The following is a 71,009-nucleotide window of genomic DNA, read 5'->3' as shown; positions in this document are numbered from 1 at the left end:
CTCCTACCTTTCAGATTTTATCACCTGAATTTGACTATTCAGTATATCCCATACATCCTCCTGGTTTTCCCTCCGCTTTAGCTTTGTTCAAACTCATCTCTCTCCCCGGAATGCCCTTCTTGTCCCATTTTGCTCAGTAAATATTTGCTGAGTAAATAGATGGTGTCCTTTGGAAAAGCTGTCCAAGGGAAGCCAGTTCTTATTCATGCTATATGTCCCTCCTGTGGTGGGAACACACAGGGCAGATTATGTTTATTACCAGCAGGACTCTCAGTAGGGGACGCATATATGCAACTGAGAGGTTTTAAAGAAGTCACCCCTGCTCTACAACCCCTCCACCCCTCCTGAATACTGATGCTACATAATACTGATGCCAAGAGGTGATATTGCTAAATTCCTCTTGTTTAATTAGCCTCTCAATTCAGGGCATATTTATCAAATACCTACAAAGTGCTCTGCAACTTGCCTGAAACTGTGCGGGTCAGAGCACATTTAAGACCATCTGGCTGGAAGTGAGAAGACTTGAAAAACATTGGCAAACAATGCATGTGAATTCAGAGTTGGGTTCTAAATTTTGTAATGCTGAAGACAAGTCTTTGACTAGGATGAGCCTGTGCACTAGAGCAAAGGTCAAAAGAGGTTATGGCCAGTTGAAACTTTGAAAGGGCCCTTCCTGGGGTGCATCTCCTTGTCCCACATGCTTTAAGAATGTATGGTATGCTAAGACAAACATCTGATGTAGGCTGGTGAAATGCAAACCAATAGTCTGTATTCGTGTGATAAGCCAGGCCCAGGGCAGTCTCCCAAAAGGCAGCTTTCTTAAAATCACTGGTAACTTTCTGCTTCTAAACATATGGGTGCAGGGAGAGAGTTTTTTTCCCCCAAGGACCAGCTCCCACACCCAATGTAGTCCATTGGTTCAGCACAAGCTCAGTTGTTTAAGATGCTAAGACATCTTTAACAACAGGAGCAGTAAGCACAGGGAGATGACAAACAGACGTATTTCTGAGTTTACTCAGTGTCTTAGCCCAGCTTAACTCACTATCTAGGCTTTTGGCAGGTCTCTAACCTGGATTCCCAGAATATTCTCAGCTCCCAGATTATTCAGAATGAGATAATAAAAGTTAAAATTGGAGCATGTGCTTTGAAATCAAATGAATTTGGGTTTGAACCCAGCTCAACCACTTACTAGCTCTGTGACCTTGAAACTCAAAGATGTTCTCTGAGGTTTGGTTTCCTTGTTTTGACAATTGGGGTGATACCACTGATGTTAGGATTTATTGGGAGGATTAATGAAATGATGTGTTTGGAGTGTAGACTCAGTATTTGATGGTTAGCATCACCATAACAATGACTAGAGGTCCCCCACACTCCATTCCACACCCAAATTATCTCCTCCAAAGCTACCCAAATTCTATTTTATTTTATTTTATTTTATTTTATTTTATTTTATTTTATTTTTTAAGACAGAGTCTCCTGTTGCCTAGGTTGGTGTGCAATGGCACCATCTCGGTTACTGCAACCTTCACCTCCCAGGTACAAGCGATTCTCTTGCCTCAGTCTCCTGAGTAGCTGGGACTACTACCACTCCCTGCTAATTTTTTTTTTGTATTTTTAGTAGAGACGGAGTCTCGCCATGTTGGCCAGGCTGGTCTCCAACTCCTGACCTCAAGTGATCCACCTGCCTTGGCCTCCCAAAGTGCTGGGATTATAGGCATGAGCCACCGCACCCGGCCCTAAATTCTAAATTTAACAGCTCTCTTTGGTCTGTATTCCGCCTACACCTCTTAATAACAATAAGTGTAAACAGTAATATTTGCCAAGCACTGCTATAACCTACTACATGCCCATGCCTGTGGTGGACACTTCCAAACGTTATCTCCAATCCTATTTCCAGTTTACAGTGCAGGAAACGGAAGCTCAGAGAAGGTAAGTGACTTGCCCAAAGTAAGTGGCAGAGCTGGAATTAGAACCCAGGCCTTCTCTCTCCAAAGCACATGCTCTTTCTACTTGGCCACATTTTCTCCTTTGTAAAGAGAAGTCCATTTTTCTGGATGCAAAGACCAGATACTCTGGCTTCCCCTTAACAACTTTCAGACCTTTTCTAATTGTTTGCCTCTGTAACTATAATTAATTCATTTATTCACCCCACAAATGTTTACAGTGTATATCAGGTGGTAGGGATATAAAAATGATTAAGACAGTCATCTTCAGAGTTCACACTTTGATGGGGAAGACAGACACATAAATGGGTAAGTGAGGAAGCCAGTGATTAGATGAAAGGGCACAGTAGGACCCCAGAGTCCAGGTGGGGTTGGACGAAGAAATGATGGCATCAGAAGAAGCTTTCAAAGGACTTGGGTTGATTCATTGTCCTGCTCTTTATTTCATTCATTTCAGAAATGTGTTTTAAGCAACTGTTCTGTTTCAGGCTCTAGGCTAAGCCCTGGGATTAAATGTAGGCATGGCTTCCTTCCGTCTGGCCAGGAGGGATGGACTGTAAATAATTAAATGACATTAAAATTGTCTTGGGGTTATGCCAGAAGGATGTACAAGTTAAATAGGTCAATGGAGTGGGGGTTGGGTGCACAAATAAATGGTTAATTCTCTAGGGCAAGGGTTGTTTCGAAGGTCTAATTTCTTTTAAACATGTTTTTTCTTTTTCCTATTCATTTCTGTCTTACTGGGTTTTTTTGTTTGTTTTTTTGTTTTTTTGGTTTTTTTGCATTTTAAATACCTTTGAGGATATCCCACAGACCATGCCAAGTAAAAATAGCACATCTAAAACTACTTTTATATTTTACAACATTCTCCAGGGAAAGAAGCTTTAATTCAAACCACAATACGTCAGGACTGGGCGATGTCTCCACAACTATCAACATCTTGGTGAAATGAAGGAGATGAAACTTTGGCCATAGTATTACAAAATGAATTATTAATTATGTTTTAACTCTGTTATTTGACCACTATTCTCCTCTATAGAGTGGACAATAGTGCAGGACAGAGTGCAGCTCTACAATTTTGTGACTTTCCCCCCATAAATCATTTCTTAGACCTAGTAAACTTCAGACTAGGTCTGATTCAGATTAGGTGAAAGCATGCTCAATAAGAAGTCTTCAGAAATAAGTATGTTTAATATATGATAAAGGTGGCCTTTTACATCAGGGACAATGTGTGGCCATTTGGAAAAGATAAAATTATATCTATAATATAGGCTTTTATACCAAAATAAAGTCCAGATGGATCAGAGATATTTAAATTTTGACAAATGAAATTCCAGAAGCACAAGAATATAGAAGTTTTTTTGGTTTTGTTTGCTTGTTAGTTTTTTCATAATCTCAGGGGTAGAAAAGGCTGAAGCCATAATATAAAGAATTGATAAATTCAGTCAGATAAAAATCAAACATTTCTGCATGGTCAAAAAAAAATCACATAAATGATTAAAGTTAAATAACAAACTTGGGGGGTGGGTGAGGATATCTAAAAATTATAATACAGCAAAACAATAATTATACATATTATTATATTTTATTATATTTGTATCTATGTCTATAACTATTATTCCCTCCAGAATTGCTCACATCTACCTGCCTCTCCAGGGCCTCAGTGGCTTGCTCCATAGGGTGCCCTGAACACTTCCCTCTCTACCTTCTCCCCAGCAACACTGCCTGTCTCATCTCCCCTCAGGATGAAGGCTGGGCAAGGGCCACAGTTGCACAGGTACCCAAATCTGGAAGATATGATGCTCTCCTCCTTTGGTCTCAGGCGGGCCATAGGACCTGGCTTTCCCATCATCTGTGCTAGGTGAGGCAACCCAGAAGTGCAGGATAGTTAATGCCCTGTGTCAAAAGAGGATCTATGAGAGGCTGCAGATAGGAGGACAGATAAAATCCTCTCATTCCCATTCCCACCATCCTTCACTCCTGACAACTGAGCAACTTAACTGAGCAAATGTCTGTATCCTCATGAAGCTATGGTCAGCCTGATAATGTATCATGTTGTTCTTGCTTTCTCTCCTTTTTGTCTTCCCTTCCGTTTTTCCCTTCATGCATTCTGCTCTGGGCTTGCACTCCCTCAGTAAAGCATTACCATGTGAGCTTTGCTTCAGGCTCTGTTTCATAGGGGATTCTGAGCCAAGACCATATATAAAGAACTATTATAAAACAATGTGAAAAAGACCAACAACCCAATAGAAAAGCAGGCAGGTCTAAATAGTTTACCAAAAAGCAACTCTAAAAGCAAATAATCGGCCGGGCGCGGTGGCTCAAGCCTGTAATCCCAGCACTTTGGGAGGCCGAGATGGGCGGATCACGAGGTCAGGAGATCGAGACCATCCTGGCTAACACGGTGAAACCCCGTCTCTACTAAGAAATACAAAAAATAGCCGGGCGAGGTGGCGGGCGCCTGTAGTCCCAGCTACTCGGGAGGCTGAGGCCGGAGAATGGCGTGAACCCGGGAGGCGGAGCTTGCAGTGAGCTGAGATCCGGCCACTGCACTCCAGCGTGGGCTACAGAGCGAGACTCCGTCTCAAAAAAAAAAAAAAAAAAAAAAAGCAAATAATCATGTAAATTACTCTTAAAAAACGTGAAGAGATGTTCAATCTCACTCATAACATAAAATACAAAACAAAATTCTAGTGATATTTACTTTTTTACCTATCAAATGGAATATTTTGTAACGTGATGTGTCAGCAAGGGATGGAAAAATAGACACTCTCATTGCTGGTGGAAATATACATTGCTATAACTTCTATGGAAGATAATTTAAAAATAGAAAAAAATACACATACTTTTTAGTCCAGCAATTTTATGCTCATTTTTGTTTGTAAAAAGATTGGAGATAATCTAGCAACCACCGACTAGAGACTGGGTCTGCAAATTATGATACAGCCATAAATGGACACTTTTTAAAAAGAAAGAGGGCTTTTAAAAATGGACTGATATGACCTTGTCTCTACCAAAAATACAAAAAATTAGCCAAGCATGGTGGCGGGCGCCTGTAGTCCCAGCTACTCGGAGGCTGAGGCAGGAGAATGGCGTGAACCCAGGAGGCAGAGCTTGCAGTGAGCTGAGATCGCGCCACTGCACTCCAGCCTGGGCGACAGAGCGAGACTCCGTCTCAAAAAAAAAAAAAAAAATTGGACCGATATGTAAAGACCTGCAATTTATATTAAGTAAAAATATGTCTAGAAACATACATAGTAAACTGGTAACAGTGGTTGCCTCTAAGGTTGGGCACTTACTTAAAATCTTTTGTACCTTTGGAATTTTGTACAATGTGTATTATCTATTTTTTCCTAATCAGCTTTATAGAGCAATAATTTATGTATAGTTAAACCACATCCATTTAAAATTTACAATGCAATGACTTTTGAAAATTATACACTTGTGAGGCTGGGCACAGTGGCTCACACCTGTAATCCCAGCACTTTAGGAGGCTGAGGCAGGCAGATCTCAAGGTCAGGAAATTGAGACCGTCCTGGCCAACATGGTGAAACTCTGTCTCTACTAAAAAAACAAAAATTAGCTAGGCACGGTGGTGTGTGCCTGTAATCCCAATTACTCAGGAGGCTGAGGCAGGAGAATCACTTGAACCAGGGAGCTGGAGGTTGCAGTGAGCCGAGATTGCACCACAGCAGTCCAGCCTGGTGCCAGAGCAAGACTCCGTCTCAAAAAAAAAGAAAGAATGAAAGAAAGAAAGAAAAGAAAGAAAGAAAGAAAGAAAGAGAGAGAAAGAAAATTATACACTTGTGAAACCAGCTCCACAATCAAGACACAGAACATTAACGTTTCCTCAAAAGATGCCTCATGCCCTTTGCCATCCGTCATCTCTCCTCCCTGGCCCCAGGTAACCACTGATCTGCTTTCTGTCATTAGAGATTAGTTTGCATTTTATATCAAAGGAATCACACAGTATATACTCTTTTGTATCTGACTTCTGCACTCTGCATAATGATTTCGAGATTTATTAGTGTTGTTATGTGTATCAATAGTTCATTCCTGAATAGCATTCTATTGAATGGATATACCCCATTTTGTTTATCCAGTCTACTGTTGATGAACATTTGGATTGTTTACAGATTTGGACTACATGAATAAACCTGTTAACGATCATTTTGGTTTGTTTGTTCCTGAGACAGAGTCTTGCTTTGCCACCCAGGCTGGAGTGCAGTGGCACAATCTCAGCTCACTGCAACCTCCACCTCCTGGGTTCAAGCAATTCTTCTGCCTCAGCCTCCCGCGTAGCTGGGATTACAGATGCCTGGCTAATTTTTGTATTTTTGGTAGAGATGGGGTTTCACCATGTTGGTCAGGCTGGTCTCAAACTCCTGACCCCAAGAGATCCTCCTGCCTCTGCCTCCCAAAGTGCTGGGATTACAGGCGTGAGCCACCACGCCCTGCCCAGCCATTGTTATGAACATTTGTGTATAATGTTCCATTTGAGTGGAAATATGTTTTTATTTATTTTGGGTAAATACTGAGTGGAACAGCTAGATAGTATGGTAGGTATATGTTAACTGTTAAAGAAATGCCAGGTTTTCAAAGTGATTTTATCATTTTCCATTTCTACCATAAGAATTCAAGTTGTACTCATCCTTGCCAGTACTTGGTGCTGTTGGGTCTTTTTAATTTTATATTGAGTGTGTAGTGGTGTATTCACTATTTTAAAAGAAATATTTAAAATAAAACATAAATAAATAGGTCATTACTTATAGCCTCTCCCTCCAAGTCTGTAAATAATGCTATGAAAAAGCTGAATGTTGAAATTTTGAGAAGGAAGGTGTCTAAGTTTTTTTCTATTGCTATGTAGCAACTGACCCCAAAGTTAGTAGCTTAACAGAGCATACATTTATTATCTCACAGTCTCTGCGGGTGAGGAGTCCAGGCATGGCTCTGCTGAGTGTTCTGCTCAGTGTCTCACAAGGTGGCAATCAAGATTTCTGCCAGGCTGCATTCTTTTATGGAGCTCGGGTCCTCTTCCAGCTCACATGGCTGTTAGCGGAATTCAGTTCCTGTGGTTGTAGGACTGGGCCCCTGTTTTCTTTTGACTGTCATCTCTGGCCTGCTCTCAACTTCTAGAGGTCACCCACACTTCCTGGCATATGACTTTTTCACAGGCTGTCACAACATGGCCTCTTACTTCTTCAAGGCCAGCACAAGAACCTCTCTCTAGTCCTCTAAGACAGAATTTCATATAATGTAGCGACATAATGTAAGTCTCGCATAATGTAAAGTGTAAAGTATACTGTAACATGAGAGTCTATCCCACTGTCTTTGCCGTTTTTCTTGTATAATGTATACATTTTTTACATTCTTATATACATTCTTGTATAATGTATAAATTTTTCTTGCATAATGCCATTTTTCTTGTATAATGTAACATGAGAGTCTATCTCACTGTCTTTGCCATTTTTCTATTGCTCAGAGGAGGGTCACAGTTTCCACCCAATGACTCACTAGGGGGTCACCCTAGAATCTGTCCTACATAGGCAGCATAACGTGTCAAACTTGGGCGGTGGTTCTGTTTTGCGTATACCTAAGAATCGCCTGGGGGCCTGTTAGTAGATAGATTCCTGGGACCTATCTCCAGAATTTCTGACTCAGTGAGTCTGAGGTGGGGCCCAGAGATCTGTTTAGTTAGACAGCAGTTAATTTCTCAGATACATCTGAGGCAAGTGGTCCCCAGGCCGTAGCTACACAAACACCACCATGGAAGCTACTTCAGGAATTCGGAGAAGGGCACACTTGTATCTGAACCTCTCCTTTTCCTATAATCTAATGAGATTGACCGATTCCATCTTCTTTCTTGAAGATCAAAGAAGAGGACTGGGTTCTATTTATCAGCAGATTCCTATAGAGGCAAAGAGCACAGCCAGGGACAAAGAAGTCACCTGAAAAAACTTTCGGTAAAAATAATCTACTAGGACATTATCAAAAGGCAAGGTTAATGAATCAAAGTAAAAACAACTGGTAATATGATATTTAATAAAGTTTAAATTACGGTTCTACCACTAACGAGATATAAAACACGGACAAGTAACCAACATCCCTGAGCTTCAAAGTCTACAAAATGAAGATAATAGCTACTTCCCACATTTGTTACCCCATATAAATGGGACAATGTAGGCAAAAAATATGCCTGACATTCAAATATCTGTCAAATCCCATCTGAAAAACCGGAACCTCAAAAAGGATTTCAGACTGTCAAAATATAACCACAAAGATTGGTATTGGTACTTCTGTTCCTCTTCAAGACGAGTTAAAGAAATCAAGAAAGTCAAGAATGATGAAATAAAGATAAATACCAGGACCAATTAAAGATCTTACAAGTATATCACTTATACATCCAGAAGATAACTCCCTATAAGGAGAAAATAAGTTTAAAGACTGAGTTAAAAAAGAAATGTAACTATTAATTATCTATAAGAAAAATAATTAGGCCAGGCAGGGTGGCTCACGCCTGTAATCCCAGCACTTTTGGAGGCTGAGGCGGGCAGATCACAAGGTCAGGAGTTTGAGACCAGCCTGGCCAACATAGTGAAACCCTGTCTCTACTAAAAATACAAAAAAAAATTAGCTGGGCATGGTGGCGCACGCCTGTAGTCCCAGCTACTCAGGAGGCTGAGGCAGGAGCAGGAGAATAGCTTCAAGTCGAGAGGCGGAGGAGGTTGCAGTGAGCCAAGATTGTGCCCCTGTACTCCAGCCTGGGAGACAGAGCAAGACTCTTTCTCAAAAAACGAAAAAAACGAAAAAAACAAACAAACAAAAAAAACAAAAAAAGAAAGAAAGAAAAAAAAAGGAAAAGAAAAATCACAAATCACAAGACTTTTTTTTTTTTTTTTTTGAGACAAGTCTCACTCTGTCACCCAGGCTGGAGTACAATGGTGTGATCTTGGCTCACTGCAACCTCTGCCTCCCAGGTTCAAGTGATTCTCTTGCCTCAGCCTCCGAAGTAACTGAGATTACAGGCGCCTGCCACCACACCTGGCTAATTTTTATATTTTTAGTAGAGACAGGGTTCCACCACGTTGGCCAGGCTGGTCTCGAACTCCTGACTTTAGGTGATCCGCCCACCTCATCCTCCCAAAGTGCTGGGATAACAGGCATGAGCCACCGCGCCCGGCCTAAAACCACAAGACTTTTTTTAAAAAAAGACTAAGATGATGGGAGTATCCTAACTTCTCGCCTGATTATATAAAAAAATGGCAGCAAAGGAGATTTTATGATAACAAATATGAAGAATGATAACCTATGTTGAGCAATGAATGTTTAGTAATCCTCAAGTTTTAGGATCTAAATAACGCAATAATAAAGACATGCAAAAAGAGAAAAATGAAAATATAATTGCATTTGGATTCCTTGGCACTTTATTAACTAGCTAATTTTCAAAAGAGAGAAAATAGGGAAAATTAGACCGTAAATAAAAAAAGAAAAATGATTTTTAAGCAAACTATATTTTTAATATTTGTTGAAAAGTCAGTCAGTAAAGTTTAATATGTATTCCTTATTAAATCTTTGTAATTAGATGCAGAGATTTTTATTCTCAAATAAGAACAAAATGTACTTAATCTGAAGAACCAATGTCATACTTATTGGAGATGCATGAAGCTTGTTTCTCTGGAAAACAGAACAGAAGGTGCACCCATGTGTATTTTTCTCAATATGGTACTAGAAATGCTGACAATAGCTGTTTGGGAAAGGCATAACTAATTAGGGTAGGCCAGGCGCAGTGGCTCACGCCTGTAATCCCAGCACTTTGGGAGGCTGAGGTGGGTGTATCACAAGGTCAGGAGTTCAAGACCAGCCTGGCCAAGGTGAAACCCTGTCTCTACTAAAAATACAAAAAATTAGCCAGGTGTGGTGGTGGGCGCCTGTAATCCCAGCTATTCGGGAGGCTGAGGCAGAGAATTACTTGAACCCAGGTGGCGGAGGTTACAGTGAGCCACTGCACTCCAGCCTGGGTGACAGAGTGAGACTCCTTCTCGGAAAAAATATATATATATATAATTAGGGTAAAAAATACTACTCCAGTTGATGCGATTATTTATCTGAATGTTCCAAGAATAGTATCCCCTAAATTACTATAAATAATAAATGAATTTAGCAAAGATGTGAGCCAAAAGAAACCCACATAGAACAATTGCATTTCTGTCAGTGAAATATAGCTGCATATTAATAAAAACATAAAATAAAAAGAAAGATTCCATTCATAACCATAAACCAAAAATAAATTTGCTTGAGAATTTTCTTTAAGCCACAAGATTTATTCCAAGAAAATTACTAAACGATAGCAGGAAAAGTAAAGGAGGATATGAACAAGTGGAGAGATATACCAGATTATTATTGGAAAAATACATATTAATAAATGTGACAGTGTTTCAAAGTTAATAGATTTCATGCAGTACTAGTTTAAGGCCTTACAAAATAATTACAGAAGTAGAATAATAGATAACAATCTTAGAAAATAAGAAAAGATACAGAAAAAGTAGGGCTTTCACAGGATTTAAAATGTATTACAAAAAGTACATTGATCAAAACTTTCTCAGCACCACAGCCAGGGTGGCCCTGATAAGCTAAGTCAGACCCTGCCTTTCCTTTGTGCAAAACCATCCTAGACTTCTCATCTGCCTCTGAGTAAACACCACAGTCCTTACAATGCACAACCTGGCCCTGCAAGATCTGCTCTCGCCCTTCCATGTCAGGTCACCTCTCCTGTTCTGTCCCTCACTTATTCCACTGCAGTCACCTTGGCCTCTTGCTAGGCCTGAATGCATTAGGCACTTTCCAGCTCACAAAATTTGATGTTCCTTTATACTCGTGCTTCTGTCTGGAATCCTTTTTTCTCCCACATATTTGCATACTTCTTCCCTCCCCTCCCTCCTTCAGACTTTGCTAAAACAGCCTCTTCTCAATGAGATCTTCCTTAAGATTCCCAGAGAAAAGTTCAACTTTTCATTCCCATGCCAGGCTCCCTATCACTCGTTCCTATCTTATTTATTATTTATTTATCCATCTATTATCTATTTTTAAATTGTCTCCATCACCACCAGAATGATATAACTCCATGAGGGCAGGGATGTTTGTTTTGTTAACAGCTGTATCCTTGGCACCCAGAATGGTACCTGGCACATAGTAGGTGCTTAACACATATTTGTCAAATGAATGAATGAATGAGATAGAACAGAAATTCCTGTGGCACTGCTATGCTATTTTATAAACTTAATTTACAACAAAGCAGAAGTAACACAACAATGCAGAAAGATTTCACTGCTTGCTAATTGTTTGAGCAATGAAATAATAAAAAGGGAATTTAATATCTTAGAGTAATACATGGCATTATGTATAATAATACAGCCAGGCACAGTGGCTCAGGCCTGTAATCCTAGCAATTTGGGAGGCCTAGGCAGGCAGATTGCTTGAGTTCAGGAGTTCAAGACCAGCCTGGGCAACATAGTAAAACCCCATCTCTACAAAAAAATAAAAGAATTAGCCAGGCATGGTGGCACACACCTGTAACCACAGCTACTCAGGAGACTGAGGTGGAGGGATCACTTGAGCCCATGAGGTCAAGGCTGCAGTGAGGCTGAGATCATGCCACTTCACTTCAGCGTGGGAGACAGAGTGAGACCCTGTCTCAAAAAAATAAAATAATAATAATAATAATAATACATTTCAGATGGATTAGAGTAAAACCTACACTGGTTTTTTTTGTTTTTTGTTTTGTTTGTTTTGGTTTTTTTTTTTTGGTGGGGGGACGGAGTCTCGCTCTGTCACCCAGGCTGGAGTGCAGTGATGTGATCTCGGCTCACTGCAACCTCTGCCTCCCGGGTTCAAGAAATTCTCCTGCCTCAGCCTCCCGAGTAGCTGGGATTACAGACGTGTGCAAGGACGCCCTGCTAATTTTTGTATTTTTAATAAAGAGGGGGTTTTATCATGTTGGCCAGGCTGGTGTCGAACTCCCTACCTCAAGCGATCTGCCCACCTCGGCCTCCCAAAGTGCTAGGATGACAGACGTGAGCTACCGCACCCAGCTTAGTATTTTTTTAAATGGGAAAAATAACATGGTTATCTCATGTTTGAAGGGGTCATAAATGTCTGACTATTGAAGAAATGAAAAAAATGTATTATGGACAAGGTAGAGAAATATAAATATATATTATTTTATTATTTTTTAGACAGGGTTTCACTTTATTCCTCAGGCTGGAGTGTAGTGGCACAATCTTTGCTCACTGCAGCCTTGACCTCCTGGGTTCAAGCGATCCTCCTGTCTCAGCCACAGAAGTAGCTGGGACTAAAGGCACACTCCACCATGCCCAGCGAACTTTTGTATTTTTTTTGTAGAGATGGGGTTTCACCATGTTGGTCAGCCTAGTCTTGAACTCCTGACCTCAAATTATCTGCCTGCCTCAGCCTCCCAAACTGCTGGGATTATAGGTGTGAGCCACTATACCTGGCCAAATACATAAAGATTACTCTGAACTTTACAGTAGCTACTACATACAAGACTACGCTATAGAAATAAAAGATATGTGAAAAAATTAATTATTAAAAGCTTATCCCCAAATAGAAAACAACAGATGGAGAAAATTCTTGGCTGTGTCTGGATTCTACTCTGTAAATTGTCAAAGAAGAGGAATAGTTTCTTCCCCCCACAAAGGAAGAACAATTATCACATAGAAAAACATACAGCCTTGAAAGCAATAAAGAGAAGACCATTTAAACAACTTTAACATATCATTCTAGAACTATTAGACTAGCAAAAAGCTAATAAAAGTGATAAATCCCATGTTAACAAAACTGTGGGGAAACAAGTGCTTATATGTTGCTGGTGATAATATGAACTTGTGCAATCTCTTAAACAATAAAAGGACATGCATCAAAGGCAGCAAAAATGCTCATATCTTTTGGACTATTGACTCTGCTTTTGGAAGCTTATCTACAAGGAAGCAAATAAACCCAAAATTAAGCAAACAGAAAAAAAAAATCAATCTGTTTCATCCTGTGTGAAAAAGTGAAACTTTGAAATGACTCAAGTGCCAAATAATAGAGGAAATTCTAAGCAGACTTTCTTGTAATAACACACTGGACAATTAAGAATGAAAATCTGGGGACTTTTTTTTAACATGAAAGAATGCGAATGTTAACACAGCAGTGCTACCACCTGAGATGCTGAAGTATGATTTTTCTGTAATAAAGCCAAGAGCGGTCACCCCTGAGAACAGAATTCTAATCTTTGGAACAGTGCGCTGCCCAGAACTTATTGTCCTAGGTGAAGAATCCTCTTACACAGGGTTATGCCAACCTGCCAGACTGAAAAGTCTAAGAAACTCCCTGGTGAGGCTTGAGGCTTGAAGTAATGATTTCATTTCACTTCATGGACACTATTAACTTGGCCTCAAGGACACACTTGTCCTGCAGTAAGAGGAAGAGAGGAGGGTGCCCAGGCAGGACTGAAAGGTTCAGCTTCATTAGGAACCGGGTGCCCACAAAGGAGGAAGCTGTAAGCCACACTCGGGGAAACTAGAGAACTTTGCAGGGAGCATTGCACCAGGGAGGAAGTGCCTTCTAAGGCTGCAGGAATGGCAGGCCTTGGGATGGGAAAATTCCAGAGTAAAGGTCCGTTGTGAGGGAATTCTGCCTGTGTGAACCCAGAGCCTTCTGTAAATGCCACAGGATGCATGAAAGTTCTAAACAGGACACATGGCAAGACGGAGAGGAGTTACAATTTATTTGTCCAACTCATAATACAGGTAAACAGGAAGATGAGATGTTTTGCCTACCTGCATGGCATGCCAGACTGCCTGACTTTGAATTCTTTTTTTTTTTTTTTGAGATGTAGTCTCACTCTGTGACTCAGGCTCAAGTACAGTGGCTTGATCTTGGCTCACTGCAACCTCCATCTCCTGGGTTCCAGCAATTCTCCTGCTTCAGCCTCCTGAGTAGCTGGGATTACGAGTGTGCACCACCATGCCCGGCTAATTTTTGGATTTTTAGTAGAGAAGGGGTTTCACTATGTTGGCCAGACTGGTCTCGAACTCCTGACCTCAGGTGATCCACCAGCCTTGGCCTCCCAAAGTGCTGGGATTACAGGTGTGAGCCACCACACCCAGCCCTGGCTTTGAATTCTGACTCTACCATTTATTAGCTGTGTGACCTTGGGCAAGTCACTTACACGCCTGTGGCTCAGTTTAACAACAGCACCTTCCTCTTAGGGGTGCAGTGAGGTTTAGGTGCAACAAAACAGGAAAAGTTCCCACATTAGGATTCTCATTAACTTCAAGCTCCTGTCATTATTTTGTACTACGGTTATCTTGCCATGCAGCAAGGTGCCTGGGAGCACTGCTCAGAGAATAAGAAAGGTTGGATCAGACAGAAGCATCAGGAATTTATAACCAAGAGCTACCCAACCCAGTGAGTATCTGGGAGGAGGAAGAAAGAAAGCCTTCAAGTTATTTACACTGGAGATGCTGGGTTGGCGTGGGGAGGTTGGATGCCCTAAGCCTTCAGTTCTCAGTTGGGCTACGAGGCAGGTTTCTCCCCTCACCAGAGGCCCTCTCACAGTCAGCCTTGGGGCCCTGGCTAGAGGAGTTCTTCTTGAATTGCTTCTAGTGAGGCAGGACTGGTCCCAAATGAAGCCATGGGATCATTGGGCACTAGACCACGGGTGCCTTGAAGACCCCACTGTGTGGGAGACAGATTCAGAAACACATCCAAGAATTTAGAAAGTAGATAGTGCTTTTTTTTTTCCTTCTGCTGATTGCCTGCCCATTGGTTGAGAGTGGGTAGTGTCAAAATTAAATCCTGATGCTTGTGCATTTTCCCTGGGAAAAGTTACAGATTTGGCTGGCTGAGGCAGTGGATGGGCAGGCAAGTGCAGGGACCAAGTGAAGGGGTCTGGAGGAGGGAAGAAATGTCTTCAGGGCATTTTTAGGAAGCGTTGCTGTGCAATGTGTTGTATAACCTTCTCCTCTACGTCCCAAGATAATTTTGCTAAAGACTGACATTTATTTTAAGGCTTTAAAAGAAAAGTCAGCTTTAGATTTCTTTGGAATGTTGTGCTGTGATGCTCCCTAAGGCAGAAGCAATAGAAGTCTGTAAGTATGGGATTGTTTATTCACACAATCATTATTTATTAAGCACCTACTGTATCTGAGGAGCCATGTTAGGAGATGAGAATAGAGAGGTAGATAACGTACAGTCTTTGTCCTCAAGTTGCTCACAGGGTATTGGAGATACAGATACAGATACAAATAATAGGCAAATTGTGGGTGTAATAATAGTTGTGGTAGGCTGAATAATGTCTCCCAAACAGATCCAGGTCCTTGTGTCTGGAACCTGTGAATGCCATCTTACTCAGGTGGGCCCTAAATGTGATCAGAAGAGTCCTTATAAGAGGAAGGCAGAGGGAGATCTCCCCACAGAAGAGAAGACAATGTGATGGTGGAAGCTGCAACTGGTGTGATGGGCGTTGAAGACGGAGGAAGGGGGCACACACCAAGGAATGCAGGAGGCCTCTAGAAGCTGAAAAAGTCAAGGAAACAGATTTCCCCCTTGGAGTGTCTGGAAGGAACCAGCCCAACCCACACCTCGACTCTGGCCCACTGAGACCAATTTCAGACTTCTGAGCTCCAGATCTTTAAGAGAATAAATTGAATAAATTTGTGGGGTTTTTTTTGTTTGTTTCTGAGACAGGGTCTCACTCTGTTGCCTAGGCTGGAGTGCAATGGTGCCATCTTGGCTCACGGCAACCTCTGCCTCCCTGGTTCAAGCAATTCTTCTGCCTCAGCCTCCTGAGCAGCTGGGATTACAGGTGTGAGTCGCCATGCCCGGCTAATTTTTGTATTTTTAGTAGAGACCTGGTTTTACCATGTTGGCCAGGCTGGCCTAGAAGTGCTGACCTCAAGAGATCCACCCACCTTGACCTCCCAAAGGACTGGGACTACAGGCTTGAGCCATCACACCCGGCCCAATTTGTGTTGTTTTAAGTGACTAAGTTTGCAGCAATTAGTTATATCGGCAGTAGGAAATTAATATATTAGTGTTTAGTGAAAGAAGAGGCACAGAATGGAATGGACATCCTGACAATTGCTCTGTTGACATGCAGCTCATCCAGGTGTCAGAAGGGAATACAGAGAAGTGGTGCTATTGACTCTTGCCATAAAGGAAGTTGGGAAGTATGTTAAGAGCATCTTTACCTAGCACTGTTAGGTGTGGAGAGGTGAAGGGATTGTTCAGGGTCATACATATCCATTTATTGAGCACCCGCTCTGAACCAGCTCCTGTGTTGGTTTTGATGGGATATGAAAATAATTAAGGCAGGGTTCTTGCCCTCAAGGAACTTACAGTCCAGCAGGGGAGTCTTGGCATAAGAGCTCTGGGTTGTCATGACTTTGGACCAGTTATTTAACCTCTTTGGGTTTAGGTCCTTCTATGTAAACCATAGAAAGAGCTGCTTCACCAGATGTGAGGACCAAGTGATAAAATATATGCCAACTTGCTTTGTAATCTGTAAAGCATTATAGAAATAAGAGGTGTTATTGTAATTAGGTATAAGAAAAACAAGACACTCACTTAAGTAGCTTGAATGCATATGCGAAAGACATAAAAAACAAGACACTCACTTAAGTAGCTTGAAGGCATATGAGAAAGACATAAATGACATACTGGAGATTCAGATGGAATGACAGAAGAGATTAACTCAGCCAGCAGGATCAGGACAGCTTTCTAGAGGAAGGACATTTTAGCAGGTTGTGGTTGGACAGGAAGTAGATGTGAGAAGGGGAAGGGGAGCGAGAGCCCAAGGAAGGGCAAGGAGAAAGAACATTTACTAGATGTGAATGTGAGTGGCTGCAGATGAGGTTAAATGGTTAAATGATAGATTGGGCCCTGATTGTGAAGGGATAACCTGCATCCTTTGTAGGTGACTTGAACCTCTGGATGATGAGGAATTTCAGTGGTGGGGAAGTTGGCACCTTCATAGGGCTAAATCTTAACTTTTCCATAAGCCCTTCTTAATCCTACTTCCACCACCTCATCCCAGCTCCTCATTAAGGTGCCCAGAGCAGAACCCAGGTTGTGTGGTTCCAATCGGTGCTCCTTTCTCCATCAATTCTATTTCAACACAAGGCAGAGTTAGGAGCTGAAATTTGTTCGTGTTTTTTTTTCCCCTTTAAAAAATACTGTTGACGTTTTTTTGTCTTGTTTTTGGTTTTTGTTTTAGAAAATTACTCATTTTTGGTCAGGTGCAGTGGCTCATGCCTGCAATCCCAGCACTTTGGGAGGCCGACGCAGATGGGTCACTTGAGTTCAGGAGTTCGAGACCAGCCTGGCCAACATGGTGAAACCCTGTCTCTACTAAAAACACAAAAATTAGCCGGGTGTGGTGGTGAGCGCCTGTAATCCCAGCTACTTGGGAGGCTGAGGCAGGAGAATCACTTGAACCAGGGAGATGAAGGTTGCAGTGAGCTGAGACTGTGCCATTGCACTCCAGCATGGGCAACAAGGGCAAAACTCCATCTCGAAAAAAAAAAAACAGGAAAAGGAAAAGAAAATTGCTCATTGTTAAATCATGCAAAGGATGAAGACAACAGTTTCTGCGAGAGATGAGCATTCACTGTGAGCCAAAAAGCCAAATGCTGTTTAAAGTACATTCTACTTGGACCTCTGCTGATATTCTCATATCAAATAACATTGTGCTGAAAAATTGGTGGAGAATGGTTGCACTAGAACAAAAATTCTGGTTCAGGGTTTGGTTCTTGGTTAAAAAATGAACTATGGGAGGCCGAGGAGGGCGCATCACAAGGTCAGGAGACTGGGACCATCCTGGTTAACATGGTGAAATCCCGTCTCTACTAAAAACACACCAAAAATCAGCCAGGCATGGTGGCGGGCGCCTGTAGTCCCAGCTACTGGGGAGGCTGAGGCAGGAGAATGGTGTGAACCCGGGAGGCGGAGCTTGCAGTGAGCCGAGATCACGCCACTGCACTCCAGCCTGGGCGACAGAGCGAGACTCCGTCTCAATAAATACACAAATAAATAAAATAAAAATAAAAAATAAAAAGGGGAATAATTGGTCTGAAAGTTGTATTCGTCTTCTCTTTCCATTTTGCTCTTAAGAGCTCCACGGATGTTAAATGAGCGCTTTCTCTCTGCTGGTCTGTGATGGGTGGTGGGCAGGCCCTGTGAATGGAGTTCCCGTCCAATGATGAGGGAATGTCCGACGACGTTCATCTACCTCAGTATTTGAGCTTTTAACTCAAAGAGTTATGACTTTTAAGGAAGATTCTAAAGACCACTTAAAATTTCTCCTCCTCTATGTATTCTTCCCTGATAATTTGCTGGAAGGACTCTCTCTCTCTCTTTTTCTGTCCCTTGGCCTCTCTCCCTTCTCCATACCCTTTCCTCTAGGTAGGAGTAATCTTTTATTCTACATCTCCCAGGACAGTTAAGATTTCAAATATTTTACCCCACAATCTCTACGTTACAGTGAAATGCAAATATTTTGACAACCAAGCAAGAGCTTCTGAAATACCTGTGTCTCCCAAATGATAAAAACTACAACTTGGATGGTGCTATTTTCCAGGACAGTTTAGAAGTAAGAACTGTGCTATTATCACCCTCAATTTACAGATGAGAAAATTGAATCACAGACAGATTAAATTATTTACCCAAGAGCACTTCGGTCAGATCTTGTGGCTCAATTTTCGGCTCAGAAAATTTGGTCCACAGAACTGCCTATCATCTGTCTCCCATTCCTGAGACACATGAACTTTCTTTCCTCCCTGGCCTTGTCTGAAAGCTTTGAATGCACAAAACATAGAAGGTAAAAGAGTAAAAAGCTATCTACAAAAATTGTAATGACATGCAAAAATATTCATGATTATGACATTATGTAAAAAATCAATACTGTACATTCATTATGATATCAACTATGTAAAAATATAAACACACTATTAAAATACTGGAAGGAAATACAACAGAATGTTGACAGTAGTTATTCCTGAATGGTGCGGTTAAGAGTGATTTTTTTGAGACGGAGTCTCACTCTGTTGCCCAGGCTGGAGTTCAGTGGCACAATCTTGGCTCATTGCAACCTCCGCCTCCCAGGTTCAAGTGATTCTCGTGCCTCAGCCTCCCAAGTAGCTGGAATTATAGGCATGTACCACCATATCCGGCTGATTTTTGTATTTTTAGTAGAGACGGGATTTCACCATGTTGGCCAGGGTGGTCTCCAACTCCTGACCTCAGGTGATCCACCCACCTTGGCCTCCCAAAGTGCTGGGATTACAGGCATGAGCTACCGCGCCCAACCAAGAGTGATTTTTATATTCCTAGTTACAGTTTTCTGCATTTTCCTATTTACCTATTATCAGCTCATGCTAACTTTATAAAAAGAGAAAATGTTTTAAAATAAATCGTCCACTTAAAGGAAGACATGAACACCATAGAAGAGACTGGTTGATTGAATGGTCATCCTAGTGATCTGTGGTGTCTGAAGGGTGGAGCTGCATAATGAGTAGATTTGTGTATGTGACACACTGCTGCAATTAGATGGTCTATATGTGGGGATACAGATTTAAATTATTACTTATGAATGGGGAAACAAAAAATGCCTCTTCTTAGAGTTTAAATGGTTTATGGAATTTGGAGGAAACCAGTCCAGAAAAGGTTAGAGTGTCAGAGCTAGAAAGGGGCTTCAGAGATCCTAAAATCGAATCTTCTTTTCTTACAGATCAGTATCTGATGCCTCCTTTGTTCAGGGTTAACATCGACCAGGAAGGAGAAGAAGTTTGAAGTCAGAAATGGAAATCTCACATCTTCCTCTGTCCTGGTCAAATTTCAAGTCTGGCCTTTGCTGTCCTGGTGGAAGGACCCTTGGGCATGCCTCCCATAGCTGCTACGCTAGTCTAGCCCTGCTGGAGATCTTTGCTGCTAGAGGGATCGCGCCTCTGTGGCTGTGTGAGTGATTTGGTCTCATAGTGAACGATTTAACGGAGAGCACAGGGCAGTGAGACTGGGCTTTCTGAAGACTCAAGCCTACTGGCCAGACCAGCTGAACCAAAGGATCTTCTCCCTTGGCCTTCCTAATGAACTCTTCTCCACTCTTGCCAGGCTCCCGTGAGCAGCAGACTGATTTTTGTGACCAAAATAACCACTCAGAGTCATCAAACAACCAGTGACCAACCAGCAATGGACTAGCAATTTGTTCTATGACCACACTGTTTAGTATGTTTAGATCTTGCCTCAAGGTAGCATTTTGCCATTCTGTGGATCAGCAGTCCCCAGCCTTTTTGGCACCAGGGACCGGTTTTGTGGAAGACAATATTTCCATGAACCAGGGAGTGGGGGATGGTTTCGGGATGGTTCAAGTGCATTACATTTATTGTGCATTTTATTTCTATTATGATTAAATTGTAATATATAATAAAATAATTATACAACTCACTGTAATGTAGAGGGAGTGGGAGCCCTGAGCTTGTTTTCCTGAAACTAGATAGTTCCATCTGGGGGTATGGGAGACAATGACTGATCATCAGTCATTAGATTCTCATAAGGAGTGTGCAACCTAGATCCCTCACATGTGCAGTTCACAATAGGGTTCGTGCTCCTCTGAGAATTTAATGCTGCTGCTGATCTGACAGGAGGCAGAGCTCAAGTGGTAATGCCAGCAATGGGGAACAGCTGTAAATACAGATGAAGCTTTGCTCACTGGCCCACCACTCACCTCCTGCTGTGTGGCCTGGTTCCTAACAGTCTATGGACTGGTACCAGTTCCTGGCCCTGCTGTGGATGACTTCAGAAAAATCACAACTTCATTACAAAAATACGAGTTTTATAAAATATTTTTTCAGATTATAAAAGTAATGTAAATGTATTATTAAAAATTGGAAAATGTAGAAGGAATAAAGAAAGAAATTAAATCACCCATAATTCTAACCCTTAGTAATAGCCTCCATTAACATAGTCATTTTTCCTTGCAATTAATGGCTCCTTTTCATCTTTTTTTCTATGTACAGGTATATGGCTTACCTTATTTATTTATTTATTTATTTATTTATTTATTGAAACAGAGTCTTGCTCTGTCACCAAGGCTGGAGTGCAGTGGTGTGATCTTGGTTCACTGCAACCTTCACCTCCAGGTTCAAGTGATTCTTGTGCCTCAGCCTCCTGAGTAGCTGGGATTACAGATGTGCACCACCATGCCTGGCTAATTTTTGTAGTTTCAGTAGAGATAGAGTTTCATCATGTTGGCCAAGCTGGTCTCGAACTCGTGGTCTCAAGTAATCTGTCCACCTTGGCCTCCCAAAGTGCTGGAATTACAGGCATGAGCCACTGCGCCCAGCCCCATGGGTATTTTCTATTCTCATTTATTCCTTAATATTATATGATTAGCATTTCCTATATCACTCAGTATTCTTTAAAAACTATGACCAGTAATGATTGCATAAAATTCCACTGTAAATGATGAACTATTATTATATAACTATTCTCCTAGTATCAGATATTTAAGGTGTTTCCAAGTTTAAAGATAAAGATATCATGAGGGCAAAAGGAGACAACTGGTTCTATGTACCCTTCTGATCAAAGTATACAACAGCACATATGAAGTATTCTTATAAAAACAACTGATCCAGAACCTGGTTAAATCTCTACATTGAATTTCCAAATTTGTAGAAAATATAAGTGACAGAGGAACACGTTAGTGACATATTGAGGCTGCAACCAGAAAAATTCAGATATTGGGAAACTCTATAGGACAAATAAACAAGTTTTTCATCAGATAACCTACTGAGGGAAAGAGATGAGGAGAAGGAGACCTAGAGATGAAAAGTGTTAAGAAACATATTGACTAATTGCAATGTATGAATATTGGATCCATATTCAAACAAACTTTAAAAAATTTGAGACAAATTATTGGATTACATTAAGAGATTATTAATTTTTAGAAGTGATGAGTATTGTAGTTATGTTTTTAAAAACAAATCTTTATCTTTTAAAGATTCGTACTGAGATTGTTATGTTTGATAGGGTATACGTGGGATTTGTTTCAAAATAATGAGGTGGGGCAGGGAATAGTGTGTGGTAATATAGATGAATGAATATTGGCTGTAATTGTTCAGGCTGAGTGATGAGTGCATGGGATTTCATTTTACTATCTGTTTATTTTGGTCCTTTTTTTTTTTTTTTTTTTGAGACAGGATCTTGCTCTGTTGCCCAAGCTGAAGTGCAGTCACATGATCTCAGCTCACTGCAAGATCACAGTGATCTTGCAGCTCACTGCAAGAGCCTCCTGGGCTCAAACGATCCTCCTGCCTCAGCCTCCTGAGTAGCTGGGACTACAGGCATGCATCACCACACCTGGCTAATTTTTGTATATTTTGTAGAGGGAGGTTTCATCATGTCACCCAGGGCTGGTCTCCAACTCCTGGACTCAAGCAATCCACCTGCCTAAGCCTCCCAAAGTGCTGGGATTACAGGTGTGAGCCACTGTGCCCAGTCGGTACATGTTTTATATTTGCCATAATTAAAACTTAGAAAAGAAACAAAGGAAAAGCAAGCCAGCATTTCTGACAGCCATGTGCTAAGCTGAGCTGTGGAAGAAAGAGTCGTGAGTAAGATAGACCTCACTCTTATCCCAACTCTCACACTTACTGGCTGTGTGTCTTTGAGCTGTTTACCTAAACTCTCTGAGCCTCAGAGCCCTCACTTCTAAAACTGATATTATGAAGCCTGCCTCACAAGGTTGTTTTGAGGAGAAAACATGATATTTTCTGGGAAAGGGCATGCAAAACTAAGGAATGCTGGATATTTTATGTTAAGGTATAAGTAAAGCGTAGGGCTGGGAAACAAAGGGGATATGCATATTTCCCCTTCTCAGGGAGTTCAGACTCCCCATTTTTTGCTGGTTGCTTAAGAGTGAGGTTTTCATAGAAAAATACATTGGTGCACCATTTTAATTTTCTTGTCATTTCTTTTATTATATATTTTTGAGTTGTTTTCCTAGTAATTGCCTTGAAGATTACCATTAGCAACTTAGTCTATAATAATCTAGTTCAAATTAATACCAATTTAATTCTGATAGTACACAAAACTTTGCTCCTATTTGGCTCTGTACCTCCCTCTCCTTTATGCTGCTATTAACACAAATTATATCTTTATACATTTTTTTCCATTGACATAGATTTATCATTAATGCTTTATGAATTTTTTTTAAAAAATTAAATAGGAAAAAAATACATTTATACTGTCTTTTATGTTTACCTACATAGTTACCTTTACTGGTGGTTTTATTTCTTTGTGTGGATTCAAGTTACTATCTAATATATTTTCAATTTAGCCTGAAGGACCACCTTAGTATTTCTTTTAGGTTGGATCTGTTTAGTGGCACTCTCTCAGTTTTTGTTTATCTAGAAATGTCTTAATTCCTCCAACATTTTTGAAGAATAGTTTTGCTGGATATAGAATTCTTGGTTGACACTGTTTTCCCTTCAGCGCTTTGATTATGCCATCTCACTGTTTTCTAGCCTCTCTGGTTTCTGATGAAAAATCAGCTGTGAGCCTTATTGAGCATTCTTTGCATGGATGAGTTACTTTTATCTTGTTGTTTTCAAGAATCCCTCTAATAATGGTCACCAGAGGCTGTGAACAGTAGTCAGGGTGGGGGTGAACAGGGATCGGTAATGGGTACAAAAATGTAGTTAGATAGAATCAATAAGATCTAGTATTTGACAGCACAACAGGATGACTATAGTCAATAATAATTTATAGTACATTTAAAAATAACAAAAGAGTATAATTGGAATGTTTGTAACAAAAAGAAATGATAAACGCTTGAGGTGGTGGATATCCCATTTACCCTGATGTGATCATTATGCATTGTGTGCCTGTATCAAAATATCTCATGTATCCCATAAATATACACACCTACTATGTACCCACAAAAACTAAAAATTAAAAAAAATAGTCCCTCTATGTCTTTTGAACGTTTGATTGTGACGTGTCTGTGTTCCTCTTTGAGTTGATCCTACTTTGAGTACATGGAGCTTCTTGGATGTGTAGATTAATGTCTTTCATTAAATTTGGAAAATTTTCAAACATTATTTCTTCAGATATTCTTTTTTTTTTTTTTTTTTTTTTTTTTGAGATGGAGTTTTGCTCTTTCACCCAGGCTGGAGTGCAGTGGTGCAATCTCAGCTCACTGCAACCTCTACCTCCTGGGTTCAAGTGATTCTCCTGCCTCAGCCTCCTGAGTAGCTGGGATTATAGGTGCCTGCCACCACACCTGACTAATTTTTGTATTTTTAGCAGAGGTAGGGTTTCACCATGTTGGCCAGGCCGGTCTCAAACTCCTGACCTCAGGTGATCCACCCACCTCAGCCTCTCATAGTGCTAAGATTACAGGTGTGAGCCACCACACCTGGCTGAAATATTCTTTTTATTCCTTTCTGTCTCTCCTCTCCTTCTGGGACTCCCATTATGTACATGTTGATATGCTTGAAGATGTCCCACAGGCCTCTGTGGCCCTGTTTATTTTTTCTGTTCTTCATTGTTTCTTTGTTATTTATCTTCCTCAGACTGGGTAATCTCAATTGAGATAACTTCAAGTTCATGGATTCTTTCTTTTGGCTGTTCAAATCTACTATTAAGCCCCTCTGGTAAAATGCTCATTTCAGTTATTGTACATTTCAATTCCAGAATTCTATTTGGTTCCCCCTCCCTTTTTTTTTTTTAGATGGAGTCTTGCTCTGTTGCCCAGGCTGGAGTACAGTGGCACAATCTTGGCTCACTGCAACCTCTGCCTCCCGGGTTCAAGCAATTCTTCTGCCTCAGCCTCCTGAGTAACTGGGACTACAGGCATGCGCCGCCATACCCAGCTAATTTTTGTATTTTTAGTAGAGATGGGGTTTCACCATGTTGGCCAGGATGGTCTCGATCTGTTGACCTTGTGATCCGCCTGCCTCAGCCTCCCAAAGTCCTGGGATTACAGGCGTTCCTTGTCTGTATGTTCTCATCTTTATTGGTATTTTCTATTTGGTGAGACATTATTCTCATATCTTCTTTTAGTTCTTCATACATGTTTTCCTTTAGTCTTTGAACACTTTGGAATACCTGATTTAAAATCTTTGTCTAGTAAATCTAATGTTGGGGCTTCCTCAGAAGCAGTTTCTATTGATTGCTTTTCCCCCCGTGTATAGAGAATACTCTTTGTATCTTTACATGCCTTGCATTTGTTGTTGTTGTTGGAAGCTAGACATTTAAAATAATATAATGCATCAACTCTGGAAGTCACATTTTTACCCCCTCCCCCAGGATTTGTTGTTGTTGTTAATATAGAGAAATACTCTGAACATAGCAGAGGACTTGGGCCCAAATACCCAAAGAGTTTCAAACTTGAAACTCCTCTTCAGGAGAGTAGACAGAGACTATTTCCTGCATGTGGGCATGGAGCTCTTTTCAGGAAAGCCAACATGGAAAGTGTACCAATAGTGCCCTCTGATAGTGACACCTTTTGGAAGATCCCCTAAATATCACAGGCCAGGTGATGGCCCTGCTCCCACCTCTGAGATTCTTCAGCCTCTAGTCTTTGGTCCGTCTTCTCAGAATCACTAGAGCATATTAAGCCTGCAGACGTCACACTTGGTGGTCCTGATCCAGCCTTGCCCATGAAACCCCAGCCCAGACCTGGACAACCTCCCCTGGAGATCTTGCTGGGTGTGGGAGAACAAATTTCTAGCCCTTTCTTCTGGGAAAGTTGTAATCAGGCACAATAAGAATGATGACAAAGCCTGCTGCCAGCTGGAGTGATCAATGGCCAGGTGTCACCTGGCTCAATAATTAACCAGCGGGTTGGGATATGTCCAAAGGGTGGGCAGGAAGAAAACACATGGGTCACAAAGGACTCAAGCCAAGAGAAGCCAGGAGGGACTGCCAGTCAAGAGAGGCCTTTTTCAGAGACCCAGGCAGTGGACACACCACTCAGGAGAGGTCCTTTTTCCTTTCCTGGTGGATTTAGGGATAGCAGCAAGACTGAGAAAACAGGAGTCTGTCATAGGCACCTTTTGCCCAGTTTCAGACTACACAATCCTTTTGAGGGGACAAAGAAGGAGAATTCTAAGGCCCTGGGGACCCTCAAAGCCCACCAAGCTGGCACGAGCTGTCGTTTGTGCATGAAGCATTTGCTAAATGTCTGCTAGAGTGTGATGTTACGATGCTGTATTTGAAAACAGGCAGATCTGGCTTCAAATCCAGGCATTGCTACTTGCCAGCTGCTGTGATCTTGGCTGAGCTAAGTTTCTCTAAGCCTTAGTTTCTACATCTATAGATCAGGATGTTAGAACCTCGCTTACAGGGCTATTATAGGATAGAATGCAATTGCATTTTTATAGACTGCCTCATACATACCAGTAAATAGTAAATAGCCTTCCATTCGATCTTGTTGACAGTCTTGGACAAGGAAGAGGAACAGACCGTGCCTGACTTCCTGTTACCCTTATATGGCTTCCTTTGTCTTAATCTTCCTGAAGTCCTGCAGAGTGCAGCATCCCTGGTCAGGTTCCTATTAGACATCTTTCTAATTCTATTCATACTTTATGACTAGATATTTATTTGTGATTGTTTTACTAATACCTGTCTCCTTCACTGACTCTTTTATTTACCATTTTTTCCTCAGTGTGTGGCAATCAATGGGGAAATGAATGAATAAATAAGGATGAGGCTCTTGCCTTCACAGACCTCACTAGATGCACACACATGAGGAGGACAAAATAGCAGAGTGACTGGGGGAAGACGTCTAAGACCTCAAAGCAGGGGTGGGGCCTGTGGACTAGAGAGGCTAAAGTCTAACTTGGGGTTCTCCCCTAGCCCTCCTCAAGGAATTCACTCGAAAACTCCCTGACCCAGCCTTCTGCACTGCCCCAATGCATAACCTCTTCTGACTCAGCCACCCAGTAGTGGAGCTGAGTCAGTATGGACTCTAGATGGTGCCATAGAGGTCAACCTGTGGGCTTTCCTGTGGTCCAGCCACTTCACCATGGGGCTTTCCAAGCTAGTGTGGTCCACTTGCTCCCTCAGCAGTCCCAGCATTCAGGAGCAGAGCCTGGTGACTCCCCTACCCCTCCTAGAGCCTGAAGAGGGAAACCAGCAAACAAAAGTGCTGCTGTGGCAGAGGAGGCCTTCACTGGGGCAGGGGACATGTGCTCACTGGGACATGTGGCCTTTTCTCTTCAGGGCTGCCTGGTCACTGCCCTCACCAAATGACTTTAGTGCCTTATTCAAGGGGTCTTTGGACACCCACCCAGGCCCTGCATCTAGTCCTGTCACCAACCTTCTTGCCACGGCCCACAGTCTGCACGAGGTTAACCTCAGGCTTCTTCCTCGTCTCCTCTGATTCACTTTCCTGCCTCTGGCCGGATAGTGGTTTGGGGTTTGGCCGTGGTCTCTGCTTATATAGTCCAAGCCAGAGTTCCTGACCCTGCCTGCTCACCGGCACCCGTAGCAACCCAAGGCCACTTTCCCCTCCAGTCTCCTACCTGGCTCTTCTTGTCAGCCAGAAATCCCTGAGCTACAAGCTCTCTAACTGCTCATCCCTGTGGGAAGCACCCAGCTCTGCCACCTTCCTCTGAGAACAGCCAGGGCCTGGTAGCATGCTGGTCCCCCAGGGCTTGCCCAGAGGGGAGCTCTCTGTTTGGCTTGGGCACTGTTGGACCAGCTGGCAGGCACATTACCAGTACACATTTTATTCAGGGGCAGCCCTTTGGAGCCCACAAAGTGCTTTTGGGTTTGTCATTTCATTTGAACTGCAGTCCAGGTATACCTGGTTTGTACTCTTTTTTTTTTTTTTTTTTTTTTTTTTTTTGAGACGGAGCCTCGCTCTGTTGCCCAGGCTGGAGTGCAATGGCGCGATCTCGGCTCACTGCAGCTTCTGCCTCCCGGGTTCAACTGATTCTCCTGCCTCAGCCTTCCGAGTAGCTGGGATTACAGGCGTGCACCACCACGCCCGGCAAATTTTTGTATTTTTAGTAGAGACGGGGTTCTACCATGTTGGTCAGGTTGGTCTTGAACTCCTGACCTCAGGTGATCCGCCTGCCTTGGCCTCCCAAAGTGCTGAGATTACAGGTGTGAGCCACCGTAGCCAGCCACCTGGTTTGTACTCTTAAACTAGTTCTACAGATGAGGAGAAACCTGAGGCTCAGAGAGTTTAAATACTTACTTAAGGTCAAACAGTAAGAGCCAATGAGAGATTCAAGTCAAGAACCTAACTTCTTTTTTTTTTTTTTTTTTTTTTTTTTTTTTTTTTTTTTTGAGACGGAGTCTCGCTCTGTCGCCCGGGCTGGAGTGCAGTGGCCGGATCTCAGCTCACTGCAAGCTCCGCCTCCCGGGTTCACGCCATTCTCCGGCCTCAGCCTCCTGAGTAGCTGGGACTACAGACGCCCGCCACCTCGCCCGGCTAGTTTTTTGTATGTCTTAATAGAGACGGGGTTTCACCATGTTAGCCAGGATGGTCTCGATCTCCTGACCTCGTGATCCGCCCGTCTCGGCCTCCCAAAGTGCTGGGATTACAGGCTTGAGCCACCGCGCCCGGCCAAGAACCTAACTTCTGTTGGTTTTTGGGTTTTGATGTTTTTGAGACAGGGTCTTGCTTCATTTCCCAGGCTGAAGTGCAGTGATACGATCAGGGTTGACTGCAGACTCAACCTTCCGGCTCAAGCTATCCTCCAACCTCAGTCTCCCATGTAGCTGGGACTACTGGTGTGTGCCACCGCATCTAGCTAGTTTTTTGTTTGTAGAAATGGGGTCTCATTATGTTGTTCAGGCTGATCTCAAACTCCTGGGCTCAAGTGATCCTCTCACCTCAGTCCCCCTAAAGCGCTGGGGTTACAGGTGTAAGCCACCACCCTCAGCCAGTTCTCTGGTTCTCAATTCAAAGCGAATATTGCTGTATAGGTATGATGCTTCCCAAGCAGCCCCTGCAGCACATGAAGCCCAGGAAAGGCCTGCTGAGATTCTCAGCTCTTTCTGGGGGTTCCGGAAAGGCAGCTAAGGGGAAGGGATCTTTTGCTCCCCTCATCACCAATCCTTGCTTAGAGGCTTTGAAGTGTACATTCCATCCACCACCGCCCAGTGATCAGGAAGGGCTCTAACCTAGCGCCATCTCTGTCAGAAGCCAGGAAGACTCCTCTGCTGAAGATCCTTCTGCGTGGCCATTGAACAGTAGTTATTAGATACTACTCTCATTTGCTAATACCAATAAGGCCTCTAGAAAAGGCCACCCATTACATCTGGTCAGAATTTGCATTATGATGCCTCTGTTCATGCTTTCAATATTAACCTTTGGCACACAATTACCGAGCACCTACCGAGTGCCAGATACTCTTAGGCACTAAGGCACTAGGTGCACGTCCCCCTTTAATAAAAGGAGGGATGTAGCAGTGTCTGCCACTGACCATGGCCTGGTGGGACAGACAGACAAACAGGCTCCAAATTCCAAATCTGGAGCAGCACAGGTGGGGAAGGAATTGAACCTGGGTAGGCCTCAGGAGCTCGAGTCAGGCTGGGAAGGCTTCTCAGAGGGGCCTTGAACAATAAAATGTTAAGTTTCTTCAAAAATCTTTTCTGTAGCTCTTTTGATAGAAAGGGAAGAGCCATCTTAAGGGAAATGATAAGGGACAGGGTGGTAGGGGTGAGGGCACAGAAAGGGGTGACTGAGACGCCTGAACACTTAGCCCCTGGTCAAATTTGCTTGATGCCAATCTTGGCCCTGTATCCTTGGTCTCTAAGTCCAAGGACCTAATCTCTGGGGTAGCTCTGTCCAGTAGAATTTCTGGAATGATGCAAATGTTGTATTTCTGTGCTGTCCAACATGGTAGCCACATGTAGTTACAGAGCACTTGAAATGTGGATAGTATAGCTAAGGAACTGAATGTTTACTTTTATTTCATTCTAATTAATTTAAACTTAAATAGCCATCTTACCTGACAGTGCAGCTCTAGATACTTCCTATCCTGGATCACAGTGGAATCACCTGAGATGTCTTTTAAAAAGTTTTGACACCTGGTGCCTGAGCCTCGCCCCTAAGATTCGATTTCATTGATCTAGGGTGGGGCTCAGGGGATCAGATTTTTTTTTTTTTTTTTTTTTTTTTAAACAACCCAGGTGATTCTCCTGGAAGCCAGCGTTGGGAACCACTAATCCAAAGCTGTCTACCACACCCTCAGGGATTGAGAGGCCCCTCTTGTCATAGCTTTGCCCAGGGTGTATGTTTGGGCCTTCAACTCCTCTGGCCCTGCCTAATACCCCTCTCCCCACGGAAAGCCACACCCTCAGTCTCCTCTCCAGCTCCAGTAGGAAGGTCAAGCCCAAACGAGGGCCCTCACACAGACTCCTGGCTCTCCCCCGCTAAACACATTCACTTCGCAGCCTGGAAACAGGACTCATTCATCTCAGAGCCTGCAAGGACCTAGCCAGCTCCCTCTGCCCTGGTCAGCAGGGCTCAACGGTCAAGGAGCCTTATCCTCACAGGCCCCCGGGGTCCTTGGACAGAGCCCAACCAGCCATTTTCCTAGGCTGGGCAGGAGCAGGGGCCGGTGACCAGGCCTGGGGTTTGGCCACTTTCTGCCCAATACGACCAGATATGCAGATGAATGTGTTTGGGACAGCAATAATACAGGAGGTCGGCCAGGCGCAGTGGCTCAAGCCTGTAATCCCAGCACTTTGGGAGGCCAAGACGGGCGGATCACGAGGTCAGGAGATCGAGACCATCCTGGCTAACACGGTGAAACCCCGTCTCTACTAAAAAATACAAAAAACTAGCCAGGCGAGGTGGCTGGCGCCTGTAGTCCCAGCTACTCGGGAGACTGAGGCAGGAGAATGGTGTAAACCTGGGAGGCGGAAGTTGCAGTGAGCTGAGATCTGGCCACCGCACTCCAGCCTGGGCGACAGAACGAGACTCCGTCTCAAAAAAAAAAAAAAAAAAAAAAAAAATACAGGAGGTTTTGGTAACAAGACTGAAACTTGGAGAGAACCTTCCTCCCCTGTGTTTTGTGGAAAAAGGTTCTCTGAACTGGGGTTCATCCAGCAACTGCTGCCCACCCACCCTGATGTTTGCCACCCACACCCCAAAAGCAACTTTCCCACAACTCACATGGCAGCTTGTGCACTTCTTTTATTATTAAATATATAAGCAGCTTCCTATCTTTTAAATAGATATTTAAATGACTTTATATAAAATAATTCACCACTTCCAAGTATAAAAACAAAATCTCACAGTGCGTGAGCCAATGTCCTCTCTCGACTTCTCAGAGAACAGAAGGGGTTCCTGAGCAGGTAGCCTGGGGGGACACCAGAGGCGGCTCTGGGGCTCCTCCTGCTCTGATGCCACCAAGTGCTCACAAAGAGCTTCTGCAGTGGGTTGGATTGCTTTTTTGACCTTTAAAATATTATATGTTTAAGGTAGGGGGATGAAGGGGGAATGCCTTTTTTTTTTGTTTTTTTTTCTTCCATTTTAAAATATGTGTTTTCTAGCATCAAATATAGAGGCTGTGACTAGAAGGCTAAGCCCCATATGCAAGTTCACTGCCCTTCCCTTAGCTGTCAGCATCAGGACAGGGGAGGTGGGGCCAGCAGACCCTCACTTTCCTGGGCAGGAAGAGAAAGTCACGGGCCCAGTGGCCAGGCAGGGTGGGGTCTCTCAGTGGAGGACCCAGGGCAGCAGGAGAGGAGGCACACAGCAGCACAAAGGAACCCAGGGGCAACTGGCAGCCCTGTCGCCTGTTACCTAGGCCTCAGAGCCACCACCACGGGCTGGCCACGAAGTGGAGGCCCTCCAAGCATTGGAAGCTGAGGCCTGGCTCTCCTGATTGCTCTTCCACCCTGGCTTGCCTGGTTAGAGGTGATGGTAGACGGGTGGGTGAGTGATGGAGGTTATCACTGCCAACCAAGGTCAGGAGGAAAGAAGGGTGAGAAGTGGATGGGAGCTGGGTGCCATGCAGGTGGCGGCTGAGATGCAGCCCAGCCCACGGCTCCTGACAGGGATAACCTGCTCAGCTCCAGGTTCCTGTCAGCAGCAGGGAAAGGACACTGGGCTGGGGTTTGGGAGTGCAGACCCTCCCCCAACCTCAGGGGCATACCTATATTTCAAAGGCCCATCTTCAGTCAGAGCTTGCCCTGCAGCCTCTCTGTCTGTGCCCTCCCCTCCCTGGCTCTCTCCCACTAGTTCCTTCCCTCTTGGGAATGTCAAAGTGCAAGATGCAGAAACCTGGGCGAACAACACAGCCTAAAGACCGGCTCTGGCTGGCAGCCCAGGAGGTTCTCCCACCCCGCTCCACCCCGGGGAGTCAAAGGCCAGGTCAGGAGAAGGTCAGGGCTGAGGGGCTCCCTCAGTCGACTGGTGAGGCCAGCTCAGTGCAGGAGGCTGGGGAGAGGCTGGAGAGTGGAGGACGGATGGATGCTGGCTCATGGATGGACGGGGGCAGGCTGTTCAGCAGGCTGGTACAGTGTTCACAGTGCAATGGCTTCCTTCATGAGGGGAGCCTCTGCTTGGCCTCCCGGAAAAACTCTGGCAGGTGCTGGAAGGAGGAGAGGCAGAGGCCAGTGCTTGATCCCCCCTTGGCATCACTGGCAGGTCGGGCCGGTCCTGAGGGCAGGGCTGGCCTCCCCTCTGTGCCTGGCAACCAGCACAGGGCACTTGGGTGAGCCGAGGGTGTAGACCCTTCAGGCTGTCAGTGCAGACCAGCAGGTCCAGAGGCCTCCTCTTCCCGTCTCTCAGGCTGACACCTTTACGGGAAATCAAGCCGACGCCGTCCCGCCCTGTGAACTTCAGGCTCCTCTCTCTGGAGACAGGTCCATGCCTGTCCAGGCTGGGATCCCTTGGCACCAGGCGGGCCCTCTGGGTGCAGGGTTCTTTCACTTCTCAATGTCCACCCTACTTTCCCACAAACCACAGGCTGATGGGTCCCTGGCCTGGGTGCTGGCATGGAGGGGAGGGAGAGGAGGGTGCAGCCCCTGAGGAAAGAGGGTCCTGAGCCGGGCTTGCCGGCCTTCCTCAAGCACATGGGAGCCTCCAGGGCTCACAATAAATAGTGGCAGCATGGGGAGCATCCTCTGGCCTCTCTCAGTCAACGGTCTGCGGGTTGAGACAGAGGGGCCCTAGCCTGGCTGCTCTGGTCCGGTCCTCTGGTGGAGGGCAGACCACATTCCAGGAGGATGGCCGGGGAGGGGTGGTGGTGGACGCCCCATAATGTCTCCTCCCACGGAGAGACTGTCCTGTGCGTCCAGCTGTGGGAGAGAAGGAAAGGCTAGTCAGCAGAGTGGGAGTGCGGGGAGGGTCGTTGAGGACATGGGTTGGGAGGTGTGGCATTCCTGTGGGCTATTGGCGGTGTTGCAGGCGGGACTTCCTTTCCTCCCTTCCCTAGCCTTTCCAGACACCACAGAGAGAGCAGGCGGCTTTCTCTGGCACCAGCCCAGGCCTCTGGCCAAACTGGCCTCACCTCCTATCTCCTTCTGGGGAATCAGGGCCTCAGTGGAAGATAACGGGGCCCAGGAGAGGTCTGGGCAGGGCTGGGAAGAGGGGTTACTCCTCAAGCAGAGGGCTCTGATGAGGAGCGAAGCGGGCACTTGAACGTCTTTGGACCCCTCCTCAGGCAAGGTCATCTCATTGGTCTTGGCCCAGTGAACAAAAGGTGATTCCTGCTAACACTAGCAAAAAAGAATCTTTCATTTCCACCTCCACAGCATTCATCAGAGGGGCATCACATATGATGTTCAAGACAGTCGGGCAGAGCTAGCTGAAGAGGAAGAACTTGGGCCAGAGAGGAAAAGTCTAGAGGTAGTGCCGGGACAAGGAAATTCCCACACTGCCATTTGGCATGCTGACCCCTAAGCAACCCAGCCCCTCCTGGATGGGCCGAGGGCCTTGCCTCCTGCATCATCCATGGGAGTCAGGGCCTTGCCCTCTCCTGCTCCACCCCCATCCTTGTCCCCTTGCCCAGCATCCTCAGGACGCTTTGTTCCCAGAGCAGAAATCCCCTGGACCCCATCCAACAGTTTGACTTTGGACCTTGTGTGGAGCCTCCCTCCCTAACATCCATAGGCCCTACTGGGTAAGGAGGGAAGATGGAACCACAGCCTCTGGCTCCTTGCCCATTCCCATGCTCTAGAGGGAAAGAAGGGGAACCATAAACTGGACATGAGCCATGATGGGTACAGCCAGGCCACAGGCCCAGCTAAGGCCCAGGAGGGGAGAAGGACCCAGTGGGCAAGTTCTAGCCTGCTGCCCCATCTCCTAGCTGCTTAGGGCTGAGGTGCTGGTGTCTGCATTTTCTGTGGCTCTGAGTCCCTATCTCAGTCTCTACCTCTGTTTCCCTCTCTCACTTCTTCCATCAGAGCAGCAGTCAGTCTAGGGGCTGGCACTCAATCTCTCCAAGGCCACTGATGCCTGGCCTGGCTGGACCTGCTGGGCCAAGTGGGATCTGGATGTAGCCCCTTGCCCCAGGTTCCCTCTCCAAGTGAAATCTTGAAGGGAGGAAAATGAAAGCTTGGGACGGGCCTGAGAATAAGCAAGTGGGGAAAGGAGGGTGGGCACGTAGAGGGATGGGACAGAGGGCCAAGACCATGGCAAGGGGTTTGGGGGACAGGCGACCAGTGGGAAGGGTGTCGTGGCACTGAGCCACCAGCCACCACCAGTTCTGAGGAGGCCTGGGTCATTTCACAGTCTTGCCAGTGCCCCAGCTGACCCACTCGCCCATCTTAGCCCACCCCACTGACAAGGTAGACCCCAGGATTCGAGATATGTTGTTACTGCTGGCTCTTGTCTAAATAGGTTCCCCTGGTTTTGAGCATTTGCCAAATTCCTTATCTCTCTAGAAAGGGCCCAGACCTGTCACTCCACACATGGGAGAGCCCTGCAGCGCTGGCTTGCACTTGGTAAAGAGTGTGACTGGAAACTTGACTCGGCCACCCCAGCTAGTCAGCCAACCAGCCAATTAGTCAGGAAATCAGCTAGTCAGTTGCTCAATGGGCTCCCCAAGCAACAGCTGGCCAGTTACCAAGATAGTTGGTTGGTTAGTCATTCACCCAGCCAGCTGGTCAGCCAGTCAGTCAGAGTCAGTCAGTTAGCTGGTTAACTGGTCAGCTAGAGGCTGGTCAGTTAGAGACAGCTGGCCAGGGTCAGTCCGTGAGTCAGCCCTGAAGCCAGTCAGTCAATATTTATTTCATGTTTGGCAAATGTGGAGAGGCCCTCTCTGTAGTAGAACCCAGGATGGAAAAAGAAACACACAAAAAGTGGAAGACAGTTCCTGCCCTCAAGGGGCTTACAATCTTAGGGATGTGGAATGTACACATACATATAAAATAAGATTTAAAAAAATATGAAAACAACATCCAAATAAGTGCAAATTGATATACTATTAGCCAAATACAAAAGAGCAGGAGGGGCATGACTGAAAGAAGCAGTCAGAAGGTTGTAGAGAAGCCAGGAAGGCTTCCTGACGGGCTGGCTGTGGGCTTGGGTGGGAGGGGGAAGACGTGGGCCAGCTGGGGTTGGGGGGGCCAGAGGTGAGGAACAATAGGGTCACAGCTACATCAACAACATGGGCAAGGACAACAACAGGCACTCATCAATGTGCAGGAGCCACAAATGGGAGGGCTACAGAGATGACAGAATTAGGATTTCAAACAACTTCAATAGGTTCGGGTGATGGGCAGAAACCAACAAGGTGGCTTTAGCAAAGGTGAATATAAACTGCACTTTGGTTAAAAAAGTTAAGTTGTCCAAGTACAGGGTAGAGATGGTCTGGCTTGACAGAGGTTTGTGGGAAACGGAACTAGGGGTTTTAATAGACCACAAGCTCAACATATGACAACAGTATGATGCAGTTGTTAAGAAAAAAACTAATGCAATCTTAATCTGCACAAATAGAAGAATACTGTCCATATCAAGGAAGGTAACAGTCCCACTGTACTCTCTCTGAGCTGGTCAGACATCTGGAGTACTGTGTCCGGGGCTGGGCGCCACATTTTCAGAGGGACATTGACAAACGAGTGTATCCAGGATGGTGAGGGGTCTGAAAACCATATCATATAAGGAACGTTTGAGGGACTTGGCCATTCTTAGCTTAGAGAATTCTCAAAGGGGACATGGATACCTGACTTGAAATATCTGAGGGCTTTCATGAGAACAGGAGGGAGGAGCAGTATGGAGGGGGCAGGGAAGCCAGTTTTGCCTCGCATGAGGAAGACGTTTCTCCCAGTCTGACTGGAAGATGGCACGGGCTGTGGCTAGGCAGGGAGCTGGCTTGGAACTGGGAGTGTGTGACAGTCAGCTGGCTGGCTGCCTGTTGGGGACATGGAGAGGGACAGTCCCTTTGGGGTGTGACCCAGGGCCAAATGACCCCTGAGAGCCCTTCCAAGACTCAGGTTCTATGTCAACATGATCCTAAAAGCAAGGAAGCAGAACTGTCCTCGGCTGGGGAGGAGGGTCAACTGGTGGTGTGGGGGCGATCTGGCAAGCAGCTGCTGTTGGAGGGTCTTGGCAGCCAAGCCACGAATATAGGGCTTGCAGTGGCTGCCACACAGAGCTACTGAAGATTCCTCAGGTGGGTAAAGACCTTATAAAGGCCACATACGAAGAAGGGGGGTTTAGCTGCTCTGAGGTCAAAGATGGCAGCAACACTAGAAGCCCAGTGCAGAGGTAATAGTCCCTGGCCTCAGCGGCAGTGGATGGAATGGAGGGGCAGGGGGATAGCTGAGGACCTGGAAAGGAGATGGTGGCTGGACCTGGCTGGCAATGTATAGAAAGGGAACTGGAGAGAGGCAAGGGAGTCAGTGTGGGGGTCTCAGGGGAATTGGTGTCACCAACAGGTGAGGGTGACTGGAAAAGGGTATAGCTAAGTTTTAGGAGTGGAGATCAAAATCAGAATCTTACCTTAGAATTCCCTCTACACTGGCAGTTCCACCTGTCTGTCCTCATCCTGAGTCAGGGGGCTGTAGGCAGAGCACAGCACTGGCATTAGACATCAGCAGGAGCAGGGGAGTAAGGGGACCCCGTAAGTTTACCCCTAAGCCCCACACATGCTCTAGGCCCTCTCAGACTGAAAAATCCCAGAACCATCTAACTCTACGGAGAAATGAGGAAAAAGCCCAGATATCTGGGAAAGGAGAGAAGACCGTCTCTACCGCATCCTGTTCCGCAGCTCCATTTCCTCAGAGCAAGCAGGAGAGCCCCACCACCACGAAGAGGGGAAACAGATCCCAAGCCAGGCCCCCAGTGCCTCCCAGAGCCCCACCTCAAGCTCTCACCTGCCTTCTGGCTGCTCCAAGGGAGAATCCGCTCTCTGAGGCTCTTGACGGCTCTGAGGACAGGAAAGAGCATCTCACTGAGGAGCTGGGGGAGGGTGGGGGGACGGTGGCCCCATCCCCAGTAAGGGCTGCCCCAGGTATTTATGAGAGAGTTGCAAGAGTCCTCCCAGCTTCCCAAAAGTGGGGATCAGCCAGAGGCCCAAGGGAGATTTGTGAGGTCTCTCTGCTGATGGTGTTCCCTCTCCTCTCCCCACGCCCTTGCAGGCTGCTCCCTATCGGTTCTCCTGTCCCAGGCTCTGCAGAACTCCCAGTGTACGCCCGCCCTGACACACTCACACAGCATTGCTCTCCTCCTCCAGCTCCCTGCCTGTCTGGATGTCATCCTGCTGTCAGCCCAAGAATATTCTCTCCCGCTCCCTTCTGCTCCACTCCCTTCCCATTGACCTTACAGCTTGAGCCTTCCCAATTCTCGAAGCAATCCTCAATTTCCACCTCTCATCCTCTGTGCTGAGCCAGCCCCTATCTCTCTGCGTCTGAAGAACTGAGGCCACAACCGAGCTGTCCCCCTCACCTGCATCCCCGCCAGGCTCTGCCCCTGCCCTAAGGGACGCCCTCTTCTTCCTCATGGGGATCTGCTCACCCGCCGCCTCCGCCTGTAGAACAAGAGGCCTCCGACAGCCAGCAAGACCAGGATGACACTGGGCACCAGCAGGTGGAAGACAGACTCCTGGAGCTGCGGGCTGGAGGATCCCTCGCGCTGCCTCTCATGGCCTGTGTCAGTCAAAGGAACGGAGTTAAAACGGGCCAGGGGCCCAGCTGCCCCTTCACTTGCTGGTCCTCCTTCCGGCTCTGCGGGGCTCCTCCGATCCCTGGTGCTCCTCCTGCCCTCCAGCTCCCCAAGGGGCAGCACGCTGCCCGAGGAGTGGCTTCTGGAAAGCTGTGGCTGAGCAGAGAGGGTGGAGGGGTTGCTGAGGCCTTGGGGGCGTGGTGGTGAGGTCCTGGGAGAGCCTGGCTCCGGGGGGTCTCTCAGCAGGGCAGATGGATGGTCTGTCTTCTGGGGGGTGTGATTCCAGTCCTGGCCAGTGGGCCTCATGGGGCCCACCCTGGGCAAAGCGGTACCGGTCACATCTGCTAGCTGTTGGCCCTTTGCTGATGCAGGGAGTGGAGAAGATGCTGAGAGGAAGTTGCTGGGTTTGGCGGGCTCTGTCTGCATGCTGCCCCCTCCTGGCCTGGAGGGGTAAAGCTCTGTCCCTTGGGACACGGGAATCTCACTGGCCTCTCCAGAGGCTTCTTCTGGGGCCCAGTTAGTGCCCATTGCCGAATCAAGAATATCCTCCATCCCGGTGTTGAAGGCCCCGACGGAGGGGCGAGGCTGTGGTGAGCCACCGATGGTGCTGTCCTTGACAACCGGGGTCTCTGGCGGCTCAAGGCTCTGGCAGGTGCTCCTGGGTGGTCGCTGCTTGGCACTGCCTGGATCCACTGTGCGCAGGGGCTGCTCACCAGGCAAGAGGGAGCTGCCCTCAGTTCCCTCAGAGTCATCCCAGGTCAAGCCAGCCATAGGGGCCATGGAGGGGGCGAGGGGTTGATGAGGGGAGACAGAGGCCGGGTCACTGCTAGGGATGGCTTTGGGGTACAGGCAGTTGCAATCAGGCTTGGTCACCACATCTGAAAGAACCATAGAGAGAGGGAGAGAGAAAGATGGGGAGGAGATAGAGTCACTAGCCTCCAGCACAGCTTTCCTAGAGCGGGGCAAGAGGGGAATATGAGTCTGGGGGGCCCTCATCTCCTAGCTCAGCCCTGGAGCTGAGAAGAGGATGGGACTAGAGTGGGTGCTCATGACACAGGGAAGGTGCCATATGCAGGGTCTTATGGGCAGTGACAAAGAACAGGGTTGAGATGTACACACTGGGGGTAGGGGAGAAGGAAGATAAGAGAACAGCCCATGCAGGGGTACCCACTGGCCACAGGCCAAGTTAGGGGTGAGCAGCAGCCAGGTCAGGAGGTTGAACAGTTGCCTTCCAGACCAACACAAGACAACTTCAAGCCCCAAAGACACTGGTTTCATGCATAGCCAGGAGCCACACAGCCACAGCCACAGCCCCAGGCAGGAACAAGCTGGGGCTAGAATGCAGCCAAGTCTTGAAGCCTTGGGATTGAAGCAACGAGACCAGACTTGGCCACTGGCAGGTTGCAGGGCCCTAGACCCTGCCTTGGGAAGCAAGGTTGAATGTAGGAGGGCATGTGTGGCACGAGACGCAGAGACGAGGACACGCAGTGTACACATGTATGCAGCTGAGCCAGCCCTGGGAGTTCCAATGATGCTCAGACTTCAAATCCAGCCTTGTCCCTTGAGGGAACGCCCAAGGCATCCTGGGGACTTCGGGAGCCAGGGTATCATGGTGATTCGCAGCAGAGCTCCTGGAGCAAGGGCCCTGACTCCCAGATGGGTGTCAGCTGTCTCCACAGAGCCCCCCACATGTTCAGTCAGCCTGCAGAGCCAGTGGGGAAAGCTTCCATACCTACAGGGCTCCCAAGACAGGCTCCCATTTCCACTCTCTAATCCCAAGGCACCAGCATGATCCTTCTTGACGCTGCCACATGCAGACATAAGTAGGTGTGCATGCACACACATATCAGAAAAGACATGTGCCCAGGACCAGAGGCACGTGAAGCCACATATGTACACGGAACAAGCACATTCATGCATACAGGAACACAAGTAGCAGCCAGGCTGCCTCCCCAGGGGTCCCCCCAGCTTCACATCTCACCTCCCAATCCCCGTTCCATATGCCACCACCCCCACACACTTCCTGGCCCCTGCCATGCTTACCTTGGCCGGAGCATTCAGCAAAGCTGTTGTTGCAGTTCTTGCTGAAAATATTCCAGTCCTTGTCAAGAAGATTCTTTGTTTCATTAAAGACATTCTTGACCTTCTCCAGCAACTGGAGAGGTGTCTCATAGAAAGTTCGGACACAGGCCTGGAAGGAGATCAGGGCCCCCTTTTGTGAGCATGACCATTGGCCCCATGTCTCCGTCTTGTTTGTCAAATTCCCTTGGCCTTTCTCACATCTGTCTTCTTTTTCCCTTTTGTTTCCTTCCTCCCCTTTCCCCTGGTTTGCAGCAGAATGAGTCCTGAGGTTATGAGATATGTCATTTATTCACCGACCCATTCAACACATGTTTATGTGCCAGGCATATGGTAATTACCTGGGAATCACGCAGTGAACAAGAGAGAGGTGGTTCCTGGCTGAGTTGGACACTGAGTCCAGCAGGGACTAAACACATTGTTACAAGTGCAATGAGTCCTATGAAGAAGTACTGGGTCATCCGATGGTGTGCAACAAGGGAAACAAAACAAGTGTTCAGGGAGAATTTCCCCAAGGAATCAACTAAAAGATGAGCAAGAGTTAACCAGGAAAGAGACGGGATTCCAGAGAGCTGTCCAGGCTGCAAGAACAGACTGTGCAAAGGTCCTGAGGCAAGAAAATGCATGAAAGGTCCAAAGACTAAAAGAAGGCTGGCGTGGCTGCAGCACTACCATCTAGGAGGAGCATGGCAAGAGATGCAAAAGGAGAGAGGTTAGCAAGCGCCTTGTGGGCCAAGCCCAGAACTTTTAGTTTTGTCCACAGAGCAAAGGGAAAACATCTGAAGGGGTGTTAGGGGTGGGCGGTGGCATGGTAAGAGTTCAGTTTGAGAAAAATCATCGAGCTGCAGTGTGGAGAAGGGAATGAGGCAGCCGCCAGGCCTGTGGGTCCTTTGCTGGCGTTGGTGTGTCTTGGCGGGAGGGCTGAGGAGGTCCCAGCCTATCTTCTGTGCTGCCCAAGGGGCCCCGGCTTCCTACACCTACTAGAACTCTGAGAAACTGCATCATCCTGAGTCTTCTCCCACCTTCTGTCTCCTTACCAAGCTCCCCTTCTCCTCCTAATGTCCAAATGCTGCTATCCCTCAGGGTTCACTCCTGGGCCCACCTCTCCTTTCACACAAGGCCATGCCATGCATGCCCACAGCTTCATCCAGGGCCTAACTGCCACTGAATCACAAATACCAAGTTTTTCCTTAAACTGAGCTTCACAGGGAAGAACCATGGGCTTTTCTAAGCTGTGAAGTCCTTGAAGGCATCGCTGCATCCCCCTGGCCTGTGCACAGTCGGCTCTTAAGAAATGTTTACCAGATAGGCCGGGCACGGTGGCTCATGCCTTTAATCCCAGCACTTTGGGAGTTTGAGGCAGGCTGATCATGAGGTCAGGAGTTCGAGATCAGCCTGACCAACATGGTGAAACCTTGTCTTTACTAAAAAGAAAAAAATTAGCCGGGCATGGTGGCACGTGCCTGTAATCCCAGCTAAAAAGACAAAAATTAGCCAGGCATGATGGCACGTGCCTGAAATCCCAGCTACTCGGGAGGCTGAGGCAGGAGAATCGCTTGAACCTGGGAAGCAGAGGTTGCAGTGAGCTGAGATGGCTGGAGTTGGGCACACCCCACTATGCCCAACTTTTTTTTTTTGATGGAGTCTCACTCTGAGTTCCCTCAGGAGCTCCGAATCCCTCCCACTGTCTTCTCCAGAGACTTGATGGGAGCTAGCTCCTCCAGCTTCACCCACCCTCTCTCCTGAAGCCTGCCCCACAGCATTCACACCCGTCTATGGGTGAACATCCAAGGGGGTCAGAATCATCAGTGGGACAGCTGCTTAAGATGCAGATTCCTGGGATCACTTTTTTTTTTTAGATGGAGTTTTGATCTTGGCTCACTGCAACCTTTGCCACCCTGGTTCAAGCGATTCTCCTGCCTCAGCCTCCCGAGTAGCTGGGATTACAGGCATACGCCACCAGCCCCTGCTAATTTTTGTATTTTTAGTAGAGATGGGGTTTCACCCTGTTGGGCAGGCTGGTCTTGAACTCCTGACCTCAGGTGATCTACCTGCCTCGGCCTCCCAAAGTGCCAGGATTAGAGGCATGAGCCACCATGCCCGGCCCTGGAGCCACTCTTAAACCCAGTATATCAGACTGTCTAGGGGTGTGTCTGGGAATATGCATTTTCAACATATTCCCAAGTGATTCTTAGGAATCTTAATGTTAGAAAATCACAGATTTAGTACCTGTCTTATTAAAAATGTTTTCCTGGCCAGGCACAGTAACTCACATTTGTTATCCCAGCACTCTGGGAGGCCAAGGCAGACAGATCGCTTGAGCCTGGGAGTTTGAGACCAGCCTGGGCAACATGGTGAAACCCTGTCTCTACAAAAAATAGCTGGGCATAGTGGGGTGTGCCTGTTGTCCCAGCTACTCAGGAGACTGAAGTCAGAGGATCAATTGAGCCTGGGAGGTTGGGGCTGCAGTGAGCCGTGATTGCACCGCTGAACTTCAGCCTGGGTGACAGAGTAAGACCCTGTCTCAAAACAACAATGACAACAAAAACAGAACAAAAAGTCCTCCCTCAATCACACACTCCCTCCAGCTATATCTCTTTTCCTGCCCCCATTCGGATCCAAGTTCTTCCACAGTGGTGTCTCCACTTCCTTTCTATTCACCCTGATCCGGCACCTGTGACACGTTGCCAAATCCAATGGATAATTTTAGCCCTCCCCTTGCTTGATTTCTCAACCCTCTTTTATGAAATTCCATCCCTTTTTCCACCTTGGAACCTAGTGCCTTGACTCTGCACTCTCTCTCTTTTCCTCCCACCTTCAGGCTGCCCCTTGCCAGGTCCGCTGTCCTCTGCTTGCCCTCCAGATGCTGGGTTCCTGGGCCTGCTTCTCTTCTCACAGTGTCTGTGCTGTCCAGTCCCATGGCTTCACAGATAAGCCGAACCCCCATGCCTCATAGATCTGTGCATTGCCGGTCACACTGAAGACCCGCACACCCAGCTGCCTGCTCAATGTCTCCACTCACCATTTCATGAGCACCTCACGTCTGCTGTGCCCCAGACTGAACTGTCTTCCCTCAAACCTGCTCTGCCCATGGATCATCCCCATTTCAGCATCATTGGAATATCCAGGTGCTCAGGACAAAAACCATCCTTGGCTTTTCCTTTCCCTCAGCTTCTCACATCCACTGCACATACCAAGTCTTGTTGATTCTGGCCCCCAAGCCCAGGGGAAAATGTCCAGTCCACTTGCCTCCACCTTCACTGTACCACCTGGTCCAAGCGTCTAGCCTGGACTCGCACCTTCTGCTGGTCTCCCAGCCTCCATTCCTGCCCCGTGGTTTATCCTCCACACAGCAACCAGGTCAGTCTTATAACCTGAGAGTAAGCCACATCCTGTTCATGACAGCTTCCCTCACCCTTAAGACAAAATCCCACATCTCTAAAATCACACATGATCTGGCTTCTGCCTTCTCTCCTCTCCCTCCTGCACTTCCCATGCTCTGGCCATGCTTATAACCCTTTGGGTCCCTGAATGTGCACTTTCCTGTTTGTTTACCTTAGGGCTTTGTGCATAGCTTTTCCTGTTCCAGAATGTTCTTCTAGCCTTACCACTTTCAACTCTTACTCATCTTTGGAGCTCAAATCAATATTTGCTTACTCAGAAGCCTTCCTTGTCTCTGCCTCCCCAACTCCATGGAAGTCTGAGTTCCCTGTTGCTCTCCCTGAGCCCTTCACGGTTCTTGTTCCCAGCTCACTCCTCCACCTCCTTCGGGTGGTCTCATCCCTGGTTTACTCTTCTCCAATGCTGTTATTGCCATGCTACATATTGTATATTTTACATACATATTTTGTTAACTGTCTCACCACCACTACCACCACCCCCAAATGTAAGTTCCAGGAATGTGGGGATTTTTGTCTGTTTTGATCACAGCTGTTTCCTGGTGTCTAGAACAGTATCTGGTACACAAGAGACACACAAAAACTGCTTGCTGTTGGAATGAACAGTCCTTATAGTTTGTAATTCTATTGACTGGTGTCATGGTTTGTTTAACAGCTGCCAAGCTCACGTGACTATAAGCTGCATGGGGTGGGACCATGTATTTGTTGCTCATGATGACATCGTCAGGGCCCAGCATGATCCCTCGTGCCTCCTGCCTGGTAAAGGTTGGTGGGATGACAAATAAATGAGAGTGAGTAAGCAACGGCGTGAGGCGAGGTGAGCGAATGTCCTCTGTGCCTGTGGACCAAGCGGCGCCTCTGTAGCCGCCCTCTGCCCTCACTCAGTGCTCCCGGCCTCAGGGCTTCCTACCTTGTCATGCTCTTCATAATCCTTGGTGAAGCAGCTCTTCAGCCTCAAAGAGAGTTCCTGCAGCTGCACAATGGCGATGGCATTGGGGGTGTTGTCTCTGAAGCGCATGGTGTCCTCCATTATGTCTTGTACCAGGAGAAATGCCTTCTTAAGGTAGCACACCGGATCTTTCTGAAAAAACAGGAACCTGGGGCTTATAGCCTGGCCATTGTGGCCTGGGAACCCCCAACCCCAGGCAGATGGAGGGTTGCAGCTTGCTCTCCCCCTTCCCCCAGGGGAGGGACCACACCATGCCAGCAATGAGGAGAAAGCTGCCCTCAGCTTGCCTGTCTTTCTCTCTCTTTGGGATCTAGCACTATTGGAGACTGGGTTAGAGTGAAGGAAATGTGGATTCTGATTAGAGAGTTCTCTGGGTTTCTGGAATATGAGGTTTTAATCAGGATGGATGTACATAGGGAAGGTGGGCTCCAGGGAACCTCCCCCTGCCTTTCTTTCTGTCTTCCTCTTGGCTTGCTTTCACAAAAATCTTTTACCATATGGCCCCTTCATATCCTCCAGGATATAGGGGGGGTGAAGACTATCTCATGGTACAAAGGATAACCTCTGTGTTTTGTCTCCCTAAAGAGATGGTAGTTGCCTTGAAGACCCACTCTGCTTTAGCTCCCTACCGCCAGCATCTAGTCCAGTAGGTTCCTAGCAAATGCTAGTTCAGGCATGAATGCTAGAGCAAGCAAGTGAGTGAGGCTATAAAATACTGAGGCTATTCTTTGGACCATGAGGTGGTCTCCAGTACTAACAGAGGTGCATGGGTCTGGTGGGTGGAAGCTCAGAGACAGGGGCAACTTCTGGATATCATGGCAGTTTTGCATGAGGCATAAAGATGAACAGATGTGGAATAGTGACTGGGGGAGCAGGTGGAAAGGCATGACAGTCATTGAGAAGAGCTTGTGCAAAGATGGGAGGCAGGAAGGAGCAGGGAATGGGAAGGCGGTGTACAGGTTTATGTGGTGGAGAATGGCTAGACCTGGTGTAACCCAGGCTAGACAACCTTGGCTTTCTTCTGGAGTGATGGGGCCCCTGATGGTTTTGGAAGAGTGAGGTAAAGGCAGCAGGTTGGCGTTTCAGAAAATTCCCCCTAGTGGTAAGATGAAGAGTGAACTAGAAGCAGGGAGACCAGTTAGGAGGCTCCTGAAATTGTCCAAGCAACTGATTGAGGGGTGAAGGTAGGGATGGAGGAGACAGAACCCAGAGATGCTGAGAGGCAGAACCAGCAGCACTTGGTGGCTTGCTGGGTGTGGGGCAAGTCGAGGAAGGGCTGGACTGCCTCCCTGCCTGCTGGTTGGCCTAGTGAAGAGAAGTGACATCCTTAAGCGAAGCATGTGACCTGGAAGTATTGATTTGCCTCAAGTCCTACAGCCAACCTTCCTGGATTCAAATCAGGCCTCTACCACCTAGTAGCTATGCTCCTTTCACCTCTCTGTGGATAATAAACAGTATTTGTGTACCACATAGTGGTACTGTCAGAACTAAATTAGCAAAGTGCTTGGCACCTAGTGAGCGTTTGTTATGTATCAAGCCAGGAGAAGGGAATGGCAGGGGACTTGAGCCCTGGATACTGGCACCCCAGAGTTGAGCACCCATGGATCCTCACACTCTCAACCTTTCCGGCTCTAGGCATTCTGCTGCCTTCATGCTCTCACACACACCCCACCCTGGGAGTTGCATGCAGACTGGTGCATGGATTTTGTAAACAGCCATCACTCACCAACTGTTCCTGGTCTACAAACTCAAAGGTAATTTGGCACGAGGTCTCCATCTGACTGTCAATCTGTAAGAGAGAGCAGGCCAATGATTGCAGGGCAACCTACAGCTCAACTCAGCCTTCTTCAGAACGGGGACCTTAGCTTCTGAATGCATTGGGGTTTGAACTTCATCCCTGCCAACCACATGTGGAAAGACAGAGTCAAGTCTAGGAGAAGATCAGTGCCTTCCATATGCCCAGGGGAAGCTGTAGAAGAACAAGTCTTTTCCTTCCATCTGCCACCCCAGGAAATCTGACAAATGCCCATTTGTTTTAAGAAAGAAATGTCTGTAGGAGAATATAGGATATAATCTTCCCTGGGAGGTAGTGAGCACCCTGTCATGGCAGGAATTCAAGCAGAGGCTGGACAAGCTCTGGGGACTGAACATCTGTAGGCATTGGAGCTGGATGCCCTTAAAGCCCTCTTTAGCCCCAGAGCAGCAGTTCTGGGTTTTAAGCCTCAGAGAATGCTGGGGCTCTTGGTCTACCTTGGATTGCTACAGCAACTACATGCAGGAGAAGTAGTGCTAGGGCAAGAGAGGCGGAAGGCACAGCCCACAGGCCCCAAGCTCAGGGCCCTGGAGCTGGCCTTAGCCAGTGATGCCCCACCCTGCCTAGCTGGCCAGAGGGATGGTAAATTCCCACTGAGCAGGACGGCAGCCATGACAGCAACCTGATTCTGCCTGGCTGGACCACGTATGGGCCTGATTAGAATGAGATACAGGCTCCTTCATGGCCTAGACGAGCAGGCCATCCCAGCCTCAGGGTATGGGCAAGAGCCAGGGAAGTGAGGGTGGAAGGCTGGGAGTTAAGTGAGCACTTCCCCTCCAAATCTGGGTGGGGCTCTGATGCCAGACTGGCGCCACACATGAGAGTCCAGGAGCTAGACGCAACATCTGGACACAGCAGGCTGCCTGGGCTAGCCTCCCAGAGGAGGCATCCCACTGAGGGACAGCAGACCTCAGAAGCCTTTTCAGAATCAGTGGTTGATATTCCTGGGCAATCACTAACCCAGGCAAGCAGCTGGAAGCCCACCCCATCCACTGCCTGCAGGGGAGTCAGAGAGGGCTTCAAAGCTGGGGAGACCAGAGGTCCTAACTTTGGGAAGGCTAGTGAAGGATATCACTGGTGGAGCTAGTGGGAACCACAAGCAATGTCCTGCACTGCCCTATTTTCCTGCCTGCAACTGCTCTCTTTGACCTGCTCCCTGGCTCCTGCCTCCACTTCCCCAGTGGGGAGAAGGTAGAATACAGCACGGCCACACACTCACCAGCCGCTGCAGAGACTGCAGGTGTCCACTCCCAATCATGTGGCTACAGTACTCCGACACCTCCTCGGTGATACTCCTGCTCGCCAGGAGACAGACCAACAACAGCAGGGAGCCCAGCCATGTCTGTGACAGAGAGGGTGTCATTTCTCCCCAGCCCTCACTCTCCCCAGTTATCCCCATGCCCTGCTCACAGCAGAAAAACAAAGGCCTCAAACCTACAATGCTACAGGCTCTGCCCCTTACCTCAGGATACAGCATCCCTCAAATCCAGCTTTCCCAGGATTTCTAGCAGCCACAGCACAACCTTGTTCTACCATGAAAACAACCCAAATGTCACCTACAAGAAGCCTTCCCAGATTAAGCCAAACCTAACTACACATTGAACTAATAGTGACACAGATGGTGTGCCTACCAGTCTAAATTTTAATGACACTCGAGGGAGTGTCAAGTTTAAGGAAACTCGAGGGAAGGACTTGCATCTACCCATTTTTTCTGTCTCTGCAACATCAACACTGAGCCAAGCACTTTTTGAACTGCCCTCAAGATCACGTTCATGCACCGGCTTTCAGATGGCAAGCCAGAGACAGCTCCCCTGGGCCCAGCACTTCCTCCCACCTGGTTCAATGCAGATCTGGCTCTGCCACTGGAAAGACTGTGGGATCAAACTCAGTTTCACTGGAACTCATCCCTTGCCAGACACCTCTTGGAGCCCTGGGTATGTGTTTCAAAAGGAGCCCAACTGATTAATCAGAGGTACCAGTGCCAGTAACGGGCCATCTCTTGCCTGCCACCTGCCTATTTGAGCACCATCAGGCTTTGCCTCCAGCCAGCCACCTCTTATCATGGCAGAGAAGTTTTTTCTGAGACCCCTCTTCTCTCCCAGCACCCACCTGGCCCAGTAGCTGCTCAGCACCAGAGTGATGGGACTGGCTCCTGATGCCCTGTCTTTCCTCTTCCTTCCTCTCTTCCTTCTCTTCACTGAGGTCTCCTCATCCCTACCCTTGACCCTAGGTCTCTCCTTCTTTAGCCAAAAGCAAAGGGACTCTTGGGCTTTCTTTCTCCAGCTTGAGGTCACCTCCTGAGAGCTCCTAAGCCTCCTGGCAGCTGATGCCCCCAGATTCAGGGAAATGCTGGCAGGGTAGGGTGAGGGTTGACACTATCCGGGACTCTGGGTTTTGCCTCAGTAATCCAGATGTTGAGACAAATACTGCAAATAAGTTGCTCACTGGAAAAACACAAGGAGGCTATGAAACAGCCCACAACAATGTGCTAATCTACATATCACCAAAAGCCCAAATGCTTGCCAGCTCTTATGGGGAGGAGAAGGCAGCTCTGGCTGGGTGACCAGGGAGACTGCAGAGAGGAGGGACCTCAGTGAGCCCTTGAAAGATGGGGAGAATCTGATGGCAGGAGAGGGGTGGGAGGCATGGAAGGAAGAGGCAGAGGACAGTTTAATACCACTCAGCACAGGGACGGTGAGGGTCCTGGCCGATCTGAGGGAGGGAAAGTGTGGAAGAGGGGGCCTTGGAAGCACATGTGTGGCCAATGAGGAAGGTGCCCACGAGGGAGGGCACACACTCAGCACACGTGATGACAGTCATGGGGGCTGGGGGGACTTCAAGCTCTGTTGGGGAGGTTGCCCTGAGTGGGAACAATGGCCCAGGTTCTCAGGAACCTTAGGTTCAAGAATGATTGGAGGAAACTGGGCCACTAGACGGTGTATCTACCCCAGGCTGGCTGCCACTCAAGGTCTGGAGTGAATGGTGCGTATGAAAGGGACCGCTCAGGACGGCAACCTCCCTGGAGGAGAGCAAGGTGGGAGCAATGCTTAACCCCAAGGGCTGTCTGGCTTTGGTGATATTTCAGGCATCAGTGTGGGGAGAGTGCAGCCACCACATGAGAGGCTGACTTCGAAGGTGGCCAAAGGGGATACCCCTGGACCTGGGGCCTCCATTCTGCCTCAGGAGGATCTGGACAGACAGTGGGGGGTTAACACTCTGGCTTGCATCTGGCTGCGCAGGCTCTCCTCTGACTGCCTCTTCCTCCCACTCCCAGCCCTGGCTTCTGCCTGGGGAGCAGCCCTCAGAAGGAATCTCTGCTGCAGGCTCAGAGATGCCAGGACACCTCCGTCCAGCTGTCCAGCCTCCTCTGCCACCTATCCTATTCCATTTCATCTTCTCCCTCAACAAGGCCTCTGGAGAGACCTGGCAGAACCGGGCCCTTGGATTTCCCCTGTCTAAACACAGCCTCCTTGTCTTCCTCTTCTTTCCTCATGGTCTCCCCTTCCGCCCTGAAGCTTTGCTTTCCTGCCTAAGGCTAACCCTTCTCCCTTCCCCTCTCAACCCTATCTCCTCTCTCTCAGTGGGGCACTTTCTTTCTGTGGACCCACTCTTCCCTTTCTCTCTCACCTCACCTGCAACCCTCTCTCCTCTACCCCCAAATAATTTTCTGCTCTTTCCCCCCCAGGTTTCCCCTCTCATTTTCTTCTAGGACTCCTCAGAAGCAAACCCATTATGAGCCCACTGACTGGTCATGAACAGTGCCGCCCTCACTTTCTACGGCTGCATCTGCTACTGCCACAGTTAGGGCAGGGCATCCCCTGCACAGTCAGGAGCAGACCCTGCCCCTGGACACAGCTCTGCAACACCAAACCCTCTTTCCATTTTCCTCAAGCACTGCAAACCACCATAAACCACCACAAAGCCCAGAATCTCCCCAACCGATGAAACCAGAATTTGCAAGAAAAAGAGATTGTGAGCTAGCCCCAAGCAGCCCCAGCGAGGGGCTGTTTGTCGGCTGTTGCCGTCCCCCAACCCCACGTCCCCTGCCCCCGCCCCGCCCCCAAACAGCCACCCAAGTCCTCCGCAGCTCCTGCCTGTGGGCTGGAACAAGCAGTGGCTTGCCCCTCTCCGTCCCTCTGCCAGCAAGGCCCTGGCGTTCTATAAGCTGGTTGACCCCCTGAACTTTCCCTGCCCAGAAGCGCCCATTCCCCTGCAGGGCCTTGGAAGCACGTGTGTGGCCGATGAGGAAGGTGCCCACGGGGGAGGGCACACAGCGCACAGCCACTCTGCCCGTGCCTTGGTGGTGGCGGGTACGGAGAGAGGCAGGGCACCCTGGCTGAGCGGGGGCTCGTGCCTGCAGGTGGCTCAGTGTTCCCCTCCGTGCAATGGGGTGAGCAGCCCTCCGTTTCCCAGGGAAGCCTGGCAGTCGGGGTGCAGCTGCAGGGCCGCCACCGGCCTCCGCCCTGGCGCCAGGGGCCCAGTCGGTGCGCAAAGGCGGTTGGTCCGCGGCGGGAAAGCCAGGCCAGTGCAGCCTGCGCGCCCAGGCTGTCGGCTCCGACTGGCAGCTCCCGGCCGCCCGGCCGCCTGGCCGCCGAGCCCCCGTCCCAGCCTGTCCCGGGCCCCGCGCCGCGGCCGCCGCTTACCGTGGGAGGGCAGCGCCCGGCGGCGCCCGGCGCGGTCATACGGGCAGCTGGGTCCCGGCCGGGCGCGTCGGCCGCCCTCGCTTACTCGCTCGCTCGCTGGCCGCTGCGGAGTGGGCGCCCCGGCCGAGGGCCGCGCCGCTGTCCCGGGATGCGGAGAGCGGCTCTGGCGCCGAGAGGACCCAGGCAAACTTTCACTTTCCCCGGGCCGAGCCTCACTGGCCAGCCCTCGGCACAGCCTTTTAAGAGAGGACTGTGGGGGCATGTGGTTTATGGGAAATCACCCTGGCCAGGCGCCAGACACACACATACACACACACACACACACACGCGCGCACTGACACAGACACACACACTCCAGAGGCCCACTCAGCCGCCTCCCCCGCCTCCCCCTCCCCCACCCGCCGGCCGGCCGGCCCCGCTCGCGCGTCTTCCCAGTCACCCTCTGTCTTCTGCGCTGCACTTCCAAGCCTTCAGCAAAGGAGCGCGGGCTCCACCGCGTCCCCACCCCGCCTTCCCCGCGCCCTCTGCGGACCGACCCTTTCCTTCCGCGCTCTCCAGACTGATCCGGTGCTAGCGCTCTTTCTATGATCTTCCCAAGGGACTTTCCCTCCAGGCCTGAAAATCCCCAAATCTTAGCAGAAAACGGACCGAGAGCAGGGACAAGCACTGGAAAGGGAGGAAAATCCTTTGAAGACGCCCCCACCCCATTCTCGGAGTGCCGAAAGGAGTCCAGTGTTACTTGCTCCCTCGTGGAGCCTGAGTCAGCAGGTTTGCCGGCAGCCCCCTTCTTCCTCTGCAATCCCCAAGCAGCCCACCCAGCCTCAAGTCCCATTATGGGAGGGATGCCAGCTACCTGACCAGGAAGGGAGCAGCTGTGTCCTACGACAGCAAGCTGGGGGGCTGTTCCCTGGGTGCCAGCAGACACTTCAGGGCACCTGACCCTTAGATGATGAAAATGCTGGCTGGTACCCATGCTCTCTCCTGGAGGCAAAATCCAGCTCAGATTGGAAAGGTCCTGCACCTGGACCCTAGATTTCCCTGGATGTTTTCGGAAATTGCACTTACTGAGGTGATTAATCACGTTTTGTTTCTATATGAGAATGAATCTAAGTGAGGACTAGTAGGATGAGCCTGAGCCTAAACCTATTAATTATAATGCCAACTTCAGGGGCTTTTTCTTTCTTCAATTCATTATGATTCAATTCCTCTGTGAGGCTGCCCATTTCCACCCCCTGGGAAATAAAGGATATGTGGCCTGCTCTTGAAGAGGAGTCTCTTGTCAGTTGCACTACATATCCCTCACTCCAGTCCTAGGCAATAATTTTACACCTGAATGCCTTTGCTCAGACTGGTCCCTCTGCTTGGAATGCTCCTTTCTCCACATGGCTGAAGACAAACTCCTCATTTCAGGCTGAAATCGCATCTCATCCTCCACCAGCAAAGCCTTCTTTGACTCTCCCAGCAGAGCAAAGGGTCCTTTTCTTGTGTTCCCACTGGACTTGGCTCATTCCTCAGTGCTGGCTCTGATAAGTCGTTTGCCATCCATTCATTCTCCACAGTACTTTTTGAAGTGTGTAAGGTGGTACCGATGATTACATTCTGTCCCCACCCTAGACTGAGACTTCCTCCAGGTGGCACCCATGCTCAGTCACCTCTGGATCAATGGTACCTAGCACATAATGGGTACCCAGTTAATGATGGTTGAGTTGAATTAGGCCATTAGAGAATACTTTGTTCTTTTGACAAATATGTGCTACTAGATGCTAGGCACTGTGCTGGGCCCTGGGGATACACCAATGACATGGTCACCGTACAATAATGATTTAAGATAACATGTTGACACTACAGTTCTTAAGACTGATAAAAAATTAGAGGAAGTAACCTGAGAAAGATAAACCAACAGACTTGTTGAGAATGGGGTCCAGTTTTACTTGCTCCCTCCTTCACCAACCCAGCCCTGGCCCAGGTTCACTGAGGCTGGCATTTGGACTTTGCTGAGCTTCTGGAGGAGCGTAATCATTCTCCACGTTGGTGCAAGGCTTGAGGTCCTCATTCCCCAAACTGAAGTTCTTTACATACCCTAGTTTGAACCTGACTCCACTACTTACAAGTGATTTGACCTTGGTGGCTCTGCCAAGTTATTTGCTGTGTGACATTGGACAAACTTCTCTCAGTTCCCTTGTCTATAAAACAGAGATGTTAATTTCTCTCTCTGAACTAAGGTGTTATGAGTATTGAATGAGATAAGGCCTGTGAAGTATTTAGCACAGGGCCTGAAGACAGTAAGTGCTATTGTTACTATTATCTGTTCACTCACATGGGTTCTAAAGCAATGACACCGCAATGGTGCAGTGGACTTGGGAGTCCCAAGGTCAGATTTTAGTCCCAGCTCTGCCATTCATTTGCTGTGTAACTTTGGACAAACTCCTTAGCTTTTTAAGCCTCTCTTTCCTCATTTGTACAGTGGCAATTTTAAGACTTTCCCCAAGGAGTGGTCATGAGGTCAAATGGGTCATATGGGAGTCCCTAGGGCAATGCATAACACACAGTAGGGGTTCAGTGATGAAAGCTCTTTGGACATGTGGGCTGTGGGGCTCTGGGAGGCTCTGCCTTCACGGAGTTGCAGAGGGATGAGCAAGGTCCTTGATAACCATGACTCCACAGTGGGACTTGCAGCTGTCTCTTCTCTGTTACCTTAAAAGAAGGGATTGTGGATCTGCTTGATGTGGACATGTTTTGTCACCAGACGCAGGGAAATTGAGGCTGGAAAAGCTGATGGCTAGCCTCAAGTGACTCACCTGAGTCTCCTCCACTTGCTCCTGCCCTGGAACTGATGTTCTTCCCTCCACCCTCCGCAAGACCCCCAGCTCCAGTGCGTCTGCCTGGCTGGCTGGGAGACTCGTGGCTGGCAGGTCCTGCCTGCATCTTAGGGCCAAGTCAGCAGGATGGTGTCCGTCTGCACATGGTGTCTTAGTTCTTCACATCCATGCAAGCTGTTTGTACCCATCCATGGGCAAGGAGTGCTGGTACCACAGAAAGAGATTTTTCACCCCATGTTGCCTCGGATGAAAAATGGAGGCCCAGACAGGATAAGCCTCCTCCTCCAGAGTCACACATGAATGATAAGTTGAGGGCGGGGACCTCCAGAGTGAGTCCTGGAGTAAGAGGACTCAGCTCTGCATGCTTACCTTGGTCAGCTTAGCTGCTGGCCTCCCTGCTGACTACCAGTGAAGTCATGTCCCAGGCCAGGTTCTGGGACAGGTATAGGGGAATTGGAAGCATCCGAGATTTGGGGTTTTGACGATTTCCTAATGTAGCATCATCAAGGAAGCAGTGCTCAGCTGACCCCAGAAGAGAGTAGAAGGGAGCATGGGAGAGATGCTATTTGTCAGAGGAATGAACCACTGGAGGGAGGTGAGAGATTGAACAGAGGGAAATGGAGATGGATGGCAGGAAGTGGGAGGAAACCCTCATTTGCTGGTTGTCCAAATGTCATTTCCTTGAAACTATTTGACAGCCAATTTCCTCTTGAGATCTCTTCTAGGGAATGGCCTTCTATCACAAAGAGCTTTCTTTCTTCCTTTCTCTTTCTCTTTTCTTTCTTTCTCCCTTTATTCATGCATCCCTCCATTCCTCCTCCCTTTCTTCTTTTTTCTTTCCTACTTTTCTTTTGTTTGTTCTCCCTTTCATTCTTCATTTCTTTCTCTTTCTCTTTTCTTTCTTTTTTCTATTCCTTCTCTCTTCCTTTCTTTCTCCCTTCCTTTTCTCCTTCCTTCCCACCTTTCTTTCTTCCACCTAAGTGGCTCTGTGGCTCTTTAGAAAGTCAACTGGGGGTGGACAGCAGCTACCTTGGAATCTGGGGCTGCAAAGAAAATGCTGCTTTCTTGTCCCAGTGCTACAGAAAGGGCCAGAATGTAGGACTCCTGGCTGACCAGATTTGGGAGCAGGACATCAGAGCCAGAGCGTCCCATCTCCCAGCCATGCACCTATGTCCTTTGTACTGCAGCCTGCCCTTTCAGTTATGTCTTCTCCCACTTTCAAGATGAGGGGCAGCATGAAGGTTGGTAAAGCAGCCACCAGGGAAGGATCTTGGACAGAATGTCCTTGTCAATTAAACGGGAACAGCAGCTCCCACCTGCCAGCTTCCTAGGGCTGCTGTGAAGCCTTTGTGTTTGGCAAACTACCGAGAGCCAATCTTTGGTACTTTGGAACTATTGATACTTGTTGAGACCACGCCATCCTATGGCTGGGGGAAAGTCAGCTGTCCCCCTTGTCCCAGAGCCACAGAAATACGTGCTGGCTTCAGGACTTGTGCCACCCACAAAGGGCAAGCACTGCTGCAATGCAAGACTGTATCAGCAGCCTATCCACTTTCCTCTCCTGGAGCTTCCTGCCACAACCAGGCCCGGCACTGTCTCCTGGACCTCAGCAGGACTGATTCTTAGGTTGCTCTCATGAACCCCTCAGAACTGAAAAATCTAACCCAGAAATTGATAAGCAATTTATCCACAGTGAATTCTGGCTTCCCAAGTGGCCTCCCTACCCCCTAAAGTCACAACCCCTCAGCTGAGGACCCTTCTAGAATGAAAGTTTCCAACCTTCATCGGAAAAAGAGAATCATGAAAAGGATGATGTGTCAGCTGGTGCCCAAGCATCACAGCAAGCTCACTTCCTATCCTGGCCCTATGTGACTTCAGAGTAAATGAGGCAGAGAATTACCTAGAAACAGGAAGTGAGAACCTACACCATCTGTAGTCATCTGTTAGTACAATAAACATTTTTAGTGCCTGCTGCATGCCTGGCCTGTGCTTGTCCACACTTTGTTGAATTACATGGCCTCCCTCCTCACAGACTGCCAGGGACACACACATCAAGGGGTATGAGTATGACAATGAAGAAATGTTCCAGTGCCCCAAAGGCCCAAAGTGGTTTGGCTTCAGAAGTCACTTGAAGGAAATCAGAAACCTGGAGTAGAGAAGAGATTGGGAATTAGAAGAAATCAGGTCCTAGATACAGCCAGAGAGATAGACCCCTCTATTCCACTTACGTGATTTAAGGTTGCTCCTTGTCTTGGTTCTCTATGGTGGTTTGCCCAGTGCCAACTGGGAAGTCCAAGGTGATGCTTGGATGCCTGTGTGGAGGCCAGGCTGGGCAGAGATGGGGGAGGCCCAGAGCAGGAGAGTAAGTGGGGAGAGGACACCTTCCTAAGGTTGCCCTGTGTGAAGGGAGGAAAGTCATGGGTGACTCCAAATACAACAAGCAATACTCACTCATTTCTGTGGCTGCCGTGAGCCCCGGGCCGGGGGCCCAGCCCAGCCCAGCCCAGTCCCGGGTCCTCCAGCCAGAAGACAAGTGCCCTTTCCATTGGCTGCTGCTAGGCACTTCTCCCTGGGGGAAGGAAAAGTCTCACAGCCCTCACAAGTGGAATGTGGCGAGTAAGAGCATTAGCTCTGTAACCCAACTGCTTGGGCTAAAATCCGAGCTCTGCCTCCTGATAACTCCATGACCCTGGGTGGGGTACCTAACCTTTTTGTGCCTCAGTTTTCTCATCTGTAAAATGAAGTTAATAATGGTGCCCTTACTCGGCCAGGCGTGGTGGCTCACGCCTGTAATCCCAGCACTTTGGGAGGCCGAGGAGGACAGATCACTAGGTGAGATTGAGACCATCCTGGCTAACACGGTGAAAACCCATCTCTACCAAAACTACAAAAGAGTAGCCGGGCATGGTGGCAGGCGCCTGTAGTCCCAGCTACTCGGGAGGCTGAGGCAGGAGAATGGCCTAAACCCGGGAGGCGGAGCTTACAGTGAGCCGAGATCCGGCCACTGCACTCCAGCCTGGGCGATAGAGTGAGATTCCGTCTCAAAAAAAAAAAAAAAAAAAAAAAAAGTAAAAAATAAATAGTAATAATAATGGTGCCTTACTCGTAGGGTTCGTATAAGGATCAGTTAGGTGATTATGCATAAAATGCCTAAAGTATTGCTTAGAATATATAGAATACAGAATATAGCTAGAGAAGGCGTAGAGTGGTCGTTGTTGAGGGGCTGGTGAAGCAGAGAGGGCACTGCATTTGTTGTTCAGTCAGTGCTACCTCAGGTGTCATTAAAGGGGGACTCCAGAGTGTCTGTGCTAATGCCTTCTCAGTCAGGGAACAGTGGCGGGGGTGCGGGGAGCGGGGTGGCGTATGACCAAGGCTGGTTCCACTCAGGAAAGCCCCTTCTGAATCCTGTCATGGGGAGAGTTCCTGCTCCAGGGGCCAGGAGGATGTGGGAGTGGGCTTAATTCTGGAGCCCAGAGGAGTTGACACGGCTTGTGCTCCCACCTCTTAGTTCAGAACTCTCTCGGAGTCACTGACAGGAGCAGGAATGCAGTGTTCCTCCAGGAGCTCCTCCCTTCCCCTAACCACAACTGGCCACATAACCCACAACTGCCAATTGGTCCATTCACTAGAAAGCCTGTTTGTTGGAGCCCAGGCAGAGCGCTCTGCCCCTCCTGCTCCCTGTCAGCTCCCAGTGCCGGGCTGCGAGTCCCCAGAGCAGCTGGTCACTTGGCCTGGAACAGCCTCCTCTTCTGTCCTCCATGGGCAGGTGTCTGGGGCAGAGTCCAGTCAGGGCCATCCATGGCTTGGCACCAGGGTGTTCGCTGGGGCTGTTAGGTGAGAATTCTGCCTGTCAGTGTCCAGCTCTTTGCTAGAAGCAGCTGAGGGGCCAACACTCAATGATCCAGTTCTTGCCAAGGTGTAGCAGAAGGAAGGCAGGAATTGGCTTCAGCTCAGATCTTTTTGGATATACCACTTACCAACAGGGACCTTTGGCAAGTTGCTTGAATCCTCCAAGCCTCAGTTCTCTTATCTGTAAAATGGGAATTACCATAATTTTGGCCTCCCATGAGTAGTGACAGAATCAAATTAGAAATTTACTGGAAAATGCTCTGTAATCTTAGAAGACTCATGTGATGTTGGCTATCATTAGTAAAGAACTTTGGGGTTGAAATCAGATCTACATTCAGCTCTCAGATCTGCTACTTTCTAGCTTTGTGACCTGGGGCAATGTAGGAACTTTTATGAACTTCAATTTCCTCATCTACTAAGTGGAAGTCATACTACGTGTCTCAGAGTGTTACAAAAAGTCAACATAGTTTACAACCAGGCCCATGCTGCAGAGTGGCTGCCCAGTGACTATTAGCTACAATTATTCATAGAAGTAACGGGAATGATATGACCAGACAGAGCTCACCATAGAAAGCAAACCAGGTTCACATGCATCTTATTTTCTGCAGCTATAGGCCCCCATGCTGTACTCACGCAATAAATATTTGCTGATTGATTGAGGATAATTGATCCTGGACTCCAGTGCCAATGTTCCTTGAAAAGCTGGGAACTGCCTGGCCCTGGGCCTTTCCTAACAGAGATGGAACAGCCTGGCATAGAGTCTCTATCCCCTTTTTCACCCCTGATTAGGTCAGATATTTGCTTCCCTTAAAGCTCATAAAGTGCTATTTCATTAAATTGTGTTTTCAGTTATGCAAAAACAGGGTCATGCCAAGGCTATTTTACTGTGAAGAAAGCAGAGAACCATAGAAAAAATATTTTTAGAACGTGACAATAGAAGTCATACTCCCGTTCTGCCTTGAATTAAAAGAAAATCATTAAGCACATGCCTAATTCTTTAAGCCAGCTTAAAAGAAGAATCTTCCTAGAGCTGAGTTTGGGGGAAACCAGACTATAGGCTCATGTCTTCTTGGACACTCTGTGCCCCTAAGGAATTTCACCTCTTTTTGCAGGTGGGAGCCAGGACTCAAGAGGAAAATTGAGCATATGCCTCTGGAATCACTAGCACTTCTCCCTATATTCCTTAACTTGCTTATTTGATGAACATCTATTGAGCAGCTACGTAGGCACTAGGGCTAAAGTTATTAACCAGAACCACCTTTTACTCCCAGGATGCTCACAGTCTCGTGGGAGAAGACCCTTGAGCTGCATTGAGAGCAAAAGTGCACGTGGTGATGAGCATTCCAGAGAGAGGGAAGGAGCATTCCAGAGAGAGGGAACAGCATGCACAAAGCTCAGGAGAGGCAAGGGCAGTGTAGTGGGTTCTGGGTAGTATAATTACTCAGGAATGACTGGAGCTGGGGAGGAAGACTAGAGGAAGTGAGAGGCAGGCCAGATCAATCCCATTCACTGGGCACCTGTAGGTCATACACGTGACATTTGACTTTACATTGAGGACCACTGAGGATGCTAGGAGATGACAGGATTGGATGCATCCATTCAATGAATGTTTTCCAAGCATAGGGCACCATCTGATGGGGTCCGTGAAGAGGCACATCCCGTGGTGCCTGGACTTGTTCTTAGCAAATGCAGCATCTTATTAGGAAGTGAGGGCTTGGGGGAGTGCCAGACACTTATACAGGTTTATCAGCTAAAGGGAAGGAGCCCACAGAGGGAGAAGCTAAGCAGATGGAGAGACAGGGCCATTGAAGGAGCAGGGTCCTGGGGATAGGCAGGGGTGAGATCAAGGATATGAGGAGAGGGTGTGTGGGGTCAGAGAAAGGGACATTTTGCCTTTGAGGGCCAAGATGTGGGTTTGGCAGAAGGAACAGAGCTCAGGAGACTAAGTGCTGTAGAGGGAGAAATTCGGGTAATCAGTGGTGGATCCAGGTGAAGAGAGAAGGAGGGGCCAGGAAACAGTCATTGTCTCATTCAACAAACAAGACAAATGCTCATGACCACCAAGCGGGGACCAGGGACAATTAGGAACCAGATTGCCATGGTTCCCACCCCCAGGAGCTCATGGTCTCCTGCCTTCCCTGCTTGCCCCTCCCATGTCTTCTTGTTGGAATCTCCTTGTACTCATCTTTAGGGCCTGTCTGAAATGTCCCCTCCTCGGGAAGCCTTCCCCCTCACTCTCAACAGGAATGCTTCCTCTCTCCTCTGGCCCCATGGTTCTCTGGTCTCTGTGTCTCTCTTGTGTTTATGTACATTTCTTACCCTTCTTCTTAATAAACTATGAATGTAGAGACAGCTTTTATCTCCCACAGACCCCATATATACTAGGTGCTCAATAAAGCTTTGTTGAATGGATGAATGAATGAGTGAATGAATGGATTTTATGAATCCAGGCCATTCTCCCTGCTGGAAGTAACCTTTTTCCCTCTCCTGTTTCTAAGCTAAGCTCCATCCCTTCATCCCACTGTGGCCTGTTCCCGTGCTGGCTACTGTGTCACATGCTTGTCATGGGCCCTCTGCACTTGGGTGAGGTCATGGGTTCTGGCAGGATACCAGAGCTGCAGGTCAGAACTTGCTCTGTCAGTGTAACCCAGGTGCTAGCAGAACTCGGGGTACTTGTCCAGGCTCTCCAAAGGCTGCAGAGACCTGCATGCATACAGGATGCTGGGGCACCTGTCAGGCCTTCCTCACTCTTGGTCTGTCCTTGCTCTGCTCCAGCCCTCATGTGGCATAGCAGTCTTGCCGATGGGCATTGTCCTCCCTGCCGTGGCCTCACCTAGTGCTGACAGTGGCTCCACACACCCACAGCATGAATGCTAGCACCCTTGACTGATGCCAGGGCCTTCGTCGGGTTGGTCCCAACCTTCTGCTTCCGTCTTGTTTTCCATTATACACCCCTACGCCTGACAAAAATTGGATAGCCATACACTGGATAAATCTTTATTGAATGTTTTCTATGTGCCTGGCTTAAGGTTACGTGCTGGGATTTCCAAAGTAGAAGACAGTCTACTGTCAGTGAGCTCACGGTCCGGTGGGCTGGAGGGTTGAGGCTGGAAGCAGGCGGTGACAGCATCCCATAATTAGTGCTATCGGGGAGGAAGCCCAGGTTGCTCTGGGGGCCTTAAGGAGAAAGCACTTGCCTTCCTTTTTTTTTTTTTTTTTGCACTTCTTATCAGTAAGGAAAAGCTTCTAGCACATCTGGGAGGCCTCATGAGTAGAGCTGTGATTTTCAAGGCTGCAATTTTTCTTCTGATTCTAGAGGATTTACTTCTTCATTTTCTTTTTAACCTCTGAGTTGAACCGCATCCAAATGTCAACATCAGAAGAATGGGAAGTTCTTGAACATGTTTAAACTGTGAAGCCCATAGAAGCCAGATCATTCTTTTGTGGAACTACAACAAAAATTTCTTTTTTTTTGAGATGGAGTCTCGCCTGCAGTGGCATGATCTTGGTTCACTGCAACATCTGCCTCTTGGGTTCAAGCAATTCTCCTGCCTCAGCCTCCTGTGTTGCTGGGACTACAGATGTGCGCCACCATGCCCAGCTAATTTTTGTATTTTAGTAGAGATGGGGTTTCACAATGTTGTCCAGGCTGGTCTTGAACTCCTGACCTCAGGTGATCCACCTGCCTCAGACTCCCAAAGCGCTGGGATTACAGGCATGAGTTACCTCACCCGACCTCTTTTTAAATAACAGTATATTCAGCCTTAAATTAACCTAACTGTGTTAAATCAGAGACCACTGGATCCTTGTTCTTGCTATGGTTTTAACATGTCCCCCAAAAGTTCATGTGTTAGAAACTTAATCCTCAATGTGACCATGTTGGGAGGTGGGGCTACGAGGGGGAGTCCTCATGAATGGATTCATGTTATCATGTGAGTGTGCTGTTATCCATTGATTCTGTCCTCTGATGCTTCTCTCTTTGTGTCTCACGTGCTTGCTTGCCCTTTTACCCTGTTATAACACAGCAAGAAGACCCTCACCAGATGCCAGGCAGATGCTGGGGCCATGCCCTTGGACTTCCCTGCTTCCAGAACTGGGGAAATAAATTTCTTTTCTTTATAAATTACCCAGTCTCAAGTATTCTGCTATAGCAGCAGAAAACAGACTAAGACAATTCTCATGTAGACAACTCGTAGCAGGGGTCAAAGGTTTAAGGAAAATGTTGAGACCTCAAGTCCTAAGTGGGGAGTATTCTACACTCAGTCTTCAGATTGGGAAGGTTGGGGGTGTTTATGTATGTTTAGGGGTAGGATTCCTGCTCTAGGAAACAGAATTTGAGAGCTCTGGGTCCCAGAATCAGGCCAAGCCTCAAAAACAATAGCCCTGGGCCATCAGGGCTCTGCTGGGCTCCCAGCTCTCCTTCCTGCTGTGCTGCTTTCATTATGACATTGGCCAGCCCATCCCTCCCACCCCATCAGCACCTCCTGATCATTCTTAGAAAGGGAATGAAGCAGGTAACATTCTTAGAAAGGGAATGATCCAACATGGGCTGGAGCGAGACTGCCTGATTCAACTCCAGCCTCTGTACTTAATAGCTGTGTAATCTTAGACAAGCCCTCTGTGCCTCTATGCCTCAGTTGCCTTATCTATAAAATGGAGATAATAACAGCACTGACCTTAATGGTACTGGTGAGCATTAACTGAGTTACTACAGGGGTCTACAGATCTTTTCTGTAAAGGGACAGATAGTAAATATTTTTAGTGTGCACCGTTATTCACCCCTATGCCTGACAAAAATCGGATAGCCATCCACTGGATAAATCTTTTCTTTTTTTTTCAGACAGAGTCTTGATCTCTTGCTCTGTCACCCAGGCTGGTGTGCAGTGGCACGATCTCAGCTCACTGCAACCTCCGCCTCCCAGGTTCAAGCGATTCTCCCACCTCAGCCTCCCAGGTAGCTGGGACTACAGAGGCCCGCCATCATGCCTGGCTAATTTTTGTGTTTTTAGTAGAGATGGGGTTTTACCATGTTAGCCAGGCTGGTCTCAAACTCCTGACCTCAAGTGGTCCACCCAACTCGACCTCCTAAAGTGCTGGAATTACAGGTGTGAGCCACTGTGCCCGGCTGATAAATCTTTACTTAATGTTTACTATGTGCCTGGCTCAAGATTAAGTGCTGGGATTTCCAAAGTAGAAGATAGTCTACTGTCAATGAGCTCACAGTCCAGCAGAGTTGGAAGGGGTGAGCCTGGTAAGCAGCCAGTGACAGCATCCCATAGTTAGTGCTACGGGGGAGGAAGCCCAGGTTGCTCTGGGAGCCTCCAGGAGAAGGTCCAGGATCAGGTGCAATTTTCAGGGCCAATGACAGGTGAGCCAAGGAAAAGAGAGAAGGACCGGGCAGGGAAGGGGGTCCCAGGCAGAGGGAGCAGCAAAAACAAAGGGCAGAGGGGAGACTGGCTTGGTGTGGTAAATGTGAGTGGTAGAGAGTTGGAGGGGTAAGGAAAAGCTTCTAGTACTTCTAGGAGGCCTCAGGCTCTGTCACAACTACTCCATGCTGCCATTGTATCATGAAAGTGGTCATGGACAACATGTACACGATGGGCATGTGTTCCAATAAAATGTATTTATAAAAACAGGCAGGGAGCTGGATTTGCCCTGATGCCTATAGCTCATTCGTTCATGAGTTAATAACTGAAATAAGTACTTATCATGTAGTAACACTGAACCAATGTTAGCAATTATTATTTAATCATGAATCAGCTAAATATTTGAGCACCTACTCTGTGCCAGGCCCTGTTCTGAGTGCTGGGGATATAGCCATGAACAACACTGACAAGGTTCCTGCTCTCAGGGAGCTTCCATTCTAGTTGGGGGAGACAAAAATAAACAAGGAAACGAGAGAAAATACCAGTTCGTGGTAAGTGCTATCTTAAAACTAAAGCAGGGACTGTGATAGTGATGTCAGGGTGGACTACATCACTGTGGTGGCTAGCAAAGGCCTCTTGGAGGATGTAACGTTCAAGCCAAGACCAGCCTGATGGGAAGGAGCCAGCTCTGTGGCAACTGCAAGAACAGAAATCCAGGCAGGACAAAGCAGCTCAGGCTACTGCTTCTGTTTTGCCTTTAGCCCAGCTGCGAACCACAGGCAGGGTCTGCAATGCTGGGAGGGCCAGGAGGAGAGGGGGACAGCAAAGAGAGGACAGAAAGGAACATCTCGGATCTTGCAACTCTGGGTGCTGCAGGGGCTGTGGGAGGGGGTGTTTCTCTTCACCCTCTAGGTCCTTAGCCCATCTCTCAGGATACATCCCTTTTCTTAATATCCTGGCCCTCAGCCCAACACCCCTCTCTCCTTTCTCCTCCATTCCCCTCACCAATTGGCTGAAAGCCCTCAGCCTAGGCATGGCAACATCTCTGCTTTGCACATCTATCTCTGAGTCCCAGGCTTGCTTGAGCCAGTTTACCCATTACTTAAAGCTGGAGGTGCCACCCAGCTGCTGAGTAGGACAGTCTGTAGCTGCTTCCTCCTGTACAAGGGGTGTTTGGAATTCCATACCCAGAGAATGAGGTGGGTTTCACTGGAGCCACTCCTGGACACAGGTTTGCTCGCATTGTTCTCTGGTTCAATGTTTCCTAAGCTCTTTTCTGACTGAGAAAGCACCTCTGTGCATGTGGTTTCTGGCCCCTGCAGATGCTACAAGCCCCCCTTCTTTCCCGCCCTTTGCCCGCAGTGTGCAGCCTTCTCTTGTTAGTTGAACATTCTGGCTCACACAGGATTCTAGAGGATGGTCTAGCCTAGGAACCAGACCACACAGGTGATGTCGCTCTTCGACAGAGAACAAATCCGCAACTCCAACAGCTTCTGGAGCTGGAGGCAGCCTGCTGAGGTTCCTACCACAGTGATTTCTCACTTGCAGCTTCTACACCAGAGGGACATGTTTCCTGACCCGGTCCCAGCCTCTATTTATGCCCTTCTGGGTAGCACTCTGTCCCTCCTTCAATTCTCACTTCCTTTAGACACCTTCCCAGACTGTGTCCCCAACTCGGATGCCCCCTGGTTCCAGCATCTCCCTCCGGATGCGAGCCTCAGAACCAGCCCTAATTGGTGTGCCCTTCTCACCCCGACCTGCCTGGCACGGGGGGCTGAAATGGCACCTCCTCTCTCTGTGTCCCTCCCATCTCCTCGGCTGGCTGTGAGAGGGTTTCCAGGGCTGCCTGACTCACCAGCGAATGGTGCTGTCAGGCTGGCTGTCATGTGGCATGGTGGGTCCCATGGGCGGGTGGGCAGCATGGGGTGGGGCCAATGTGTCCTCCAACCCATTTGGGAGGCCTCCACTACCCCAGCTCTTTGCTGTGCTGCGTTGCTATTTTGGTACCCAGGAAGCTGGCCGGAGAAGGGAAAGTCTGACCCCTCTTCCTGTCAACAATGACTTTCTGCTTGGAGCTGACCCCTCTGGGGTGAGTCACCAGGAAGGGCAATCCGCCTCTGCCGAGGGGAGGAGGAACCCTGGGAGGGGAGGCTCACTGTCCAGGGTCACTGAGGCTTGTGGCTAGACCAGGGTCTTACTGCTGAAGAAGGGGTTTAGAATAGTCTGCCTGCTGACCCCCAAAAGTGGGGGTAGTCTCCAAATCCCTCCCCTCTCTCCTCCCTGCCCTGCAGTTTCACCTGCAGGTCATACCAGATTGATGTCCTTAAACACAGCTGTGACCATGTCACATCTTGATTATAATCTTCAGAGGCTCCTTGTTGCCTCCAGAATAAAGTCCAAATGCCCTCGCTTGGCCCCAACCTCCTCTTTGACCTCCTCACCTTCTGCTCCATCAGGCTGGCCTCCTTTGCTGCTGCATGTGACATAGCACACACGGCCTTCTCCACAATTCTGCCTTTGCCATGCCCTTCTCCATCATCCCCCTCCTTGGAATGCCTTTTCCTTTCCAGATGCACCATTCCCATTTCCATTCCCACATCACCCTTCCATCTATTCAAAAAATATTTAATGAGCGCCTTCTGTGTGCCAAGTCCAGTGCTATGAGCTGAAGTTTCCACCTCCGATGAGCTAGACAAGCACTCATGGGCCTGTCAGGCTTGCAGAGGTACAGAGACATACTCAGGCACTTGCAATGTAGCACGTGGGAGGGACACCTCGCCCACCTTGAGATCACGGAAGGCGGCTGGAGGTCACACCCCTGCTGATTTCCTGGTGAGTGAGTAGGAGGTAGGTGGGTAAGGGAGCAAGGGCTGGAGGCTGGCAGCAAAAATGTGTGGACCAGAGGAACCAGAAAGTAGGAAGACCTCAGTCAAGAGTCAGTGCATTCTAGGAACTGAAAGTTGGTCATAAAATTTGGAGTAGAGGGTGTGAGGTGGGTGGTGAGAAGAGGCGGGGAGTGGCCCAGTGGTCCCTCACAGTTTGGTCTTTATCCTAAGAGCCACGAGAAGCCAGTGAATGGTTTATAGCAGAGGTTCCCAGTGTGCAAAATTTCACCTTGGAAAGTCCAGGGTGACTGGAGTGGGGACCACAGATTGGAGGAGGGTGAGCTGCAGGTGGAGAGACTTTACATGGGAAGAGTTTACATGGTCTGGGCCACGGTCATGGGGGTGTGAGTCGTGCTCCCCTTCACCCTCCAGCCACATTCGCCTTCTTTACGAGCTCATTTTCCAACTGGGGCCACGCACTTGCTCTTTCCTCTGCCGGAAACACTCTTTCCCTTGACACTCACATGACTTGCGCATCCAAATAATCCAGGTTTCTGTCTAGAGTGGACCCTGACCCCCATCATTCTCAATGTACTTCCCTTGCTTTAATTTTAATCTTGGCATTTATCATTCCCCAACTGATAGATCATAGGTTGTGCATGTGTTTTTCTATCTCCGCCACTAGAATGAGACCTCCCTCAGGGGAGGGGTTTAGTCTGCCTTCTTTGCCTTCAGTTTGGAGGTGCCTGAGGCATGCCCGGAGTGGACACCTAGTAGACACCGGTGACGGGATGCAATTGGGAGCATCTGACTCACCACGAAGCACCACAGCTGCACCTGCAGCAGGGAACGGGACGGTGGGGGTGACAGCAGAACTGCAGTCAGAACAGAACACCTCTGCCTCAGGGAGAGGAGAGGAGCCCGCAGAGGAGGAAAGAAGGGATGGTCAGAGAGTGGACCTCATACAGGTGCTGTGCTTTGTGTCCCGAATGGGCGCTTTAGGTTGTGTGGTGCAGCACCGAGGTGCCAGGGAGTGGAGGTTCCCAACAGGAGGAGCGGACCAAGAGCATCGCAAGCCTCAGAGAGCTGGAGGCTGCCAAAGCCCCTGGGGGAAGCCCACTGCAGCTTCCAGAGTGTGCAGACAGACTCCAGGCGCAGTAGGGAGGAAATGAGGAGTTTGGCTGAGGAGAGATGGAAGAAGGGGAGCACTGTGGTGAATAATGACCACAGCCCCTTGACTGCTCTCCTGGCCCCGCTTTGCCAGCAAATTCTCCACGCAGAGGAATCTTTTAAAAACATAAATCAGATCATGTCACTCCCTTGTTCAAAACCATTACTTAGAATAAAATGCAAGCTCCCTAAAGTGACAAACAAGGCCCTAGGAAACCTGGCCTTACCTTGTCCTCTGACCTAATTTCCCTGGAACTGTGTCCTGCTCACTCCACTCCTGACCCTCAGACTCCTTGCTGGTCCCTGAGCAAGCTGCTCCCTGCCTCAGAGCACTGGCTGGCACTGCTCCCTCTGCCTGGAAGGCCCTCCCAGACATTGTCACCTGGCCATCCCCTTCACCACATCCAGGCCTCTGTTCAAATGTCACCTCCTCAGAGAGGCTCTTGCTGAGCATCCTAAGATAGAACTCTCCACCCTCTGTCACCTTTCCTTATTTTTTGCATGGCAGGCAATTGTATTTATTATGTATTACATGTTTGTGTATTTGCTGGCTTCCTTCCTGTTCATCTTCCCCACTAAAGTGTGAGCTCCAGGAGGGCAGGGGTTTTGTCTGCTTTGTTCACTCTACATTCTTAGCCCACAGAACAGCACATAGCACATACTGAGCACACAATAAATGTGCCGAATGGATGTTCGACTAATGAACAACAGTCTCTAAAGCAAATTTGCAAAGAGTCTAACATGCAATGGCTCAGCACAACAGTTTTGGAAAGGGGCATCCCCATTTTGCAGAGGAGCAAGACTGGACTTGGAGTAGCTGAGCAACTTGGCCACAGGCAGAGCCCGAGCTTACTGGATTGCAGGCCGTGACCACAAACCAGCTCTTCTTACCCAACTCGGGGACCCTTTCAGAGAGGAACAGTCTAGGCCCACTCTCCACCTTCTCCTAGTTTCAGTGGAGAGATGAGAAGGCAATGAGGGGAATAAAGAAGTCCAGGGAGGAGCGCTCGGAGGAGAGGAGGAGGAGGAACCCGAAGGAGCCGGCTGCTAGAGGGGAGGGCGTCTGTCTTGGCTCCTTGCCAAGGCATGAGGAGAGAGGCTGTCCTGTGAGTAAGAATTCCATGCCCTACATCCTAAGCTAAAGGGCACCTTGGATCCCAAAGCCCACTTCTATCTTCAAGGGATGAGCAGGGATTTGCCTCAGGATGGGAGGGCCCTCCCTAAGGAAGCCCCGACCCTCTGGAAACTTCTCCCTTTCCACCTCCCCACCACCCACCGCAAGCTGCTGGGAATTCCCCACTTCCTGGTAGGAACTGGAGAGCCCTGGGGAGATTTTCCTCAGCCCTGGAATTCAGGACACTTTCCTGTTTTCATAATAATGTCTTCACCCTCTGCATACCTACCCCTCCCCAATACAAATTGGTGGCGGGCGGGGAGGTGGAGGAAGGAGGTTCCACTGGAGGACCCTCCCTTACTACCCAGCCCAGGAGCCAATAATTTCTCCCCAGGAGAAATCAGAAGCTGCCTGTCAGCTTCTTGTTTGGGCCTCACACTGAGGGAATAGTCCCCGCTGTCCTTTATTTGAGATGAGTGACTCAATGGCTGACACCACAACTGCTGAATCTATAGCCTCCAAAACTATGCTGGGGTCCAGTCTCCAGCCAGGGCAGGAGGCATTCTGCTGGTGCTTCTCAGCGTGCCCCCACGCTGTCCCAGTGAGTCACTCCAGCCTGGTCCCTGGAGTTCTTGGCCCTGTCTCTGCTTGCTGGAAGTGTCTCTTCCCTGTCCCTTTCCTGGCAGTGTGTAGGAAAGAATGATGGACAACAGGCCAAGGCTGGGAGGTCTTGTTCAGTCAGAAAGCCTCAGGGAGCCCAGCCGGGATGAGCATCAGCTTGCTGGCATCTGGGGTCTAGACAGCAGTCACATGAGTTGTGCGCACTTGTCTAGTCTGAGACACATCCCAGGCCAACTGTTCGCTCGTGGGTCCCCAGAGCACCTGCTACTTCCGGGAAGCTCTCTCATAATTCATTTCAACAAACTCCCAATCTGCCAAGGCTTCACGACAAGGCGCTGGAAGGGAGAAGAATAAAAGAATGGAGAAGACAGAGCTCCTGCCTTCCAGGAGTCCAGAGTCCCATCCTAACAGCCATCACTGTGCTTTAAGATGTGCCAGGCTCTGGGGATGAAGTGTGGGGACTCAGTGATAAGTAAAACATTTCTCTGAATTTTAGTAATTTAGATTGCAGCTGGGGAGAGAGACATATAAACTGGTAATTCTACTACATGGTGGAATTACCTGAAAAGCCAGGCAGCTCCTCCCTGCAGCCTGAAATGTCATCTTCCCCTAGGAAGTCTTCCCTGACCCTTGTCCTTCAAGCATCACAGCATACACCACTAAGCTGTGTCATTGCCTAGCAGCTTAGCAGCAACCCCCAACCCCCTGCCACCAGAACATAAGCACTCTGAAGGCAGGAATTGGCCTTCTGTCTTTGTGTCTTCAGTGTCTCACACAACTAAACATATTTATAGATAAGCGTTACCTGAACCACTTCTAAACAGTTGACTGCAATACAAGGCTGACAATGTATGCTAAACAGAGATTTGACATGCTGGCTTTGTTGTAGAGAAAGGGCTGATTAATTCTAAATGAGGAGGATAAAAAAGGCACCCAAGAGAAGGTGTGACTGCGGCCAAGCCCTACGGGATGCACAGGCTCTTGCCAGCCAGAGAAACAGGAGGAGGGCATGAGTCAGGAAAGTACATGGCTTGTTACAGCTAACATACAAAAGCCCACAGGAACTGGTGCATAGGACATGGAAGGAGGAGATGTAGGTGGTCAGGTGAGGAGGAGTCTTGGTACCATGCTAAGCAAGGAGTGTCGTCTTTGTTCTGTAGACACAGAGACCCTCTGAGAAGGTTCCATGACAGGAGTCATCTAAACTAACCCGCGTTTTGCAGAGGCTGTGCTGATGGCTGTGGGGAGGGTGTATTTTGGAGAGTGCATTTCTAGGAGTGTCCTCTCTTTGGCCTGTCTCCCCTGGAAGGGGGAGCTGGGGAAAGTTGGGGGGAAAGTGTGGAGCAGATAAATCAGTTAAGAAACAATGTAATGTTAGCAGACTGATGGCAATAACATGAATCAGAACAGGCACAGTGGAAATAAATAGAAAGAGGCAGAGTTGGTGACATGGGAGTGAGACTGAATTATCTACACAGAGTGGCTGGGAGGACATGAGAGAGGAGCAGGCTCCGGGAGTGGGGGAAGGGGAGGAGGCATTCCATTCTGGGCTGCCATCAGCATGGGAGTAGAGGAAGAATCTTAGATTTTCTCAATCCTGATTCATCTTGATAACAAGCTATGTGAGGGCTCTGAGGAACCCACTTTGCACAAAGCTTACACAAGTGACAAAATCTCTTCCTATTATGGAAACATCTCACAGAGCCCTCACAGTTTTAACTATCACCACACCACGTACACCCACCACCACAGCAACCCACGTGGTTGAGACACAGTGGGGTGTTGCCAAGAGAGGTAAGATGTGGTGTGTACAGGGAGCCCCTGCTATCATTGGGATGACTTCATGTCCGTGAGAGTGGCAGCCCACACCCTAGCCTCTCAGCTGCTGGCTTTCCCCATCTCTGACAACCTTCTGTCCCACTGTGACTTGGCCACCCACTCCCATCACCACTCCCTAGACTTAGTCACCACCCAGAACTCCCTCATCTCTGAAATCACTAATCTTGACGGCCTTCTCTATCCTCTCAGCTTCTCTACTCAATCACTTTGTCTCCTCCTGACCTCTAACCCCATCAGGTGCCCCATCCATGGACCCCTCTGTTTTCTTTCAATCCAGCACCCTGCTTCTTCCTGCACTCTCTTTTCTCATACCTGAGATGCACAGCTCAGAATTTTATTCATTGTCTCCTATAACATAAATTGCACCTCATTGCATCACCTGCCAAAATTCCACTGGTAGATGAAGCAGCTGTCCTTCCTCTGAGCTGCACTGGCGTAACAGGTG

The 71,009-nt window shown here is 48.2% G+C and overlaps 1 protein-coding gene across 6 annotated transcripts; it reads right to left on the bottom strand.

Annotated features, from left to right (window-relative positions):
- Nucleotides 1-31,143: 31,143 nt before the first annotated feature.
- CSF1 (colony stimulating factor 1) lies at nt 31,144-51,433 on the bottom strand. Of its 6 annotated transcripts, XM_025355112.1 has the most exons (10): nt 50,962-51,433; nt 47,538-47,660; nt 46,232-46,294; nt 44,467-44,637; nt 40,123-40,270; nt 38,412-38,957; nt 37,933-38,063; nt 37,293-37,345; nt 36,919-36,977; nt 31,144-33,272 (listed from the first exon to the last, which is right to left on the bottom strand). In XM_025355112.1, the coding sequence occupies exons 1-9, from the start codon at nt 50,998-51,000 to the stop codon at nt 36,932-36,934; spliced, it is 1,320 nt and encodes a 439-aa protein (XP_025210897.1). In that variant the 5' UTR covers nt 51,001-51,433; the 3' UTR covers nt 31,144-33,272; nt 36,919-36,931. The 6 variants fall into 6 exon arrangements, with proteins under 6 accessions (XP_025210897.1, XP_025210894.1, XP_025210898.1 ...); XM_025355109.1 differs by having other exon boundaries at nt 37,933-38,957; XM_025355113.1 differs by lacking the exon at nt 38,412-38,957.
- Nucleotides 51,434-71,009: the final 19,576 nt, after the last annotated feature.

This window comes from Theropithecus gelada, chromosome 1, assembly GCF_003255815.1.
Source record: "Theropithecus gelada isolate Dixy chromosome 1, Tgel_1.0, whole genome shotgun sequence".
In the NCBI taxonomy this organism is placed as follows: domain Eukaryota; kingdom Metazoa; phylum Chordata; class Mammalia; order Primates; family Cercopithecidae; genus Theropithecus; species Theropithecus gelada.
Note: the sequence above shows the minus strand (reverse complement) of the source record. Positions and strands in the feature narration are given on the sequence as shown.

Bases quoted from the DNA above. Each gene is read 5' to 3' on its own strand.
- CSF1 (XM_025355108.1), bottom strand. From the start codon at position 47,717: ATGGGGATAACTGGGGAGAGTGAGGGCTGGGGAGAAATGACACCCTCT. The intron at 40,271-44,466 runs GTAGGAAGCCCT...ATCTCCTTCCAG, and splicing joins ATTATGAAGAGCATGACAAG to GCCTGTGTCCGAACTTTCTA. The intron at 36,978-37,292 runs GTGAGAGCTTGA...CTCTGCCTACAG, and splicing joins TTGGAGCAGCCAGAAGGCAG to CCCCCTGACTCAGGATGAGG.